General features: G+C 44.5%; 1 protein-coding gene across 1 annotated transcript; it reads left to right on the top strand.

Moving 5' to 3' along the window:
• Nucleotides 1-33,057: 33,057 nt before the first annotated feature.
• Nucleotides 33,058-69,413, top strand: LOC137498562 (mucin-2-like). Its single transcript, XM_068226353.1, has 25 exons — nucleotides 33,058-34,728; nucleotides 35,353-35,412; nucleotides 35,989-36,072; nucleotides 36,643-36,714; nucleotides 37,402-37,506; nucleotides 37,729-37,788; nucleotides 38,584-38,646; nucleotides 39,013-39,306; nucleotides 40,138-40,626; nucleotides 44,563-44,865; nucleotides 46,021-46,120; nucleotides 46,277-46,353; nucleotides 47,176-47,694; nucleotides 49,900-50,106; nucleotides 51,784-51,843; nucleotides 52,279-52,503; nucleotides 53,959-54,303; nucleotides 58,915-59,367; nucleotides 59,740-60,537; nucleotides 61,081-61,584; nucleotides 61,690-61,758; nucleotides 64,024-64,083; nucleotides 64,396-64,530; nucleotides 66,829-66,897; nucleotides 69,342-69,413. The coding sequence occupies exons 1-25, from the start codon at nucleotides 33,058-33,060 to the stop codon at nucleotides 69,411-69,413; spliced, it is 6,894 nt and encodes a 2,297-aa protein (XP_068082454.1).
• Nucleotides 69,414-72,089: the final 2,676 nt, after the last annotated feature.

The raw sequence follows: 72,089 nt of genomic DNA, 5'->3' as shown, positions 1-72,089 counted from the left end.
AAGAAGACCTTCGCGAGTTACAAGCCGCTTATCAGCATGTAGTGTCCTCGTTCAAGGTCGAGCCGGAAGATACGTGTACAATTTCAGCTAACACACGCATTCCACACAACTCGCTCAGAATGACTGTGCCGATACTTCGAGGACTGTAGAACAAATCTATAGCCTACAGTATGCATGCCTCTCACCCGGTAGTCTCGGGTTCGATTCTCTTGGGAATAAAAATGTGTTTAAATCGCATGAATGTGTTGAGTTGTCCTTCCTGATGCAAAACTAGCAGTATCTAACCTCATACACTATAGTTTTACGACCGGTTGCCCTTCCTGACAACTCGAATTAAAAATCTGTTTTACAACGTCTAACACGGGGAATCGGGGATTTACAGCTAGATGCACTTCTTAGATTTTAAATCACGAACTATTGTTTTACGGCCGGATGCCCTTCCTGACGCAAAACTAAGATTTTTAAATCACAAGAATTTGTTTTAAGACTAGTCGCCCTTCCTGATGCAAAACTGGCAGTATCTAACCTCTCACGTCATACACTATTGTTTCGACCGGTTGCCCTTCCTGACGTCAAAGAACTCGGATTAAGAATCTGTTTTACAACTTCTAACACGAGAATCGGGGATTTACAGCTTAAAGATGGCGGATGACAGCTGTCAGAAAAGCATATAGGTTTGTAAAGCACATAGAATTAACCGCCACCACATAGAGGGCAGCACGGTGATTAAAGATGGCGGATGACAGCTGCACATAGCTTTGTTTCCAAACAAGAGCACGTGGATTTTGCCGTCACCGGGCAGCACGGTGATTAAAGATGGTGGATGACAGCTGCACATGGCTTTGCTTCCAAACAAGAGCACGTGGAATTTGCCGTCACCGGGGCAGCACGGTGATTAAAGATGGCGGATGACAGCTAACAGAACTTTTCAAATTACCCGCTACTACAGAGAGCAGCATGGTGCTCTGTTCATTAAAAGATGGCAGATGACAGCTAACGAAATTGCCCCGCATGAGGGCAGCACGGTGCTCTGTTCATTAAAGATGGTGGATGACGGCTAACGAAATTGCCCGCAGCATAGTGCTCAAAGATGGCGGGTGACAGCTGTCAAAAGAGCATGTGGCTTTGTAGAGCACGTGGAATTTGCTACCGCCACATAGAGTGCAGCACTGTTCTCAAAGATGGCGGATGACAGCTGTCAGAAAAGCGCATAGGTTTGTAAAGCACGTGGAATTTACCGCCACCACATAGAGTGCAGCACTGTTCTCAAAGATGGCGGATAACAGCCGACGAAATTGCCCGCAGCACAGCGCTCAAAGATGGCGAATGACAGCTGCACGTGGCTTTGTTTCCCAACAAGAGCACATAGAATTTTTCAAATTGCCGCCACCACATAGAGTGCAGCACTGTTCTCTCTGGATTAAAGATGGCGGATGACAGCTGACGAAATTGCCCGCAGCACAGCGCTCAAAGATGGCCGATGACAGCTGCACGTGGCTTTGTTTCCCAACAAGAGCACATAGAATTTTTCAAATTGCCGCCACCACATAGAGTGCAGCACTGTTCTCTCTGGATTAAAGATGGCGGATGACAGCTGACGAAATTGCCCCGCATGAGGGCAGCACGGTGCTCAAAGATGGCTGATGACAGCTGTCAAAAAAAAAGCACGTGGCTGTCAAAAAGCACGTGGATTTGTTTATCTCGAGCTAGTGAGTTTAAGTTGGTAGCACTATGGTTTAGGCCCGCCAAGATGGCAGCACTGCCGATGACAGGTGACGCAAGAGGGCAGCACAGCGCTCTGTAGTTTAAAGATGGCGGATGGTAGCTGTCAAAAAGCACGTGGCTGTCAAAAAGCACGTGGCTTTGTTTACGTCATGCTAGTTAGGTTAAGTTGGTACCACTAAGGTTTAGGCCCGTCAAGATGGCAGTACTGAGGTTAGCGATGTGTTGTTGTCTGTCAAAAAGCACGTGGCTTTGTTTACAAATCTGTCAAAAAGCACGTGGCTGTCAAAAAGCACATGGCTTTGTTTACCTCATGCTAGTGAGGTTAAGTTGGCACTACTGAGGTTTAGGTCCGTCAAGATGGCAGTACTGAGGTTAGCGATGCGTTGTTGTCTGTCAAAAAGCACGTGGCTGTCAAAAAACACGTGGGTTTGTTTACCTCACGCTAGTTAGGTTAGGTTGGTACTAGTGAGGTTTAGGTCCGTCAAGATGGCAGCAGTGAGGTTAGCGTTGCGTTGTTGTCGATGACAGCTGTCAAAAAGCACGTGGCTTTGTTTACAAATTCAAATCTCGCGCCAAAATTCAAATTTCCCGCGGGCGGCGGCGGAGGAGGAGGCGGAGGAGGCGGCGGGAGGAGGAGGAGGCGCCCGAACTCTCCCATTATACTACTACTGGGGCTTGTTTTGTTTCAAGAGATGCATAAGATCCCCCTTCCCCATGTCATCGTGAGCCGAAATATTGTGCTCCTTCAACCACTTAATCAACTCATTCTTTCTAGCCGCCATTGTTGGTGCTTTGTCAAGAATGACTCTCTAACATTAAAAACAATTTCCCGGGCCCGGCTCCTTAATGGAGTACCTCGTCCGAAGGGCTTTCTTCTCTTGGGAGCATCCTTAAACGTAGGCGTCGACATGACAGAACATCAAATTCACACACGGGCCTAAAATTAACCTACTATATAACTACCGAACGAAATGTTAAACTAAGCTACTATATAAAATAGATCACCTGTTACACACTATGCACTATAATATAACGCACTATACTATTAAAAATACTAAACAATACATTTATAAACTCTACACTGCGAAATATAAACGAACAACAACCTAGCACAAAGACAAACAAAGACCGCGAAAAGAACCGAGCACAATACAACACACAGCTGATAGCACGTGGTTACAGTAAACAACAAATCGACAACACTGCTAACCGCAACTGGAGTCTAACGCTCTCTATCGGAGCGATCGGCTGTCTATGATTGGCTGTTGATTAATTCACTTACCCTCCGCCAAAAGGCAGCGCTCAAACGTCAAGTCGAAACTCATAATAACTGAACTATAGTTATTATTTACAGCTATATTTCATTAATGTTAAATGCTCTCTGGAGTACATTACATGCCTGAACAAATACTTAAAGATCGCAACACTCGCTTCACTCGCACTAACCAACTACTGTAATTTAACGTGCCGTAGCGTAACATAATATCCTAATGTAATCCCTAAAATAGTCTAACCTAGGTTAACTCAACTTAATAGTGACTGAATTTCTATTTCTTATGGAATCGTGTCTACCAATGACTTTAATTTTCTTAACCATTATTATTATTATTATATTATGCAATGAATGTTAGGACTCAGCTAAGAGTCCCGTGGTCGCCAACCCACGCTCCCTTGTTAGGAGCTCCTGACGCCCCTTTCAGTCGCCTTTTATGACAGGCAGGGGATACCGTGGGTGTTATTCTATTGCCCCCACTCACAGGGCGAAATCAATTCGGGTTGTGACTACGAGGCCCTTAGCTGAGTCTTTACATTGCTTTCACTTACTTGTGTCAGGCTCTCTAGCCCATCCGACCTCCCCTGGTCAACACTTATTCTTTTCCGACCGCGACGGCATTAGCTCATTCGAGGCCTAGGAAGTTTTTAATTTCCACGCACTTTGTGGCCTTCATCTTTATTTGGCCGATACCTTCATTTTTCGAAGTATTGGACCCCTTCCATTTGTTTTCTTCTAATTAGTGTTAATAGAGGATGGTTTTCGAATTGTGCTTGCTCTTAAAACAATCATCACCATCACCCGAGTATGTTGACAAGCACTGAATGCCTCTTGAGTTGAGTGCATTAAATTATGTATGGTAACTGTTGTTATCCATTGATGTGGTATTTCTTTGGGTTCTAAGGCAAAAATACTCTGCACATATGCAACAAGAGTGATGTTCTTAGCTTCTCTTAACTAGTTTATTCATAACCCATACAGCTGTATAGTACAAACCAGTGCTCCGTAACTTTCATGTTTGATTCAAAACATTCCGGAAAAAATAAAGAACGAGAAGATAATGCGCTGGCGTTTGGAATTATCTCCTTATTTATATGCTATTTTATATCGAACAGGCAACCAAAACCAAGTTGCTGACGCCCTCCCGAGAATAGGTTCCATCAATCACAATACAGATTATGAAAAGGTACTGTCTATTCATCAATCTCTTTGTCACCCAGACATCACAAGAATGGGTCATTGGATACGGATTAAAAATTTCCCCGTCTCAATAAAAGATATCCTGCGTATCACATCAGCATGCAAGGCATGCGCTAAGGTAAAGCCTCAGTTTTTCAGATACCAAGGCTCTCTTATCAAGGCTACAGTCCCTTTTGAACATTTAAATTTGGACTTCAAGGGACTTTTGCCTACTAAGACTCAAAATCGCTACAGTCTCACCGTAATTGAAGAAATTTCTCGTTTCCCCTTTGATTTCGCTTGTCGTGCCTCAACTGACATCTCCTGCTTCACTCAACTTTTCAGCATATTTGGAGCCCCATCCTACATATGTATCGAGGCTCATCATCTGTGTCTCAGGATCGCAAGAACTTTCTCGTATTGTTTGGAGTGGCCACCAGCCGCACTACACGCTACAACACACAGGGTTACGGCCAGGCTGAACGATTTAATGGGATAACCTGGAGAACAGTTCAACTAGCCCTTAATAATAAAAGCTTGTCAATCACTGAGTGAGAATCCACACGTCAAGAAGCGCTTCACGCCATTCGGTCTCTACTCTGCAGCGCCACAAATGCTACTCCTCATGAACGCATGTTTGATCACTCACGACGCAGTAGCAATGGCTACCCCACTTGTACATGGCTGCTGAAATCTGGAACTATACTATTTCGTTGCATCAATCATCAATCTAAATTTGAAGAAGTTACCCTCCTAGATGGTATGATTTATTGTAATATTTTATATTGAACTTGTTTGTTCGACAGACTGAAAAGCTATTAAGTTACATTTAACTAAGCCAACACTGGAAAGTACGGCTTCCTTCTTAACCAAATATTGATGAGGCATAAGAAGTTGAATCATCACCGTCCACTGTTTGCGAGACCTGTCCATCACTTTGAGTGTGTGTTACTAGTCCTATTCCACTGTTGACATCCAACTCATGTCAGATGCTAAGTGCTGCCAGTAGAACTAGCTACTGCAGCGTTGCTCTTAAAAGGCACAGTATGCGCAAAGGCTTATACCAATCAGGAACTCGTCGACATACCTCTCATGTATGAATTTGCTAAGTGTAATGTGGTTAGGACAAAATGTCTGCATGTGGAATGATTTAGGAGTCTCCATCTGCTGAACAGAAAAACATTTAAGAGAATAGACAAATGGCTCGCAGATACTGATGTATTTACATAATGAAGATGGCCGACTGTGCTGAACCTGGTCTGTGGCTGTGGAGGAGCGTGTTCTCAGTATACTGCAGAGCATCCTGGTGACAGCATCTGACGGTTGTGGATAACTGAGGGTGTAGGGCAGTACACTATATGGAACATTCGAGAACAGTGGCTTCATTTGCATCTACTCTAAAGGGGAAAAGTCTTACTGAGGATGGCTCTTCTTTCTTCTCTGATTTGGATGAAGGTTTGGATATGGTTTGCTGCACTTTGCTTGGAGTTTTGCACAGGGTTCCTGCATGTGTATGGTTGCAATCGGCACATTTTAGCATCTGTGTTGTTTACTGATGAGGCAGGCTTCACAAGGAATGGTGTGTTCAGTTTTCACAATACACATCACTGGGCCGAGAAGAATACACAAACTGCTGTGAAGTTAAGCCATCAGCAATAATTTGGTTTTAATGTCTCGGCAGGAATATTTGGCGACCATTTAATTGGGACATACACATTTGACAGGTCGTTTGTACTGTCAATTTCTGTGTCAACACCTAACTAAGCATCATAACCAGTATACTTCGTGCTACACCAATCCAATGGTTACTGGTGCTTAGTAATACACTACGTCCACAAAATCAGAAGACAGAAGGTCCAGTTTTGTCTAGGATGCTGAGGAATAAGGCACTACCAATTCACAAGGATGTCAAACAGCAATGCTCACGTCTTAAGTCTTGACATCCTGCTTGGAAGACTGCCATGAAGGCAGCATCCACCTGCTTCAAATCCACCATCACATAGTTAAAAAATTGGTCCCTATATCCACCACGAGGAATAGTGGATATTAAAAATCCATCCACAAAACTTACTGGCTTCAACCTTCCACGACAAACCTGGAGTAGATTAAGCCGCATGTGGAGTGGGTAGAATGGCATCTACTGTACACAACTGGGGATGGTCAGACTTTCGTTGTTGTGACTGTGGTGATGTTCAGCAGATAGTGAGGCGTATTGTACAAGATTGCCCACTTCATGCTTTCCCAGGCAACCTAGATCTCAACTTGACAACACCCGGAGCGGTGGAGTGGATTGGATATTGACTTGTAGTTCAGCCTGTAGTGCACATACTCAATGTGCAAATACATGTGCATCGTATAAGAGCTCTTTAAAATGTTTAATTTGTATTTATCTTCCAATGTTGTTGTTATGTTTCACATTAGCCGTATAATTATAAGGCGTGATCAAAATGTTTCCGTTTGAGGGCCTTGCTGCAGCGGACTTGCAACGTAACGCGGCTCCGATGTGGGTATATAAGCACGGACATGTAGACAAAGGGATTAGTGTGGCGGTCATGTTGTGCCAAGGTGCGTGCGTTAAATGTGGCCACGTGAACTACGGCGACATTATTATCAAATATCTCAAAACAGGACCAACGTGCTGTTATTCTGTTCTTGGCTGCCGAAGGACAAACACCGGTGGACATCCATTGGAGAAAGAAGCCTGTGTATGGGGTAGGATGTCTATCGAAAACCACCGTTGTGGAATGGTGCACCAAATTCTGTGCGGGTCGCGTTTCGACACAAGACGCCGGTCGATCTGGAAGGCCAGCCTCGTCCATTACGGACAACGCCAACTCAAGTGAGAGACACTCGAGCACCCGCCCTATAGTCCTGATCTCTCCTCATGCGATTATCACGCCTTCGGTCTCCTCAAAAAGGCCTTGAAGTGTCGACGCTTCCTGTCGGACGAGGATGTGCACCATGCAGTTAGGAACTTCTTCATGCAACAGGACACGGTGTTTTACCCCGCAGGGATCTTCAACCTGGTGCGTCGATGGGATGGGTGGCTCAATGTTCATCGTGATTTTTCCTGAATGGCATCCCAATTCAGCACTGTACAGCTGTTGAACGGAAACTTTTTGATCACCCTTTATTGCTTGCTTTTTTTTGCTAGTTGTTTTACGTCGCACCGACACAGATAGGTCTTACGGCGACGATGGGACAGGAAAGGGCTAGGAGTGGGAAGGAAGCGGCCGTGGCCTTAGTTAAGGTACAGCCCCAGCATTTGCCTGGTGTGAAAATGGGAAACCACGGAAAACCACCTTCAGGGCTGCCGATAGTGGGGTTCGAACCTACTATCTCCCGGATGCAAGCTCACAGCCGCGTGCCTCTACGCGCACGGCCAACTCGCCCGATCTTTATTGCTTGTAAGAAGGGGTTGTCATATATACACCATGCACCAAGTAATAAATACAAAGCTACCTAATGATGTTCTGATAAATCGGGTATGCCGTACGTAGTTCATTAATAATGGGGTGCCACCACATTTCAGTAGAGAGACCAAAGAAAGGAGACGAGCTGCTCGACTAAGTGGTATGTTGCGAGCTATCAGTGGAGAGATGGCGTGGAATGACATCAGTAGACGAATACGTTTCAGTGGTGTCTTTAAAAGTAGGAAATATCACAACATGAAGATAAAGCTGGAATTCAAGAGGACAAATTGGGGAAAATATTCGTTTAAGGGAAGGGGAGTTAACTTAGGGATTGGAATAACTTACCAAGGGAGATGTTCAATAAATTTCCAATTTCTTTGCAATCATTTAAGAAAAGGTTAGGAAAACAACAGATAGAGAATCTGCCACCTGGGCGACTGCGCTAAATGCAGATCAGTAGTGACTGATTGATACATGACTGGTCCCTGCACAGATGGATAGGCCATGCAGGACCAGTTGCCTGGCCTGCACGCTCTTCAGATCCCAATCCACTGGGCTGTTACATGTGGGGGCATCTCAAGGCCATTATCTATGAAACACCCATTACTGACATTGCAATGTTTCACCAGTATGTGGAACAAGGTTGCAATCAAATAAGTGTAATATCTGGAGTGCTTAAGCATGTCAGGCACTCAGGTACACAGTGGACAATTTGAGCACGTCTTGTAGAGTGACATATCACTACAGGTACACAAATATAGCTATAGTTACTCAATATGTGATGTGTCTGGCAGGGGTATTAGCAATAATTCCAGTACAACTCTGAAATATCTGTTACTCGTAACTAGCGCCCGAAGTTCAGGCATTTGTTTTGGCTGAAATAGGAAAGAGAGTAAAAACTTTAATTTTTAGAAATTGGCAGTAAAATAATGAAAATAAGCATTTAAAAATTACAAAAGTTGGCACTAAATGAATAAAAATGGTTTAATGTAAGCTACATAATACACATCTGCATCACATGACATTTTAGCACTTAACACTATGAGCACGGACGTTTCGGCGTCCCTACCCTGTGCCGGCGTAATTTAGACTCCCAGAAAAATCACAGTTCTGTCAGTTTTCGCATTTTAAATTAACAAATTCATATGCATATTGTACAAAGAGCAGGCTATCCCACGAAATTAAATAAAAAAATGCTTACATTCAGCATTGGAAAGAAACTTACGCTACAATATTGGTCCATTCTGATATTCTTGTTCACGCGCTAGATTTTTTTTTTTTTGCTAGGGGCTTTACGTCGCACCGACACAGATAGGTCTTATGGCGACGATGGGATAGGAAAGGCTTAGGAGTTGGAAGGAAGCGGCCGTGGCCTTAATTAAGGTACAGCCCCAGCATTTGCCTGGTGTGAAAATGGGAAACCACGGAAAACCATTTTCAGGGCTGCCGATAGTGGGATTCGAACCTACTATCGCCCGGATGCAAGCTCACAGCCGCGCGCCTCTACGCACACGGCCAACTCGCCCGGTCTTGAATTTCTAATTCACTAGAAAAGTTTTAGTCACTGAATAACAGAATTACACATTGTTATTCCCTATACTTAGCTTTGGTATTGTAACACTCAAAACATTCTCCTATGCAAAGACCTACGTTACATTTACGACAATATATGGTTGTCATTTTCTTCACAGCACGACCGGTGTTATGTTTTGACTTGTCGTAGCAAACCTTGCACGTACGCTGCGCGTGTCCTTCCTTCTTCGCGCCTACTGCAGGTATTCTGTGTGGAAAATGATCTCTACCTACTAGCCTTCCCGCAGGCCTGTTCACAGGAGTAATATCTTGTTTCCACTGTGTTCCCGTGCTTCTCACCTCCCTTCGTCTTTCTGCGACTGGTTCTTCTGGTGATGAATCTGATGATTCAGTATCCTGAGGGACTTATATATTTTCATTTTCTTCTTCACGATCACTTTCATAGAGATCAGAATCTGAATCGTTCACAAGTTTCGTAATAATCTGTTCACTCATCCGTGGGCTGTATGCCGGCGTAAGATTTCTTTTACTTGTACAAGGTCCGGGATCCACACCTCAATAATTATACAGTATAAATCGACTACTTGAGAGATGATTGCAGACTGTTGCCTCACTACACTTTCATTCTAAACCAGTGAAGTCATATAATCTATCATTAGAACACGCGCACATAAATTTGAGCTTATCTAACCGGAGCGGGCGAGGAGTACGTATGTTAGCAATTTCGTAAGATCTAACTGAGCGCACGTGGCTACGAAACATCGCACCACCAATCACTATCGATCGACAACACCACCTAACGATAGTAAAGGAAATTGACAACACGCCAAAGCAAAAACTAATTCGATAACGTGAATAGCTTTCGAGTGGCTGAATTTCAAAGATCGTGGTAGTACTATTACTAATAGCGGCACTCAGGCGCACACCGCGTGGTAGTAATATTGCTACCGGCGGGCGCATAGTGTTAAATGTACGTCCCCCAATGCGGGGGGGGGGGGGGTAGCATAACATCTACAATATGCTCTACCTATCATAGGTGGCAACTAAAAGGGGTTCCCCTTGTTGAGTGTGGTATTGCTCCCACTTACTCGTGTTAGGCTCTTCGCCCTTATCTTTCCTATCCAGTCTCCATTGGTCAACTCTTGTTCTTTTCTGACCCCGACGGTATAAGGTTTTCGAAGTCGAGGAACTCTTTCATTTTCACACCCTTCATGACCCTTCCTTTCATTTTGCCGATACCTTCATTTTTTCGAAGTGTCGGAGCACTTCCATTTTTCTTCTGATCAGTGTTAATAGAGGTTGGTTGCCTAGTTGTACAACAATAATCACCACTACCACTTAACCTTACATATCAGTGACGGGACCCAGCAACCCTCTCGACCATTTAGCTTGTGGAGTGAGATTTTCAGTAGAGATTTCTGCAATACAAAAATTTAATTTGTACAAATGTTTTTTTATCTGATAAGTTAAAATTGTTCACTTTATTATTAATACAATATGTTATAATTTTATTTTATTTCCATAGATTAGTTTTAATATGTAAATAACAGCAGAAAATATCAATAACAACTCAAAAAAAGCAAACAAATAGGCAATGGAAGCTAGAACAGGAAAAATAGTAACTGGTTCAACCAATACAATCTCGGAAATAGAACCGTGTGCGTTTGCAGAGTTTCGTCCAGGGGCCATTTGGGCTCATTAGTTGCATTGGCATGCCCCTCCAAGACTCTGCTTAGCAGTGGCAGACCAACAGCGTGGTCCGCCGTGGTAGTAAGTAGGAATTGCTAACCTGCTAAAGGAGAAGTGAATTCTCGGTTTTCAAAAATATGTACTGCCCATGGACAGACATACAGTTTCAAAAACGGCCGTGAAAGCCCTTTTTGAAGTCATTTTTGAAACTCGTTTAACCATTCCCAAACGTTCAGATACATGTTTATCTCTATTCGACACTTCAATTCATCCATATATAAAAAGCATCTGGCCTAACTTCCAGGCTTTATTCATAACCGATCGACCATATTCGCGCAACGTTTAGTGATATTTGGTGTTACAGGTTTGAGGAGCAAGGAGGGAGCTCTCCCGGTTCCAGTAATACTGCCAACTGAATGGAAATGAAATCTGAATAGAATCGATAATATGATCGATCGATATGAATTGTCTAAACTTTTATTATCTTAAGCCAACAACTGTGTCACACACACATTATTTAGCATTATGCAACATTTCTCGATGCGAATCTTGTTCCTAGCATGAATTCTATAGTTTGGCTTTACAGTGTAAATGACAACCACGGCCGACTTGATGCGTCGCTCTAGCTAGCTCCCAACAACAGTACTAGTACGTAAAGTGTACGCCAGATGTCGCGCAGCGATGCATAAGCGATTCATAGTTTGTGTTTCAAAGGTTGCCAATACGAATCTCGAAGATATCCGAGGTCGACCGATTCAGCCCTAGGGAGCCTTTGTATCACTAAAAGTTACACGAACAGTACGTGGGGACGTTTTGTGTTGCTCTATACTATCCACTCAATGGTCAAACATGATCAAGAGTATAACTGGTTTGAACATCCATGGTGCAGTACTTCTGGCCGAGGACCGCAATAGATGGAGATAACTGACCAAGAGCCTCCTTAGAGATCACGATTCTCAGCATTGAGAGAACAATAAGAGAAGGATACTATCCATGCCCCAATTATTTTCTCCATTTTTAGGAACTTCTTGTATATGTGCTGTGGCGTAAGATTTTGGGTTTGTAGTTATTTGTTGATTGTGATTGGACACAGTATAGAAAAATATAGCTTATGAACGATTACACTTACTCACAATTATGTACTCAGATAAATAAAAATTAAAATAACAATTTAGAATAGAAATATACTCCAAAATTGAGACACCAGTCTGACTAGTGTAGTTGGCACAGGTGATATGAGCAAGGAACTGCAGTTTGGCGATGTAAACAAGAAAGACCTTGGACACCTTTACACAGTGAGTGCCCAGCATTTAACAAGATGCTTCATTAACAGGAGACTGATCAAGTTTCAAAATCCAAATCGCAGCTAGTGAGCAGAGTTTTGAGCGAAGCGTTTTGCTGATACCTTTCCAGAAGTCTTACGTGGTAAGGACAGATTGGCAAGAGAATAGGGAAAGCTGAAACGACAGTCAGAAAGGTACAACCACTTAGATTTGCACAACACTTGTATATTACAGATACCAATAAAAATATGGTTACATAAGCAAGTTTTAGTGTATAAGTTGATTTTTACAGAGTAGACAACGAGATTTAAATGAAACCAAGAAACTAGAAATTTTAACACCATAAAAAGGGACAAATTCTTAAAAGTATATATTCAATCTGGAAGAGAAGGGAATAATCACAAAATTTAGTACGCAGGACGAATATAAAATGTTAGATCCTACAAATCATGACTAGATTGCCATATGACTAACACTATTTTGAAAAAAAAAAACCAGCACTATATTTAGAAGGATATATAAAACACGAAGGCCACTGTAGAATAAGAAAACCCCCAGGGTCACCTAGAAAGAGAATAAAGAGCAATAGGGGAGAGAAAAAATCAAAGGGCTGGCGAGGGGATTGATGAGGAAGATTTTCAGCCTGCATAAAAGTTTCCAGAAAGTAGTTAAGCCACTCACACCATCAGGCGCATACACTGTTCCATAGCCAAGGAAATCACTGACATGATTAACTCTTCAAGCGTCAGTACACGAAGTAAGTCTAGTGGCAATAACCGTTTGAAAATTATAAATCAAGTTCAGAATGAACATACTCGTAGATAATTTTAGTTGCCACACAAAATGTAATACTGCGAATCCAGTCTGAAGGCCATGAAGGAAGAGATTATTAGTTCCTTATTTAGGAGTTGAAAGCACAATATGATTAATTTTTGCTCACCCAGCCAGCCGTCGAAAGTTCAGATGTGATGTTGCAGTTAAAATCACACCCTCCACACAGTTCGTCACCGATTGTCTGACTGCCTGTTCGATCGTTCGTTCGAGAACGTTTTCATTACCTACGTTGAAGGGGTGGAGCGGGCCACCTGAAGGGTTACGCCCTCCCTCTGGCCGGGAGCTTGGGCGGGGTTGGGAAGATTTGTGAAAAGTAGGAGATGGTAAAAGGCGATGTGAAGAATGGGGGGATGGAAAAGGAAAGGCCTCTTGGCTAAGGGGGGTTTAGTCTTATGTAGAGTTTTTATTCTAGTAACAATACAGAGATTCAAAGACACATTACAAAGAGATTACATGATTATTAAGACACAGATATACGAGCATAGCGAAGGTTTATACTAAGGTGTTAAGGGTAAGGTGAGAGGCGAGGGTGGGAAACACAGAAGAGATGTGAATTAAAGATGTGAGGAGTAGGCGAAGTAGATCAGATGTAGGCGAAGTTGGGGAAGGAAAAGCACGGAGGTGTAGATGAGGTGAGTGGAAAGGAGGGGCTGGCCGTGGACGGTGACGAGGTGTGTTAGGTCGGGGCAGGGGTTGGGAAGGTGATCGAGACGGTTCGACCCGGTGGAAGCGGCCGTAGAGATGCACACCGTGGACGATGAGTCGTTGAGTGATATTGAATCGGGAGATGTAGGCGTACCAGAAATGTAGGTCCATGTTCGTTGTAAATCCGAAATGCTCGACGTACTGGTAGTCCCGCCTGGAGAAGTTCATGGGCTATTGTTGCTACCGGTATAGTGGAATCCACTCCGCAAACGACGCAGCTATACATGGTAGAACGGTCAGGTGTTGATGGAGACGGTGGTGTACGTGGTGCAGCTGCATGTTGGTCGATGGTAGAGTCATCTGTGGGTGGCTGAAGAAAATCATCTGCGGGTGGCGGAGTGAAGGCCGATTGTTGGCTGGGTTGGTCAGGAGTGGGAGGGGTGGGGATGCGAGATGACATAATGGGAGGGAGGATGGGACATAGCTGTGGTGGTGGTGGGAGAATGAAATCAGGTGTGAGCAAAAGTGGTGAGGATAGTAGGAGTGGTGGAGACAAGAGTGTTGTGGAACGAAGACGATGGTAGTAGTTGTGACGTGTCTTGAGGTGACGGTGTTGTGATGGGCAGCTCAAAGGCGTCTGCAAAGTAGCGAGGACAAGGTGTCGCTGTGTAATAGTAGCCGGCGAAGGTCACACCGTGGGAAAGAAGTTACTGGACGGCAGGTGCTATGGAGAGTTGAAGCAGGACCCGCCGTGTTGGAATAAGATTGTCCTGGACCCGAGATGCATTCACAGCTGGGTAGCCTTGCATGCGAAGGTAGTTGAGTACATCTTGATCAGTAAGGGCGAGATCGACGCCGTGTAGGATGCAGCTGGGCATTGTGAGGGAGGCCGACTTCCCACTGGGTGTCAGGCCGATATGCTTGATTGGAGCTCGGCGAGGTGTTATAATAAAGGTACTGAGTCACCCGGCCGAGCAAAAAAAGAGGCGTTGCTTGGAGTTATTGAGCAGTTTGCCTTGGAGAATCTATCGTCGCCTGTTCGAGGCCAGGGCAGGCATATATAGGAAGATAGCGGAGTCCCGAAAGCACGAGAAATAGACGTGACGTATACATGCAGCAGAAGAGGGGCGGGGACGGAGGGAGAGCAGCAGTAGAGTGCATAGTGGGCTGGGTAAGCAGTCAAAGCACACGCTGTATTAAGAGCAGGCCGGAGTAGTTGACAGATGAAATCTTGAATAAATACGTAGGGGAGCACGTTACAGTGTATTCGATCCCGGATTTTGAAACAGTATGAGCTGTTGCCGGAAATCTGTTGCTGAGATAGAGAAAATGAGGCAAATTTCATGGAACTATTACAGGATCTAATATGCACAATGAATTGTTTATCATAAAGCATTAGTTAATTGAGTTGCTCATTCATTCATTCATTCATTCATTCATTCATTCATTCATTCATTCATTCATTCTCTGAACACGTACCTGGGCAAACCTGCAGTCAAAATTTGTGACCTCTGTGTTACATGGCAGTATACTGGTACTGATTCGTATACCAAGAGCAGCTGTTTCAATTGATATCAATAAAGCTTCAAGCCAAAGCACATAGTGACTTCACACCGCTACTGGTTGTCTGACTCGTTGGCTGAACGGTCAGCGTACTGGCCTTCGGTTCAGAGGGTCCCGGGTTCGATTCTCGGCCGGGTCGGGGATTTTAACCTTAATTGGTTAATTCCAATGGCACGGGCGCTGGGTGTATGTGTTGTCCTCATAACGACGCGCAGGTCGCCTATGGGTGTCAAATAGAAAGACCTGCATCTGAGAGCCGAACCCGTCCTGGGATATCTCGGCACTAAAAGCCATACGACATTTCATTTTATTTACCGCTACTGGTTGAAACTGGCGGTTCTCACACAATAGCACCAGTAGTGATTATACCTACTAACTACCTAATAATAATAATAATAATAATAATAATAATAATAATAATAATAATAATAATAATGTTTTATTGATGGTATAAAACTATATTACAGATTTGCCAATATGTAACTAAGAAATTTTTACATAAGGCATAAAGTAGAAGTTCACTGGTGATGAAAATATCAAATAGGGAACACGGATGATCCGGGGTTTTAATTTAAAATGTGCTAATCTGATTCAAAATTTCATGCAGAATTCAAAAATGTGATCAGAATGTAGACATAATAACTCCAAGTATAGGAGTAAATAGGTGAATAAATGTATACGTTGTCTGCTAGATTGATAGATAGATGGATATGCTTTTCCAACTGGCAAAGTTAGGGACACGTGTCCCTGTCTTACACTTAAAGTACGACAATGTCACGTGACGCAAGTGCGCGATCTCATTGGTCTGACGTCATCGTATTGCTTGGCCGTATTAGCAGACGAATTCACGTATTTCTACTTTATGTTAGTGTCTGGTATAATTAAACTCGATGCCTATGCATTGTATAATAATATGAGTGTTATAATTTGTAAGGGGCTGCCTGGCCGAGGCGGTAAAGGCGTGCTCGTTTCGCCCGGAAGGACGTGGGTTCGAATCCCCGTCAGGAAGTCGTAAAATTTAAGAAACGAGATTTCCACTTCCACCTCATATGGCCCTGAGGTTCACTCAGCCTACACCAAAAATGAGTACCAGGTTCATTTCAGGGGGCAAAGGCGGCGGGGCGTAGAGCTAACCTCTCTACCCCATCAAGTGCCGAGGTTCACAATGGTGGAAGCCTTTACCTTCCACTCCTCCAAGGGCCTTCATGACCTGTACGGAGGTGACTTTGCTTTGCTTTTGTTATAATTTGGACTTCAAACGAATCCTGCGCGGACAGTGAGGCAGAAAAGTTATACATGTGTATAGTTCCGATGTGCACTAATACATCTCCTACCACGGCGAAAATATATATTAATGTGGCAAAGGGCCGTAAAAGATGGAACAAATAGATTTTGACGAGCCGGAGAAATGCCGTGATATATCGTAAAAGTATACAGTTTAATGCTGTGAAGATCATTTTAATGTAAGGTGAATTTATTTGAACTTTTAATCACTTTCCCATTATTGCTATTCCAATGGTTAAACTTTTAAGTTACATCTATGATGCTTTAATTAAATGCATCAATTACATCTTCGAATCTGAAAGTAAAGCCTCCGTGGTTCAGGCGGCAGCGCGCCGGTCTCTCGCCTTTGGATACCGTGGTTCATATCCCGGTCCCATGTGAGATTTGTGCTGGACAAAGCGGAGGCGGGACAGGTTTTCCTCCGGGTACTCCGGTTTTCCCTGTCATATTTCATTCCAGCAACACTCTCCATTCACATTTCATTTCATCTATCAGTCATTTATCATTTCCCCAGAGGAGTGCGACAGGCTTCGGCAACCGGCACATTTCCTATCCTCGCCACTAGATAGGGGCTTCATTCATTCCATCCCTGACCCGGTCAAATGACGGGAAACAGGCTGTGGATTTTCAATCTGAAAGTAATAAACAGTGCATAAGTTATTGCTGATTATTAAAGTATTCTCCAAACCTAACCCAAGTTTTGGGTGATCCATGTCAAAGTAGGGTAATAAATAAAATGATTTTTGAACCAAATTGACAGCTCTAATTATACACATTTATCTTGGCATGCGACAGTTATTCTTTAATTTCTTTATTGAAGAGTTTACATTTGTAAACAAATTTAGGCTACAGCTAAATACTCTACAATGCATCAAAAAGTAGGTATGTGGGCCTACATCATGAAAGAAAACAACGCGAATTTAATAAATGTATATCTCTACAAAACCAATTCTTGTCGGCTGGGGTGGTCTCAGTTTTATAAGTTAACTATGCTCAGTTATCATAATTATAATATTAATGAAATAAATAACATAATTGCACTTGGGAATGAAAATACATTACTGGTACTGCAAATAACAGTGATGTTGGTGTTTAAAATATTGTCCTAGCTGAGCCTAAGTTTTAGGTTATACATGTCAAATCAATAAACCGAAGGGTAAAAATCACAACACCCAAAGGCATTCCTATAGCGAGTGAGTAAAATGTCACCAAGACACTCTTCTTGTTTGATATACTCAGCTTGTGGAAAACTAAATGTAATTAATGTTACTGGCCTTACGTCCCACTAAATACTTTTACGCTTTTCGGAGATACCGAGGTGATATAATGTAGTCCCGCAGGACTATCTACAGGAGGTTGATGTATTAGAGCACCCTCAAATAACACCGGACTGAGCCAGGATCGAATTTGCCAAGTTGGGGTTAGAAGGCCAGCGCCTCAATCGTCTGAGCCATTCAGTCCGGCTTGTAAAAAACTGGATGAAGTTATATTCATCTTTATCGTATTTAACTTTTTTCTCCAAAGGGTCTACTTATTAAGAAAAGACTTTAATAAAAGTTTTTAGGCCTAGATGTAGTGTTTGATAAGTTTATTTACTTACCAGAAGAAGCAGCACAATCATGACATTCTACATTCTATGCAGCACTGTTCCTCATCCAGAATTAGTGTGACTGTACATTTTTTTATCTGACCTTGTGCTCAGGACATATTTTGCATTTTACTACGCATTTCCCACTTCATCGCTCCACGTGAACGTAACCTAAAGCACTGTCACCATAATTTTATCTGCCAGCACTCTAACATGAATATAGGCTAGTGTAATGTTCAATATATATGTAGAAAAATGAACTAGACATTTAATGTTTCTTTTTCATCGGTATCGAAAGTGAGAGCTCAGTTGCCCCAACCATTAATCTATATTTCTCAGGAATGATAAGTTATATTTAGAACTATAATACTGTGTTTTTATGTTGGTGCTGAAGTCCGATTTGTTTCTTTAGTAATGGTGAAAGCCCGAAAATGTAATGTTATTCTCTAATATGGGAATCAATGTAGTAGGAAATGGCAGGGGTGATTTAAGTGATTTCTAGCCATGCTCATTGTTATCCTAATACTATTAGTTACAGTACATTGCACGTATATAAAAGATTTGCTTTGGATCCGCGTATTTCTGCAGCCACAAAAGTCACTATTTTTCAAGAATGATGGCATTTACACATGGTAGATTGTCTAACTGTGCTTTTTTGAATCCTTTTTATGTCATTATGAAGTTATTCGCGATCACGAATAATAAACATTCTGCTTTTAGTAACAGCTGATGCAGAATGCCTAGCAGAGCTGGATGCGGTACTCGATCGTGACGTCACAGCCAGCCGCTTTACGTCAGAGGACTCTTAACTCTCCTTGCGGAAAGATACTTATATATATATATTTTTTTTTTTTTTTTTACTGGTAGAAAACTAGGCAACTTACAACAGTGTAATATGTTTACATACTATTTCATTTATGTACTTTTCAGAACAAATATTTTGAATATTACGCATGTTCCGTATTATCTCATTATATAGTATTAAGTTATAGGTCAAATAGGCAACCGTTAGGCAACCTAATGATTTTAATACATTTAATTCTTTTGCATTTCCATAAGGTGAGAGTGGGAACAAATATATCTATATCCACCTTCTTCACATTTCTCATTTCTTGCAATGGACTATGGAAAGCGTAGTTTATTCTGTGCCTGTTTGTTACAAAAGACTGATTTAAACTCGTGTCTAGGAGGAACATAAATGTTCACATTTTCCAACAATTCTGAACAATTTATATGATAGTGGAGTAATTTAAAAACGTGTGTTTGTTTGTTTGTTTGTTTGTTTGTTTGTTTGTCTGTTGAAAGGGGACTAACAGCTAGGTCATTGGCCCAATTAATACATGAAACTAATATCGAAATTCTCACGCCTTTCCTGAAGAGATTGTAATTCCAGATAGTTTTCCAATATATTACACTCTATGCAGTCATATGGGATACCAATTCTGTACGAATAAATAACATAAAAATTTATATTGGACAGACTTTGACCTAGATATGGAAACAGTATGGTTAAGATTCCATATCTGAGTGCAATATTCTAATAATGGATATACGAATGTTACATATTATAGGTGTTTAAAAGTGAACAGATCCGAAAACTCTCTGGATTACCTTGTTAATATAATTAATGTTATTTGATTTATGTTCCACTAACTACTTTTATGGTTTTCGGAGACGCCGAGGTGCCGGAATTTAATCCCGAAGGAGTTCTTTTATGTGCCACTAAATCTACCGACACGAGGCTGACGTATTTGAGCACCTTCAAATACCACCGGACTGAGCCAGGATCGAACCTGCCAAATTGGGGTCAAAAGGGCAGCGCCTCAACCGTCTGAGTCACTCAGCCCAGTAAGATTACCTTGTTATGCAGCCAAGTTTTTGGAAGGATTTTTTTTACATATCTGTTCAGTTTGATCACTAAAGTTCAGGGTATTTGTGAATAACACACCTAAGTCATTTATTTGTTCAAGAGTACTCACAGGAATTTTTTCATTTTTTTTTTTTTCATGGTTTCATTGTGCTGTTACTGGTACAGTGAGGTCCACTCCTACTCAGTGTACCAGTAACAGCACAATGAAACATAGCTCCTCCAGATCTGAGGAGAAAAGCAGCGAAAGTACAGTTGCTCAAGAAGACATATGCACACAGGAACTCACTCTTGTTCAATGCCTTACGAGATCCACCTGTGATGAAGCTAAAATCCCGGAATCCACTCTGGACTGATCTACACTCCTATGAAAAAGTTAATGTAACAGCAGAATGGAGACAGCGGTCGGAACAATGTCTACCTACCAACGCCTTTCTGATGAAAGACCCAACGAAGAAAGTGCCAGGTTTCGATGTTCCTCGACATGAGTGGTCAAAACTCAACCGTTTCAGAACAGGCCACGGCAGGTGCCGATTTGTGATTTTTTTAAAAAAGTGGGGATATTTTGAAAGTGTTGCGTGTGAGTGTGGTGCTGAGAAGCAGATATTGCTTCATGTTGTTGAGAGCTGTCCACTGTCAGTATTTAAGGACGGTTTACGGACTCTGCATGAATTGACACCAAGTGCAGTGGACTGGTTGTCGAAGCTGGACATTCTAGTTTAATTACCTCTATATATTAATTTATATCTTAATTGTATATTTTTACACATTATGCTTGTAGATGCCATACGATAATAATTTCTTTTTAAAACAGATTACCTTACACTTTTCATTATTAAACTTTAAACCGTTCTTCTTCTTGATCTGTTTACCCTCCAGGTTCGGTTTATCCCTCGAACTCAGCGAGGGATCCCACCTCTACCGCCTCAAGGGCGGTGTCCTGGAGCTTCAGACTCTGGGTCGGGGATACAACTAGGGAGGATGATCAATACCTCGCCCACGCAGCCTCACCTGCTATGCTGAACAGAGGCCTTGGTGGGGGGATGGGAAGATTGGAAGGGATAGACAAGTAAGTGGGAAGGAAGCGGCCGTGGCCTTAAGTTAGGTACCATCCCAGCATTTGCCTGGAGGAGAAGTGGGGGGAAACCACGAAAAACCACTTCCAGGATGGCTGAGGTGGAAATAGAATCCACCTATACCCAGTTGACCTCCCGAGGCTGAGTGGACTCCGTTCCAGCCCTTATACCACATTTCAAATTTCGTGGCAGAGCCGGGAATCGAACCCGGGCCTCCGGGGGCGGCAGCTAATCACACTAACCACTACACCACAGAGGCGGACTTTAAACCGTTACTTGAACAATAAAGTTCAAGTTGATTTAAGTATTTTTGTAATCTAAGACAATCACTATGTGAATCAATTCTTGTAAAGAATTTTACATCGTCTGGAAATATTAGGAATTTAGAATTCACATTGACCTTATTAATGGCATTAATATATAGCAAAAATATCAATGAAGCAAGGCGGACACCTTGTGGGACACCGCTAGTGGCATTATAAGGGCTAGAAAGGTAATTGTGCACCTTCACTCTAAATGTACGACTTCGGAGATATGATTGAAACCAAGATAGAAGAGGTTCATGAATACTCTATGCAGAAAGTTTATTTTGTAAAAGGCTATGGTGAACTGTATCAAAGGCTTTGGAAAAGTCTATATATATACACAATCAACATGTGCATGATTTTCCACAGCATCACCAAGAAACTGATGATACAGCATGAGATCAGTACAGGTCCAGAAACAAATCCATGTTGCTCTTCTATCATGATTTGTTTGAAAAGAGGTGATATTTTTATCCGTTATTATATCTTTAAACTGTTTAGGTATTTGAGACATATTTCTGACAGGTCTGTATTGTTTTACACCTGTTTTATCCCCATTTCAAAAACTGGAATTAAAAAAATCTACATTTCCATTTTTCAGGTAAAATGCTTTGGTCAAGGGACAATCTCAATAAATGAAAAAGTATCGCAGAATGTAGTGGCATTCCTTGAGAAGATATGGAGGTATCAGATAAGGAGCATATTATGAACTAGAGTAGAGTCTCGATTATCCGACCTAAATGGGACCTGAAGAACGTCCGATTACCGACAATGTCGGATAATAAAGAATAACTTCGAAAACGAACTTAAACAAACAGGAAGGCTATACTGTATTTAAAACAATGACATGTTTTACGGTACTGTATTTATTGAATTATCAGTTCCATTGTACAATGGGGCCGATGACCTTCGATGTTAGGCCCCTTAAAACAACAAGCTTCATCATTGTACAGTACAAGCGGTATTAAACGAAAACATTCCAAATGTCTTACGAAAAGAAAATTGTCAACAATGTCCGCTTACCTGATGATTCACGTTTTCTTGCTGCGAGATCCCGCCATCGACGAATGTCAGCAGACATACAGGCAGCCCTCTGATTCGTGTAATGGACTGGAAGAGCATTAATAGAAATGTTTTTAAATGGCTGTTGCTCAACGTAGGAAAAATACCATTTCCAATGCACTGTGAGTCATCGTTTTCTCCTTTTGTTCTGCAATGCCTCGTTCTTCTTCTTCTTCATCCTCATTTTCGTTAGCATTCAGCCCCGCCTTAAAAGCTCCCCACCCCCACCTCACCCCAAGCCACCCCCACTCTTCCTAACCCCCTCCTAACCCGCACGCGTCTGCCCTCCTCTCTGCCCGCACTTCTCTCCCCGCCACCAATCGCACACCATCAGCTATACTACACACACCGCAGCGCGAGGTAAGCGTCCTTTCACTTTATTTTAACCTTTTCCTATCTCCATTTTTGTTTTTACTGACTTTCTCCATTTAAACAGGTCCAATTTGGTTTCCGCTAAGAACTGAGAATCAATATATCCACGCGCAGTTTCCACCTTCTTCTCAACCAGAAATTCAAAAACAACTTCACGTCCAACAACCAACAACGCAACTGACCAACACAGCTTTAATACACCAAATACCTAATTTCTCCGCTTAAGTGATCAGTGTCAAGCCAACTCAACATTAAAAGAGTATGACTCTTTACTCTCCAGACTTTGTACATACTTGTATATATGTTTATATGTGTTATTTTACATTGTTTCTTTAGTACGAGGACTACTGACATCCACGAGGTTATATTTTACAACTCTAAGCACCCCACTAGTACTTTGTTCCAAACTTGTTTGTACATATATTATTATTTACTACTGTTGAGTTTGTAACATATTTGAAATTAAATGTAATATGATGGGGTTGGCAGTAGAGAGAGATGTCTGGGTTGGAGAGTGTGTGTGGGTGTTGAAAAAAATGTGAATGGCTGACATAGAGAAGTGCTTGTTTATTCTTCTGAATAAAAAGTAAAAATATATGACTTCGGCGGGGTGTTTTCTGATTTTTAATTGGTGAACCTAACATTTATTGGCGACCGTGACAGGATATCATTAATAAAGGAAGACCCCCGTGAAAATAAAAAAGATGGAAAACCTCACGAAAGCAAGGACCGTAAAGCGGCGGTTATTTACACGAGTATACAACGAGGTTATGTCATCGTTACAAGACGGTGAACCAGACACAGAAGAAATTCAGGTACAACTAGAAATCCTTCAAGAAAGGTATGATACTATCGCTAATTTAGATGGATTGGTATTTCAACAGATGATAGATGATAATTGTGAGGTTGATCAAATAGCAGATGAGGAAGAATCAGCTGATGAATATAGACGTAAATTCTTGAGCTGTAGGGCTAAAGCAACAAGATTTTTGAATACCACTGTGCCGGCTTCCTCTACCCAAAGTGTAGTAAATGAAAATATAGCTGAAAGAAAGAAATACAGACTTCCAAAAATAGAATTGAAGAAGTTTTCTGGGGAAATAATTGACTGGTTATATTTTTGGAGTCAGTTCCGTAAAATACACGAAGATGAGGACATGGGGGAGGAAGATAAATTCCAGTATCTCATTCAAGCTATGATAGAAGGTTCTAGAGCGTACGAGTTAGTCACAAGTTTCCCTCCGACTGCCGACAATTATCATAAAGCGATAGACAGTCTTCAAGCTCGATTTGGTAGGGAGGACTTACAGGTAGAAGTTTACGTTCGTGAACTATTGAAGCTAGTTTTAAACAATGCAGTAAATTCTACAGAAAAAACAACACTTAGTAGTTTATATGATAAATTAGAATCACATCTCAGGTCTCTGGAAAGTTTAGGAGTTACTACAGAAAAGTGCACTGCAATGCTATACCCTTTAATTGAATCATCCTTGCCAGAAGACTTACTAAGGGCGTGGCAAAGGAATACTTCTTTCAGATGTGATTCTGTCTCCAAAGATCGTTTGAAACAGCTCATGGCTTTTCTCCAAAGTGAAGTTATTAGTGAGGAAAGAATTTCATTAGCAATGAAAGGGTTCAACATTAATACATCCCAAGGGCTCAAGATTAAGGGAGGCAAAAAACCAAGGGAAGCCGCTGAACCAAATATCCCCACTGCTTCTGCTTTGTTATCTACTGATATTTCTAAAAGACAGGAGTGTGTATTTTGTCTTAAACTTCATTCAAGTTCAGAATGCATTAAAGCTCAACAAATGACTGTGGAGGAAAGAAGGAAAATCTTGAGTAATAAGCACTGTTGTTTTAATTGTTTAAAGAGAGGTCATCAAAGTAAAGTTTGTAAATCCATTATTAGATGTATTGTTTGTGGTGGGAAGCATGTGGTACTAATGTGTTATAAACTTGGTAACAAAGACAAAGAAAGTGTTTCAAAAAATAATTTTGAGGGAGAAAGAAAGTCGATTAGTGAGGATGCCACTCATGTAGATAAGTCTATGGCTAACGTCTCTTGTTCTCCTGAGGTATATTTACAAACTCTGGCGGTTGTTGTTATGGGTAAGAGTAAACAAAAAACAGTGCGAGCGATCATTGATACCGGGTCTACTAAATCTTACATTGTGCGTGGCTTAGCTGAACAAATGGGGTACCAGTCAGTCGGAAAGGAAACTCTAATACACTCTTTGTTTGGGGGAGTACGTTCCCAAGAGGTAAAGCATGATTGTTACAACATAAGTTTAAGAAGATTAGAGGGAAACTATTCCAAGGAACTGCAAGTTTTGAGCCAAGAAATAACTTGTGAAGATGTCCCATATGTTAGGAATGGTACTTGGAGTAATGAGATAAAGGATCTGAAGATTTGTTTAACAGACGTACAAGACCGAGGACCCATACAGATTCTACTGGGGGCAGATGTCGCAGGTGAATTGCTTACTGGAAAGACACATCAACTAAAGTGTGGTCTAGTTCTAGTTGAGACTGTTCTAGGGTGGACACTAATGGGAAAAATTATAAGTAATAAACCTAGAAGGGATGCAGCGTCACTGTTGGTGACATCATTGTTTTCAAAACAAACAAAAATTTGTGATCTATGGGACTTAGAAATTCTTGGAATTACTGATCCTGCAGAAAAGGAATCTACCATCGAGAAGAATGAACGAGTTAGGAAGAATTTCCTTGAGACTGTGAGGCTGAATGAAGACAACAGATATGAAGTGTGTCTACCTTGGAGCGAGCAACATCCACCTCTTCCGGACAATTGCGAAATAGCTCAGCGCAGATTGGAGACAGTCACAATGAAACTACAAGCTGAGCAACATTATGGAGGATACGATGGCATCTTTCAACCTGCGAGGGTGGGAGTATTCTCACGACAAAACAACTGAAAACCTATCACAAGTGTTGGGACTCGTTTGGAATAAAGAAAACGATACTATGGAGTTGAATCTGGCACATGTCATTGATATCATACCTGATGTAATAACAAAGAGGACAATACTAAGAGCTGCTCATAGATTATTTGATCCTATTGGTTTTTCATGTCCTGTATCTCTCTGCCCTAAATTAATTCTGCAGGAACTTTGGGCTTCTGAGCTGGACTGGGACACTGAGGTAAATGAATCGACAAAGAAAAGGTTTCTGAAATGGTTGGCAGAACTACCTCTCCTGGCTGAGATTAAGATTCACAGATGTCTGATTGGAAGGCTGCAATCGGTTGAAGATATCTCTATACATATATTCTGCGATGCTAGTCAAACCGCATATGCAGCAGTTATATTCTTGCGAGTACAGAGGATTGATAACGTGGATCTACGGCTTGTACAAGCAAAGGCACGAGTGGCACCCAAGAAGAAGATCACCATACCACGTCTGGTATTATTAGCAGCTACCATAGGTGTTAGACTTGCCACATCAGTGTTACCATCATTAAGGTCAAAGGAAATTATTGTTCATTATTGGAGTGACTCATCGACAGTGTTATCCTGGATAAAATTAGACGAACCTTGGGGAACATTCGTATGGAATAGAGTTCAAGAAATCCGAAGATTATCCAGAACTGAACAGTGGCGACATGTTCCTGGAACCATGAATCCAGCTGACCTGGCATCAAGAGGATGTGATCCAAAGCATTTACCGGAACAGAGATGGTGGGAGGGTCCGAAATGGCTGAAACAATCCCCTACTCAATGGCCCTGCTCCGAAGTTACAAGAAACGATGAAGAAGTGTTCGAAGAAAAAAGAAGAAAAGTCAACACTATGACCGCAATAGAAAATAAGTCAAATACGCAAGAGTGGCACCTCGACTATTTCTCGAGTTTTCGGAAAACAGTTCGCATGATGGGGTGGATCTTGAGATTTCTGCACAATTGTCAACAACAAAAATTAACTAGGATATACGCAGAACTATCAGTTGAGGAGACGACCAGAGCGGAGAAAATTGTGATGAAGTTCATACAAAAAGAGTGTTTTGTAGATGTAAAGGACGAGAGATTTAGCACACTCTGTGTTTTCACTGATGACGAGGGAGTGATGAGACTGAAAACAAAGATAATAGCACGTCGGGATGATTACGCTTTCCGCTGTCCTATTATCCTTCCTGCAAAACATGCTTTAGTTCGTGCTCTCATTAGGGAAAAACACAAAGAGTTATGTCATGCTGGTACACAGATTCTGCTCAGCGGGCTCCGACAGAAATACTGGATCCTCGGTGGAAGAAGAACTGTGAAGAGTGCAATTGCATCATGTGTTGTCTGCCGAAGATACCATGGAAAACATCTTGAAGCGGAACAGGCTCATCTACCCGTTGACAGAGTGAGAGAGGCTTCGGTTTTTGAGATATCAGGGGTAGACTTTGCAGGACCTTTGATTTTGAGAGGAGGAGAGAAAGCCTGGGTCTGTTTGTTCACGTGTGCTGTTTTTCGTGCGGTCCATCTGGAGCTTGTGACATCTTTGGCTACCTCAACATTCCTAGAAGCCTTTCGACGCTTTGTATCCAGACGTGGAAGGCCAGCGATAGTCTACAGTGATAATGGGACGAATTTTCATGGCGTCTGTAATGCCTTGGAGACGATTCAGTGGGATAAAATTATTGAATATAGTTCTGCAAATGAAATTGAATGGAAATTTAATCCTCCCGCTGCACCATGGTGGGGAGGTTGGTGGGAGAGATTGATTGGTGTTCTCAAACAAATGCTCAGGAAAGTTCTGGGAAATTCGTGCTTGTCGTACCAAGAAATGATGTCAGTCTTGTGTGACATCGAAGCTGTGATGAATTCTCGGCCGCTTACCTACCTGTCCAATGATGGAAGTGACCTGATGGCAATAACCCCTGCAATGTTTCTGCAAGAGGTCAAGGAGGTTGGAATGCCCGATATCGACATGATAGAAAATGTAAGATTCGACAAAAGATACAGATATAGACAGAAAATAAAAGAAACTTTAAGGTTGAGGTTTAGGAATGAGTATCTTGGACAACTAATTCAGAAGAACCACCATACAAAAAGTCAGTACAAACCCTTCGTGGATGAAGTAGTACTAGTAGACAATGACAACCCCAAGAGACTGAATTGGCCGTTGGCAAGAGTGATGGAAGTTATCCCTGGCAAAGGTGGTGTTGTGAGACTTGTTCGTCTGAAGACTGAAAGAGGGGTACTCGTGAGACCGGTGCAGAAGGTATACCCACTCGAAGTGACATCTGCAGAAGACCATGTCTTCAGACAATTTAAGCTGTGTGAAAAGAAAGAAAGTGACCGAAGGACAATTAAATCATCGACCGATAGCTCCAAACTGAAAACTAGTAGTGGGAGACTGGTGATTAAACCCAAAAGATTTGAGGATTGAGTGATATTTATCTCAAGTGTTTTTATTTATTTTGAGTTCCAAAAGAGACAAGAAAAGGGGAGAGGTGATCTTGCTGTTTTGTATTGTGTATAGTAAATTCAGTTTTGTATTGTCATGTGGATAAATGATGTGTTGAGTTGTTCCCACAACTCAAGGTGGGAGGATGTTGAGTTTGTAACATATTTGAAATTAAATGTAATATGATGGGGTTGGCAGTAGAGAGAGATGTCTGGGTTGGAGAGTGTGTGTGGGTGTTGAAAAAAATGTGAATGGCTGACATAGAGAAGTGCTTGTTTATTCTTCTGAATAAAAAGTAAAAATATATGACTTCGGCGGGGTGTTTTCTGATTTTTAATTGGTGAACCTAACAACTACTCACCTGTACCATACTAACATTTCTCATCTCATTACCAAACTTCACTTTATAAATTATAAAATCCATACGATTATTACAGTTAAAAATAACATGTTTTTAGGATTCGACAAAATACTTATGTATGCTTTAATATGGCTGATGATGACCCCTAGGCGGGTCGAAACTAGTTCCATGTAATTTATAACATTGTAAATACATATTAGTACTGAATAGGTGGAAACCTTACTGTGTTACTATTCATATGTTATAGCATTCACAAAATCAATAATATTGGGGTCAGTTAGCTCAAACAGCTGATCTTGTGCACACCACTTACATCTTGAATCGTAGCATCCTCACAGCCAGAAATGAAATTCAGTAAGGGAAACATGTTTTCCATGTCTTCTCGTACCACCTCCTCTCGATGTTCCACCTCACTCAACAATATGTTTCAAGACTTTGCTAAAATCGTTGTTTCAACTTCTTCCGAAGACTGCGCTACCCAGTATGCCATGTCTTTCATATTGATTCGTTTAAACTTTTCTATCATGTCGTTTCCATTTTCCATTTCCTCTATCAGTGACGAAAGGAGTTTCCGCCGATATTTCCTCTTCAATGTTTCCAGCGCACCTTGGTCCATTGGCTGGCATAATGACTTCACGTTAGGAGTGAGACCCATGACTTTGATGTCATCACTTCTAAGTTGTTCTTCATTTGGGTGTAATGGAGCGTTGTCTAGCAGAAGAAGAGCTTTTCTAGGGAGATTGTTCGAAGCTAGAAATGTTTCTACATCTGGAACAAACTGTGTAAAAACCAGTCTTCAAAGATGTCAGCAGACATACAGGCAGCCCTCTGATTCGTGTAATGGACTGGAAGAGCATTAATAGAAATGTTTTTAAATGCCTAAGCGTCTTTGCTTTACTGATCATAAGAAATTCTGCTTTAAGTTCCCAGTAACATTACTACACGCAAGAACAGTAACTATCGTCGCCATAAGACCTATCTGTGTCGGTGCGACGTAAAGCCTCTAGCAAAAAAAAAAAGAACAGTAACTCTTTCCTTACTACGTTTGTCGCTTGTAGCCAGGTGCAGACATCTCCGCTTGGGCTGCAAGAGATTTTGATAGCAGCATCTTGAAATTTAGCCCATTCTCATCGGAATTAAAAATTTGATCACCGGTTAATCATTCAGCAAGAATTATTTCTTGAAATTCCTTTTTAAATTTCACAGCCTCGTCGGATTTAGCTGACAGTTTTTCTCCACAGATATTAAGCTGCCTAATGCCGTACCATTTTTTCCACCAATCAAGCCACCCAGGACTGGTAGTAAAATTAGGGTCCCCTTCATTAAACTCCTTCTGGAAATACACCGGCTTTTCTTGCAGAATGGGACCAGATATTGGCAGGCCCTTTTCCCGGTTTTGAGTGAACCAAATACATAGTGCTTCACTTACTTTTTCGTACTCACATTTTTTCGTTGATTTTCTAATTTTCTGTGCATCACTTGTTACTCTGGTAGAGCACCACTTTTCAGTTTCTTCCCTCTTTTTTTTTCCAGTCTCCAACTTCCATAATCTGAAGCCACTTTTTGAAGAGTTTCCCCTTTGTCTAGTCTCTAACGCACTCAACTTGTCTTCCATAGAAAAAATGACTTTCTTCCGTTTACTCGTCATAAACGTCCACACCCAAACAATACTACACTGAACAATGACTGAAGACTCACTGCACCTGTCCTCGAGAAAAAAACCGGTCCTACCGCCAGCAGTCAGGCCAGTGCTTGTCCCACAGTCGCACCCTTCACACTGGGTGTCCCAGAATTTCGTCTCCACCAAAAGTTCGAATTAAGTATACAAGTGTCGAATAACATGGAATGTCGGATAAGCGAAGGTCGGTTGAGCGAGACTCTACTGTATTTACTTTGACATAGCTTGATTTGGAATATATGTCATATCTACTGACGTTAGAAAATAGAGGATAATGTAAAAATGAAATGGCGTACGGTTTTTAGTGCCGGGAGTGTCCGAGGACAAGTTCTGCTCGCCAGATGCAGGTCTTTTGATTTGATGCCCGTAGGCATGAAATGATGATGACGTTGACACGTACACCAGCTACCGTGCCAGCGAAATTACCCAATTATGGTTAAAATTCCCGACCCTGCTGAGAAATGAACCCGGGATCCCTGTGACCATAGGCCAGCACGCTAACCATTTAGACATGGAGCCGGACAGGATAAGTATTATTTTTCGAACTGTAAGAAAATACAGATGAGAAATATAACGAAAAAATATTCGCAATTTGTTCACCAGTTTCAGCTCTCATTTCATGCACCGAGGAAGGGATGGAATCCTGAGACTGTTTTTATTTCAGATCGAACCAGAAAGATTGAAAATTGGAATAAAGATTAGATTTACACTCAGACATAAACTTAGAACAGTATAGTTCATATTCATTTTACATTCCTGCCTTAGTTTGGAAAATGTTTCATAATACTGTCTTGAGTGCGTGCACTTGTAAATTCGATGAAATCTTTCCTTTTCTGAAACTAGAAATTTCACTTTATCACTGAACCTAGTGCAAGAACTTTAAAATATTTCAGAACAGTTATACAACAAAGTTGGGGGCTGCCTGGCCCAGGCGGTAAAGGCGTACTCGGTTCGCACGGAAAGACGTGGGTTCGAATCCCCGCCAGGAAGTCGTAAAATTTAAGAAACGAGATTACCACTTCCGGAGGTACACATGACCCTGAGGTTCGCTCAGCCTACATAAACAATGAGTACCAGGTTAATTCCTGGGGGCAAAGGTGGCCGGGCGTAGAGCTAACCACCCAACCCCATCAAGTGCCGAGGTTACGGATAGTGGAAGCCTTTACCTTCCACACCTCCAAGGGCCTTCATGGCCTATACGGAGATGACTTTACTTTTTTTATATACAACAAAGTTGGCAATCTTCTAAAGCCTACTGTTTTATGGACGACTTTCAGATAGTATACTTTAAAATGAGGGCTCACTGACTGAAATCTGTTCAGCCATTTCCTTGAAATTTCCAGTGACAAAAATACCTTATCAAAATTCATATTTATATAATTAAACACATAAGGTATACACGTTATATATATTATAAAGAACATCTAAATATAACTTAAAAGATTTTTTGTGTTTCCTACATTAGGCCCATTTGATGTTTTGAAAAATCAGTGAACTTGTTGACTTATCCTTCTACACAAAAGTCATCACCACAATGATTACCACCAGTATTCTTCATCAAACAAACACCAATAAGAGTTATATATGCAATAACTTTTTATTTTGTTTGTTTTGTTTTTAAGGTTATTACACCAGTCTTCTCCTCGGCTGATTACTACATATGCAGTGATGCAGGCTACCACTGTGTTAATAGAACTCATTATCAAAGATGCTCAGCAGTAAATGAAGAATCAGCAAACCTACTAGAATGCCTCGATGGTGAAATTTGTGCCTTCAACTATGTGACTGTATGTGTTGATTCTCGATCGGAAAATTGCGGAAGTGAAAAGCAAGTGTGCATAAACAATACACATTATAGATTATGCACCCCAACAGCTGAAGGATACAACATAGCCGTAGGTGATATTAAGAAATGTGAGGAGAATAAAACATGTAGTACGGAGTTGGGGGGAAAGTGCACACAAAGGAGCACAGAAGATGATCACAGTTTGCAAATTGAAGCAAAAAACACAACTTACACTTGCAATGACTATGATTATTACTGTTTCAATGAAACACACTTTGTTTTCTGCTTGGAAGATAACACACCTCCTGATGACTTATCTTCATGCCCTCCTGGAATGGTATGTTCACCAAATAACCCACTTATCTGTGTAGACAATAAACTCAAGCAGTGTGGTTCTAGTGACTATATTTGTAGCAATTCAACACATTTCCAGGTGTGTGTGAAAAATGACAGCAGATTTATAGCAATTGGTGAACCACAAATGTGTCCAAAGGGTAATGGATGTAAGGATGGTAGGCAGGTCCCATGTCAAGAAGAATCTTCTACTACATTAACAACATTAACTAAACATACACCAACAAATTATATTTGTAATGACTACAATTATTATTGCTACAATGAGACACACTTCGTTCTCTGCTCTGATGATAACACACCTCCTGATAACTTATATTCATGCTCTCTTGGAACTGTGTGTTCACCAAGCAGCCCTGTTATATGTGAAGAGAAAAATGTTTTGGATTGTGGCAACAGAGAACATTTGTGCCTTAACTTAACACATTTCATTATTTGCATACAAAGTATTGCAGGTAATATACTGTATGGATATCCACAACAATGCCCATCAGGAGCAATATGTAACCAGGATAGCCATTCTATATGTACAGAATCCAAAGATATTCCAAAACAAAACACACTTGTAAGTAACACATCCGTCAAAAGCCGATTCATTAGGGAAATTAAGGAACGCAAACTCTCCCATCTCCGAGACACACAAATAGAATCGACAACATATCAAATATTGTACCCATGCAATGAATATGGTTATTACTGCTATAATGAGACACAGTTTGTTTTCTGCTTTGACGATCACACACCTCCTGATGACTTAAATCCGTGCCCTCCTGAAATGATATGCTCAGAAAACAGCCCACTTATATGTATAGATCCAGATTACAAAGATTGTGGTTCTAGTGATTATCTCTGTGTCAATACAACTCATTTCCAGGACTGCATACAGTCTGGTACTAACAATGTACCAATTGGTGAGCCTCATTCGTGTGCAGCCAACTTAGAATGTAAGGATGGCAACAACGTTCCATGTATAGACCCTAGAACGACCATACTGGCAACTACTACGGAGCCATCAATATACTATCCATGCAATGACTATAATTACTATTGCTACAACAATACACATTTTGTGTTCTGTGTTGATGACCACACACCACCAGTAGATCTACACACATGTTCTACAGGAACCAAATGTTCAACAAATAGCCCACTCATATGTGAAGATCAAGAGTTTAAAGACTGCGGAACAAAAGACTTCTTATGCATAAACACAACCCATTTCATTATGTGTCTACCAAGTACTGTTGGTAATATAGCAATGGGAGATGAAAACGCATGTCCCACAGGAACAATATGTGAAGAGGACACTGAAGCTATCTGCACTGACCCAAGAATAACTACATCAGAATTAAGTAGCACAGACACAAGTACTGCCACAATCATAACCGCTATAACGACGGACAAAATATACACTACCAGCACAGAAATAATAAGTACGATTGACACAGAAACATCAACAACACAAATCAGTACTACAACCGCAATAAATACATCTAACACAGAGAGCATAAACACGGAACAACACAGTTCTACCCCTCCTATCAGTACTACTGAAAGTACCACTCCAATGAGTACCACAGAGATTACAACTCCTATCAGTACAACAGAGAGTATAACAACCATGAGTACTACGGAACTTACAGCCCCTAATACTCCCATGAGTACTACAGCGATTACAACTTCTATCAGTACTAATGCAAGTACAAATCCCTTGACTACTACCGTGAATACAACTCCCTTCAGTACTGAAGAAACAACAATTCCCGTGAGTACTACAGATATTACAATTCCGAACAGTACTATTGAAAGCACTACACACATGAGTACTACAGAGATTACAACTTCTATCAGCACAATTAAAAGTACCACACCTATCACCACCACTACTGAGACATCAAGCAACATTCCTATCACCACTACTGAGACCTCTAGTACCACTCCTATCACCACTACTGAGATAAACAGTACCACTAATATCAAAACTACTGAGATAACCAGTACCACTCCTACCACCACCACCGAGATCTCCAGTACCACACCTATCACCACTACTAAGATAACCAGTACCACTCCTACCACCACTAAGATAAACACTACCACTCCTATCACCAATGACATAACCAGTACCACTTCTATCACAACTACAGAGATTTCTATTACCACTCCTATCACAAGTACTGGGATTTCTACTACCACTCCTATCACCACTACTGTGACTTCAAGTACCACTCCTATCATCACTACAGACACTTCTAGTACCACCCCCATCACCACTACTGACACTTCGAGTCCCACTCCTATCACCACTACTGTGAGTTCTAGTACCACTCCTATCACCACTACTGAGTTTACCAGTACCACTCCTATCACCACTACTGAGACTTCCAGTACTACTCCTGTCACCACTACTGAGGTTACCAGTACCACTCCTATGACCACTACTGAGGTAACCAGTACCACTCCTATCAGCACTACTGAGACTTCCAGTACCACTCCTATCACCACTACTGAGGTTACCAGTACCACTCCTATCACCACTACGGAGGTTACCAGTACCACTCCTATCACCACTAATGAGACATCCAGTACCACTCCTATCACCACTACTGAGGTAACCAGTACCACTCCTATCAGCACTACTGAGACTTCCAGTACCACTCCTATCACCACTACTGAGACCTCCAGTACTACTCCTATCAGCACTACTGAGACTTCCAGTACCACTCCTATCACCACTACTGAGGTTACCAGTACCACTCCTATCACCACTACGGAGGTTACCAGTACCACTCCTATCACCACTACTGCGGTAACCAGTACCACTCCTATCCCCACTACTGAGGTAACCAGTACCACTCCTATCACCACTTCTGAGGTAAGCAGTACCACTCCTATCACCACTACTGAGACTTCCAGTACCACTCCTATCACCACTACTGAGGTAACCAGTACCTCTCCTATCACCACTACTAAGACTTCCAGTACCACTCCTATCACCACTACTGAGGTAACCAGTACCACTCCTATCAGCACTACTGAGACTTCCAGTACCACTCCTGTCACCACTACTGAGGTAACCAGTACCACTCCTATCACCACTACTGAGACTTCCAGTAATAGTCCTATCACCACTACTGACGTAACCAGTACCACTCCTATCAGCACTACTGAGACTTCCAGTACCACTCCTATCACCACTACTGAGGTAACCAGTACCACTCCTATCACCACTTCTGAGACTTCCAGTACCACTCCTATCACCACTACTGAGGTAACCAGTACCACTCCTATCACCACTACTGAGACTTCCAGTACCACTCCTATCACCACTACTGAGGTAACCAGTACCACTCCTATCAGCACTACTGAGACTTCCAGTACCACTCCTATCACCACTACTGAGGTAACCAGTACCACTCCTATCACCACTACTGAAGTAACCAGTACCACTCCTATCAGCACTACTGAGACTTCCAGTACCACTCCTGTCACCACTACTGAGGTAACCAGTACCACTCCTATCACTACTACTGAGACTTCCAGTACCACTCCTATCACCACTACTGAGGTAACCAGTACCACTCCTGTCACCACTACTGAGGTAACCAGTACCACTCCTATCACCACTACTGAGACTTCCAGTACCACTCCTATCACCACTACTGAGACTTCCAGTACCACTCCTATCACCACGACTGAGGTAACCAGTACCACTCCTATCACCACTACTGAGACTTCCAGTACCACTCCTATCACCACTACTGAGACTTCCAGTACCACTCCTATCAGCACTACTGAGACTTCCAGTACCACTCCTATCACCACCACTGAGACTTCCAGTACCACTCCTATCACCACTACTGAGACTTCCAGTACCACTCCTATCACCACTACTGAGACTTCCAGTACCACTCCTATCACCACTACTGAGGTAACCAGTACCACTCCTATCACTACTACTGAGACTTCCAGTACCACTCCTATCACCACTACTGAGACTTCCAGTACCACTCCTATCACCACTACTGAGACTTCCAGTACCACTCCTATCACCACTACTGAGGTAACCAGTACCACTCCTATCACCACTACTGAGATTTCCAGTACCACTCCTATCACCACTACTGAGGTAACCAGTACTACTCCTATCACCACTACTGAGACTTCCAGTACCACTCCTATCACCACTACTGAGATTTCCAGTACCACTCCTATCACCACTACTGAGGTAACCAGTACCACTCCTATCACCACTACTGAGGTAACCAGTACCACTCCTATCACCACAACTGAGGTAACCAGTACCATTCCTATCACCACTACTGAGGTTACCAGTACCACTCCTATCACCACTACTGAGACTTCCAGTACCACTCCTATCACCACTACTGAGGTTACCAGTACCACTCCTATCACCACTACTGAGGTAACCAGTACCACTCCTATCACCACTACTGAGGTAACCAGTACCACCCCTATCACCACTACTGAGGTTACCAGTACCACTCCTATCACCACTACTGAGGTTACCAGTACCACTCCCATCACCACTACTGAGGTAACCAGTACCACTTCTATCACCACTACTGAGGTAACCAGTACAACTCCTATCACCACTACTGAGACTTCCAGTAATACTCCTATCACCACTACTGACGTAACCAGTACCACTCCTATCAGCACTACTGAGACTTCCAGTACCACTCCTATCAGCACTACTGAGACTTCCAGTACCACTCTTATCACCACTACTGAGGTAACCAGTACCACTCCTATCACCACTACTGATACTTCCAGTACCACTCCTATCACCACTACTGAGACTTCCAGTACCACTCCTATCACCACTACTGAGACTTCCAGTACCACTCCTATCTACACTACTGAGACTTCCAGTACCACTCCTATCACCACTACTGAGACTTCCAGTACCACTCCTATCAGCACTACTGAGACTTCCAATACCACTCCTATCAGCACTACTGAGACTTCCATTACCACTCCTATCAGAACTACTGAGACTTCCAGTACCACTCCTATCACCACTACTGAGGCAACAAGTACCACTCCTATCACCACTACTGAGGTTACCAGTACCACTCCTATCACCACTACTGAGACTTCCATTACCACTCCTATCAGCACTACTGAGACTTCCAGTACCACTCCTATCAGCACTACTGAGACATCCAGTACCACTCCTATCACCACTACTGAGACTTCCAGTACCACTCCTATCACCACTACTGAGGTAACCAGTACCACTCCTATCACCACTACTGAGGTAACCAGTACCACTCCTATCACCACTACTGAGGTAACCAGTACCACTCCTATCACCACTACTGAGGTAACCAGTACCACTCCTATCAGCACTACTGAGGTAACCAGTACCACTCCTATCACCACTACTGAGGTAACCAGTACCACGCCTATCACCACTACTGAGACTTCCAGTACCACTCCTATCACCACTACTGAGGTTACCAGTACCACTCCTATCACCACTACTGAGACTTCCAGTACCACTCCTATCATCACTACTGAGGTAACCAGTACCACTCCTATCAGCACTACTGAGACTTCCAGTACCACTCCTGTCACCACTACTGAGGTAACCAGTACCACTCCTATCACCACTACTGAGACTTCCAGTACCACTCCTATCACCACTACTGAGGTAACCAGTACCACTCCTATCACCACTACTGAGACTTCCAGTACCACTCCTGTCACCACTACTGAGGTAACCAGTACCACTCCTATCACCACTACTGAGACTTCCAGTACCACTCCTATCACCACTACTGAGGTAACCAGTACCACTCCTATCACCACTACTAAGACTTCCAGTACCACTCCTATCACCACTACTGAGGTAACCAGTACCACTCCTATCAGCACTACTGAGACTTCAAGTACCACTCCTGTCACCACTACTGAGGTAACCAGTACCACTCCTATCACCACTACTGAGACTTCCAGTAATACTCCTATCACCACTACTGACGTAACCAGTTCCACTCCTATCAGCACTACTGAGACTTCCAGTACCACTCCTATCACCACTACTGAGGTAACCAGTACCACTCCTATCACCACTACTGAGACTTCCAGTACCACTCCTATCACCACTACTGAGGTAACCAGTACCACTCCTATCACCACTACTGAGACTTCCAGTACCACTCCTATCACCACTACTGAGGTAACCGGTACCACTCCTATCACCACTACTGAGACTTCCAGTACCACTCCTATCACCACTAGTGAGGTAACCAGTACCACTCCTATCAGCACTACTGAGACTTCCAGTACCACTCCTATCACCACTACTGAGGTAACCAGTACCACTCCTATCACCACTACTGAAGTAACCAGTACCACTCCTATCAGCACTACTGAGACTTCCAGTACCACTCCTGTCACCACTACTGAGGTAACCAGTACCACTCCTATCACTACTACTGAGACTTCCAGTACCACTCCTATCACCACTACTGAGGTAACCAGTACCACTCCTGTCACCACTACTGAGGTAACCAGTACCACTCCTATCACCACTACTGAGACTTCCAGTACCACTCCTATCACCACTACTGAGACTTCCAGTACCACTCCTATCACCACTACTGAGGTAACCAGTACCACTCCTATCACAACTACTGAGACTTCCAGTACCACTCCTATCACCACTACTGAGAATTCAAGTACCACTCCTATCAGCACTACTGAGACTTCCAGTACCACTCCTATCACCACCACTGAGACTTCCAGTACCACTCCTATCACCACTACTGAGACTTCCAGTACCACTCCTATCACCACTACTGAGACTTCCAGTACCACTCCTATCACCACTACTGAGGTAACCAGTACCACTCCTATCACTACTACTGAGACTTCCAGTACCACTCCTATCACCACTACTGAGACTTCCAGTACCACTCCTATCACCACTACTGAGGTAACCAGTACCACTCCTATCACCACTACTGAGATTTCCAGTACCACTCCTATCACCACTACTGAGGTAACCAGTACTACTCCTATCACCACTACTGAGACTTCCAGTACCACTCCTATCACCACTACTGAGATTTCCAGTACCACTCCTATCACCACTACTGAGGTAACCAGTACCACTCCTATCACCACTACTGAGGTAACCAGTACCACTCCTATCACCACTACTGAGGTAACCAGTACCACTCCTATCACCACTACTGAGGTTACCAGTACCACTCCTATCACCACTACTGAGACTTCCAGTACCACTCCTATCACCACTACTGAGGTTACCAGTACCACTCCTATCACCACTACTGAGGTAACCAGTACCACTCCTATCACCACTACTGAGGTAACCAGTACCACCCCTATCACCACTACTGAGGTTACCAGTACCACTCCTATCACCACTACTGAGGTTACCAGTACCACTCCTATCACCACTACTGAGGTAACCAGTACCACTTCTATCACCACTACTGAGGTAACCAGTACAACTCCTATCACCACTACTGAGACTTCCAGTAATACTCCTATCACCACTACTGACGTAACCAGTACAACTCCTATCAGCACTACTGAGACTTCCAGTACCACTCCTATCAGCACTACTGAGACTTCCATTACCACTCTTATCACCACTACTGAGGTAACCAGTACCACTCCTATCACCACTACTGATACTTCCAGTACCACTCCTATCACCACTACTGAGGTAACCAGTACCACTCCTATCACCACTACTGAGACTTCCAGTACCACTCCTATCACCACTACTGAGGTAACCAATACCACTCCTATCACCACTACTGAGGTAACCAGTACCACGAGTATCACCACTACTGAGACTTCCAGTACCACTCCTATCACAACTACTGAGACTTCCAGTACCACTCCTATCACCACTACTGGGACTTCCAGTACCACTCCTATCACCACTACTGAGACTTCCAGTACCACTCCTATCAGCACTACTGAGACTTCCAGTACCACTCCTGTCACCACTACTGAGGTAACCAGTACCACTCCTATCAGCACTACTGAGACTTCCAGTACCACTCCTATCGGCACTCCTGAGGTAACCAGTACCACTCCAATCACCACTACTGAGGTAACCAGTACCACGAGTATCACCACTACTGAGACTTCCAGTACCACTCCTATCACCACTACTGAGACTTCCAGTACCACTCCTATCACCACTACTGGGACTTCCAGTACCACTCCTATCACCACTACTGAGACTTCCAGTACCACTCCTATCAGCACTACTGAGACTTCCAGTACCACTCCTGTAACCACTACTGAGGTAACCAGTACCACTCCTATCACCACTACTGAGACTTCCAGTACCACTCCTATCACCACTACTGAGGTAACCAGTACCACTCCTATCACCACTACTGAGGTTACCAGTACCACTCCTATCACCACTACTGAGACTTCCAGTACCACTCCTATCACCACTACTGAGACATCCAGTACCACTCCTATCACCACTACTGAGGTAACCAGTACCACTCCTATCACCACTACTGAGGTTACCAGTACCACTCCTATCACCACTACTGAGACTTCCAGTACCACTCCTATCACCACTACTGAGGTTACCAGTACCGCTCCTATCACCACTACTGAGACTTCCAGTACCACTCCTATCACCACTACTGAGGTAACCAGTACCACTCCTATCACCACTACTGAGACTTCCAGTACCACTCCTATCAGCACTACTGAGATTTCCAGTACCACTCCTGTCACCACTACTGAGGTAACCAGTACCACTCCTATCACCACTACTGAGGTAACCAGTACCACTACTATCACCACTACTGAGATTTCCAGTACTACTCCTATCACCACTACTGAGACTTCCAGTACCACTCCTATCACCACTACTGAGGTAACCAGTACCACTCCTATCACCACTACTGAGACTTCCAGTACCACTCCTATCACCACTACTGTGACTTCCAGTACCACTCCTATCACCACTACTGAGGTAACCAGTACCACTCCTATCACCACTACTGAGACTTCCAATACCACTCCTATCACCACTACTGAGGTAACCAGTACCACTCCTATCACCACTACTGAGGTTACCAGTACCACTCCTATCACCACTACTGAGGTAAACAGTACCACTCCTATCACCACTACTGAGTTAACCAGTACCACTCCTATCACCACTACTGAGACTTCCAGTACCACTCCTATCACCACTACTGAGGTAACCAGTACCACTCCTATCACCACTACTGTGGTAACCAGTACCACTCCTATCACCACTACTGAGGTCACCAGTACCACTCCTATCACCACTACTGAGGTAACCAGTACCACTCCTATCACCACTACTGAGGTAACCAGTACCACTCCTATCACCACTACTGAGACTTCCAGTACCACTCCTATCAGCACTACTGAGTTAACCAGTACCACTCCTATCACCACTACTGAGGTTACCAGTACCACTCCTATCACCACTACTGAGGTAAACAGTACCACTCCTATCACCACTACTGAGTTAACCAGTACCACTCCTATCACCACTACTGAGACTTCCAGTACCACTCCTATCACCACTACTGAGGTAACCAGTACCACTCCTATCACCACTACTGTGGTAACCAGTACCACTCCTATCACCACTACTGAGGTCACCAGTACCACTCCTATCACCACTACTGAGACTTCCAGTACCACTCCTATCAGCACTACTGAGACTTCCAGTACCACTCCTATCACCACTACTGAGACTTCCAGTACCGCTCCTATCACCACTACTGAGGTAACCAGTACCACTCCTATCACCACTACTGAGGTAACCAGTACCACTCCTATCACCACTACTGAGACTTCCAGTACCACTCCTATCACCACTACTGAGACTTCCAGTACCACTCCTATCACCACTACTGAGGTAACCAGTACCACTCCTATCACCACTACTGAGACTTCCAGTACCGCTCCTATCACCACTATTGAGGTTACCAGTACCACTCCTATCACCACTACTGAGGTAACCAGTACCACTCCTATCACCACTACTGAGGTAACCAGTACCACCTCTATCACCACTACTGAGGTTACCAGTACCACTCCTATCACCACTACTGAGGTTACCAGTACCACTCCTATCACCACTACTGAGGTAACCAGTACCACTTCTATCACCACTACTGAGGTAACCAGTACAACTCCTATCACCACTACTGAGACTTCCAGTAATACTCCTATCACCACTACTGACGTAACCAGTACAACTCCTATCAGCACTACTGAGACTTCCAGTACCACTCCTATCAGCACTACTGAGACTTCCAATACCACTCCTATCACCACTACTGAGGTAACCAGTACCACACCTATCACCACTACTGAGGTAACCAGTACCACTCCTATCACCACTACTGAGACTTCCAGTACCACTCCTATCACCACTACTGAGGTAACCAGTACCACTCCTATCAACACTACTGTGGTAACCAGTACCACTCCTATCACCACTACTGTGGTAACCAGTACCACTCCTATCACCACTACTGAGGTCACCAGTACCACTCCTATCACCACTACTGAGGTAACCAGTACCACTCCTATCACCACTACTGAGGTAACCAGTACCACTCCTATCACCACTACTGTGGTAACCAGTACCACTCCTATCAGCACTACTGAGACTTCCAGTACCACTCCTATCAGCACTACTGAGACTTCCAGTACCACTGCTATCACCACTACTGAGGTAACCAGTACCACTCCTATCACCACTACTGAGGTAACCAGTACCACTCCTATCACCACTACTGAGGTAACCAGTACCACTCCTGTCACCACTACTGAGGTAACCAGTACTACTCCTATCACCACTACTGAGACTTCCAGTACCACTCCTATCACCACTACTGAGGTAACCAGTACCACTCCTATCACCACTACTGAGGTAACCAGTACCACTCCTATCACCACTACTGAGGTAACCAGTACCACTCCTATCACCACTACTGAGGTAACCAGTACCACTCCTATCACCACTACTGAGGTAACCAGTACTACTCCTATCACCACTACTGAGACTTCCAGTACCACTCCTATCACCACTACTGAGGTAACCAGTACCACTCCTATCACCACTACTGTGGTAACCAGTACCACTCCTATCACCACTACTGAGGTAACCAGTACCACTCCTATCACCACTACTGAGGTAACCAGTACTACTCCTATCACCACTACTGAGACTTCCAGTACCACTACTATCACCACTACTGAGGTAACCAGTACCTTTCCTATCACCACTACTGAGGTAACCAGTACCACTCCTATCACCACTACTGAGACTTCCAGTACCACTCCTATCACCACTACTGAGGTAAGCAGTAGCACTCCTATCACCACTACTGAGGTAACCAGTACTACTCCTATCACCACTACTGAGGTAAGCAGTAGCACTCCTATCACCACTACTGAGGTAACCAGTACCACTCCTATCACCACTACTGAGACTTCCAGTACCACTCCTATCACCACTACTGAGGTAACCAGTACCTTTCCTATCACCACTACTGAGGTAACCAGTACTACTCCTATCACCACTACTGAGGTAACCAGTACCACTCCTATCACCACTACTGAGGTAACCAGTACTACTCCTATCACCACTACTGAAGTAACCAGTACTACTCCTATCAGCACTACTGAGACTTCCAGTACCACTCCTATCACCACTACTGAGGTAAGCAGTAGCACTCCTATCACCACTACTGAGGTAACCAGTACCACTCCTATCACCACTACTGAGGTAACCAGTACCACTCCTATCACCACTACTGAGGTAACCAGTACCACTCCTATCACCACTACTGAGGTAACCAGTACCACTCCTATCACCACTACTGAGGTAACCAGTACCACTCCTATCACCACTACTGAGACTTCCAGTACCACTCCTATCACCACTACTGAGACTTCCAGTACCACTCCTATCACCACTACTGAGGTAACCAGTACCACTCCTATCACCACTACTGAGACTTCCAGTACCACTCCTATCACCACTACTGAGGTAACCAACACCACTCCTATCACCACTACTGAGGTAACCAGTACCACTCCTATCAGCACTACTGAGACTTCCAGTACCACTCCTATCGGCACTCCTGTGGTAACCAGTACCACTCCTATCACCACTACTGAGGTAACCAGTACCACGCCTATCACCACTACTGAGATTTCCAGTACCACTCCTATCACCACTACTGAGGTAACCAGTACCACTCCTATCAGCACTACTGAGACTTCCAGTACCACTCCTATCGGCACTCCTGAGGTAACCAGTACCACTCCTATCACCACTACTGAGGTAACCAGTACCACGCCTATCACCACTACTGAGGTAACCAGTACCACTCCTATCACCACTACTGAGGTTACCAGTACCGCTCCTATCACCACTACTGAGACTTCCAGTACCACTCCTATCACCACTACTGAGGTAACCAGTACCACTCCTATCACCACTACTGAGACTCCCAGTACCACTCCTATCAGCACTACTGAGACTTCCAGTACCACTCCTGTCACCACTACTGAGGTAACCAGTACCACTCCTATCACCACTACTGAGGTAACCAGTTCCACTCCTATCACCACTACTGAGGTTACCAGTACCACTCCTATCACCACTACTGAGACTTCCAGTACCACTCCTATCACCACTACTGAGGTAACCAGTACCACTCCTATCACCACTACTGAGACTTCCAGTACCACTCCTATCACCACTACTGAGACATCCAGTACCACTCCTATCACCACTACTGAGGTAACCGGTACCACTCCTATCACCGCTACTGAGGTTACCAGTACCACTCCTATCACCACTACTGAGACTTCCAGTACCACTCCTATCACCACTACTGAGGTTACCAGTACCGCTCCTATCACCACTACTGAGACTTCCAGTACCACTCCTATCACCACTACTGAGGTAACCAGTACCACTCCTATCACCACTACTGAGACTTCCAGTACCACTCCTATCACCACTACTGAGGTAACCAGTACTACTCCTATCACCACTACTGAGACTTCCAGTACCACTCCTATCACCACTACTGAGGTAACCAGTACCACTCCTATCACCACTACTGAGACTTCCAGTACCACTCCTATCACCACTACTGAGGTAACCAGTACCACTCCTATCACCACTACTGAGACTTCCAGTACCACTCCTATCACCACTACTGAGGTAACCAGTACCACTCCTATCACCACTACTGAGGTAACCAGTACCACTCCTATCACCACTACAGAGGTAACCAGTACCACTCCTATCACCACTACTGAGGTAACCAGTACCACTCCTATCACCACTACTGAGGTAACCAGTACCACTCCTATCATCACTACAGAGGTAACCAGTACCACTCCTATCACCACTACTGAGGTAACCAGTACCACTCCTATCACCACTACTGAGGTAACCAGTACCACTCCTATCACCACTACTGAGGTAACCAGTACCACTCCTATCAGCACTACTGAGACTTCCAGTACCACTCCTATCACCACTACTGAGGTAACCAGTACCACTCCTATCACCACTACTGAGACTTCCAGTACCACTCCTATCACCACTACTGAGGTAACCAGTACCACTCCTATCACCACTACTTTGACTTCCAGTACCACTCCTATCACTACTACTGAGGTAACCAGTACCACTCCTATCAGCACTACTGAGACTTCCAGTACCACTCCCATCAGCACTACTGAGACTTCCAGTACCACTCCTATCACCACTACTGAGACTTCCAGTACCACTCCTATCACCACTACTGAGGTAACCAGTACCACTCCTATCACCACTACTGAGGCTTCCAGTACCACTCCTATCACCGCTACTGAGGTAACCAGTACCACTCCTATCACCACTACTGAGACTTCCAGTACCACTCCTATCACCACTAGAGAGGTAACCAGTACCACTCCTATCACCACTACTGAGACATCCAGTACCACTCCTATCACCACTACTGAGGTAACCAGTACCACTCCTATCACCACTACTGAGACTTCCAGTACCACTCCTATCAGCACTACTGAGACTTCCAGTACCACTCCTATCACCACTACTGAGGTAACCAGTACCACTCCTATCACCACTACTGAGGTAACCAGTACCACTCCTATCACCACTACTGAGGTAACCAGTACCACTCCTATCACCACTACTGAGGTAACCAGTACCACTCCTATCACCACTACTGAGGTAACCAGTACCACTCCTATCACCACTACTGAGGTAACCAGTACCACTCCTATCACCACTACTGAGGTAACCAGTACCACTCCTATCACCACTACTGAGGTAACCAGTACCACTCCTATCACCACTACTGAGGTAACCAGTACCACTCCTATCACCACTAGTGAGGTAACCAGTACCACTCCTATCACCACTACTGAGGTAACCAGTACCACTCCTATCACCACTACTGAGGTAACCAGTACCACTCCTATCACCACTACTGAGACTTGCAGTACCACTCCTATCACCACTACAGAAGTAACCAGTACCACTCCTATCACCACTACTGAGACTTCCAGTACCACTCCTATCACCACTACTGAGGTAACCAGTACCACTCCTATCAGCACTACTGAGGTAACCAGTACCACTCCTATCACCACTGAGGTAACCAGTACCACTCCTATCACCACTACTGAGGTAACCAGTACCACTCCTATCACCACTACTGAGACTTCCAGTACCACTCCTATCACCACTACAGAGGTAACCAGTACCACTCCTATCACCACTACTGAGGTAACCAGTACCACTCCTATCACCACTACTGAGGTAACCAGTACCACTCCTATCACCACTACTGAGGTAACCCGTACCACTCCTATCACCACTACTGAGACTTCCAGTACCACTCCTATCACCACTACTGAGGTAACCAGTACCAGTCCTATCACCACTACTGAGACTTCCAGTACCACTCCTGTCACCACTACTGAGGTAACCAGTACCACTCCTATCACCACTACTGAGGTAACCAGTACCACTCCTATCACCACTACTGAGGTAACCAGTACCACTCCTATCACCACTACTGAGACTTCCAGTACCACTCCTATCACCACTACTGAGGTAACCAGTACCACTCCTATCACCACTACTGAGGTAACCAGTACCACTCCTATCACCACTACAGAGGTAACCAGTACCACTCCTATCACCACTACTGAGGTAACCAGTACTACTCCTATCACCACTACTGAGGTAACCAGTACCACTCCTATCACCACTACAGAGGTAACCAGTAGCACTCCTATCACCACTACTGAGGTAACCAGTACCACTCCTATCACCACTACTGAGGTAACCCGTACCACTCCTATCAGCACTACTGAGACTTCCAGTACCACTCCTATCAGCACTACTGAGACTTCCAGTACCACTCCTATCACCACTACTGAGGTAACCAGTACCACTCCTATCACCACTACTGAGACTTCCAGTACCACTCCTATCACCACTACTGAGGTAACCAGTACCACTCCTATCACCACTACTTTGACTTCCAGTACCACTCCTATCACCACTACTGAGGTAACCAGTACCACTCCTATCAGCACTACTGAGACTTCCAGTACCACTCCCATCAGCACTACTGAGACTTCCAGTACCACTCCTATCACCACTACTGAGACTTCCAGTACCACTCCTATCACCACTACTGAGGTAACCAGTACCACTCCTATCACCACTACTGAGACTTCCAGTACCACTCTTATCACCGCTACTGAGGTAACCAGTACCACTCCTATCACCACTACTGAGACTTCCAGTACCACTCCTATCACCACTACAGAGGTAACCAGTACCACTCCTATCACCACTACTGAGGTAACCAGTACCACTCCTATCACCACTACTGAGGTAACCAGTACCTCTCCTATCACCACTACTGAGACTTCCAGTACCACTCCTATCAGCACTACTGAGACTTCCAGTACCACTCCTATCACCACTACTGAGGTAACCAGTACCACTCCTATCACCACTACTGAGGTAACCAGTACCACTCCTATCACCACTACTGAGGTAACCAGTACCACTCCTATCACCACTACTGAGGTAACCAGTACCACTCCTATCACCACTACTGAGGTAACCAGTACCACTCCTATCACCACTACTGAGACTTCCAGTACCACTCCTATCACCACTACTGAGGTAACCAGTACCACTCCTATCACCACTACTGAGGTAACCAGTACCACTCCTATCACCACTACTGAGGTAACCAGTACCACTCCTATCACCACTACTGAGGTAACCAGTACCACTCCTATCACCACTACTGATGTAACCAGTACCACTCCTATCACCGCTACTGAGGTTTCCAGTACCACTCCTATCACCACTACTGAGGTAACCAGTACCACTCCTATCACCACTACTGAGGTAACCAGTACCACTCCTATCACCACTACTGAGACTTCCAGTACCACTCCTATCACCACTACTGAGGTAACCAGTACCACTCCTATCACCACTACTGAGGTAACCAGTACCACTCCTATCACCACTACTGAGGTAACCAGTACCACTCCTATCCCCACTACTGAGGTAACCAGTACCACTCCTATCACCACTTCTGAGGTAAGCAGTACCACTCCTATCACCACTACTGAGACTTCCAGTACCACTCCTATCACCACTACTGAGGTAACCAGTACCTCTCCTATCACCACTACTAAGACTTCCAGTACCACTCCTATCACCACTACTGAGGTAACCAGTACCACTCCTATCAGCACTACTGAGACTTCCAGTACCACTCCTGTCACCACTACTGAGGTAACCAGTACCACTCCTATCACCACTACTGAGACTTCCAGTAATAGTCCTATCACCACTACTGACGTAACCAGTATCACTCCTATCAGCACTACTGAGACTTCCAGTACCACTCCTATCACCACTACTGAGGTAACCAGTACCACTCCTATCACCACTTCTGAGACTTCCAGTACCACTCCTATCACCACTACTGAGGTAACCAGTACCACTCCTATCACCACTACTGAGACTTCCAGTACCACTCCTATCACCACTACTGAGGTAACCAGTACCACTCCTATCAGCACTACTGAGACTTCCAGTACCACTCCTATCACCACTACTGAGGTAACCAGTACCACTCCTATCACCACTACTGAAGTAACCAGTACCACTCCTATCAGCACTACTGAGACTTCCAGTACCACTCCTGTCACCACTACTGAGGTAACCAGTACCACTCCTATCACTACTACTGAGACTTCCAGTACCACTCCTATCACCACTACTGAGGTAACCAGTACCACTCCTGTCACCACTACTGAGGTAACCAGTACCACTCCTATCACCACTACTGAGACTTCCAGTACCACTCCTATCACCACTACTGAGACTTCCAGTACCACTCCTATCACCACGACTGAGGTAACCAGTACCACTCCTATCACCACTACTGAGACTTCCAGTACCACTCCTATCACCACTACTGAGACTTCCAGTACCACTCCTATCAGCACTACTGAGACTTCCAGTACCACTCCTATCACCACCACTGAGACTTCCAGTACCACTCCTATCACCACTACTGAGACTTCCAGTACCACTCCTATCACCACTACTGAGACTTCCAGTACCACTCCTATCACCACTACTGAGGTAACCAGTACCACTCCTATCACTACTACTGAGACTTCCAGTACCACTCCTATCACCACTACTGAGACTTCCAGTACCACTCCTATCACCACTACTGAGACTTCCAGTACCACTCCTATCACCACTACTGAGGTAACCAGTACCACTCCTATCACCACTACTGAGATTTCCAGTACCACTCCTATCACCACTACTGAGGTAACCAGTACTACTCCTATCACCACTACTGAGACTTCCAGTACCACTCCTATCACCACTACTGAGATTTCCAGTACCACTCCTATCACCACTACTGAGGTAACCAGTACCACTCCTATCACCACTACTGAGGTAACCAGTACCACTCCTATCACCACAACTGAGGTAACCAGTACCATTCCTATCACCACTACTGAGGTTACCAGTACCACTCCTATCACCACTACTGAGACTTCCAGTACCACTCCTATCACCACTACTGAGGTTACCAGTACCACTCCTATCACCACTACTGAGGTAACCAGTACCACTCCTATCACCACTACTGAGGTAACCAGTACCACCCCTATCACCACTACTGAGGTTACCAGTACCACTCCTATCACCACTACTGAGGTTACCAGTACCACTCCCATCACCACTACTGAGGTAACCAGTACCACTTCTATCACCACTACTGAGGTAACCAGTACAACTCCTATCACCACTACTGAGACTTCCAGTAATACTCCTATCACCACTACTGACGTAACCAGTACCACTCCTATCAGCACTACTGAGACTTCCAGTACCACTCCTATCAGCACTACTGAGACTTCCAGTACCACTCTTATCACCACTACTGAGGTAACCAGTACCACTCCTATCACCACTACTGATACTTCCAGTACCACTCCTATCACCACTACTGAGACTTCCAGTACCACTCCTATCACCACTACTGAGACTTCCAGTACCACTCCTATCTACACTACTGAGACTTCCAGTACCACTCCTATCACCACTACTGAGACTTCCAGTACCACTCCTATCAGCACTACTGAGACTTCCAATACCACTCCTATCAGCACTACTGAGACTTCCATTACCACTCCTATCAGAACTACTGAGACTTCCAGTACCACTCCTATCACCACTACTGAGGCAACAAGTACCACTCCTATCACCACTACTGAGGTTACCAGTACCACTCCTATCACCACTACTGAGACTTCCATTACCACTCCTATCAGCACTACTGAGACTTCCAGTACCACTCCTATCAGCACTACTGAGACATCCAGTACCACTCCTATCACCACTACTGAGACTTCCAGTACCACTCCTATCACCACTACTGAGGTAACCAGTACCACTCCTATCACCACTACTGAGGTAACCAGTACCACTCCTATCACCACTACTGAGGTAACCAGTACCACTCCTATCACCACTACTGAGGTAACCAGTACCACTCCTATCACCACTACTGAGGTAACCAGTACCACTCCTATCAGCACTACTGAGGTAACCAGTACCACTCCTATCACCACTACTGAGGTAACCAGTACCACGCCTATCACCACTACTGAGACTTCCAGTACCACTCCTATCACCACTACTGAGGTTACCAGTACCACTCCTATCACCACTACTGAGACTTCCAGTACCACTCCTATCATCACTACTGAGGTAACCAGTACCACTCCTATCAGCACTACTGAGACTTCCAGTACCACTCCTGTCACCACTACTGAGGTAACCAGTACCACTCCTATCACCACTACTGAGACTTCCAGTACCACTCCTATCACCACTACTGAGGTAACCAGTACCACTCCTATCACCACTACTGAGACTTCCAGTACCACTCCTGTCACCACTACTGAGGTAACCAGTACCACTCCTATCACCACTACTGAGACTTCCAGTACCACTCCTATCACCACTACTGAGGTAACCAGTACCACTCCTATCACCACTACTAAGACTTCCAGTACCACTCCTATCACCACTACTGAGGTAACCAGTACCACTCCTATCAGCACTACTGAGACTTCAAGTACCACTCCTGTCACCACTACTGAGGTAACCAGTACCACTCCTATCACCACTACTGAGACTTCCAGTAATACTCCTATCACCACTACTGACGTAACCAGTTCCACTCCTATCAGCACTACTGAGACTTCCAGTACCACTCCTATCACCACTACTGAGGTAACCAGTACCACTCCTATCACCACTACTGAGACTTCCAGTACCACTCCTATCACCACTACTGAGGTAACCAGTACCACTCCTATCACCACTACTGAGACTTCCAGTACCACTCCTATCACCACTACTGAGGTAACCGGTACCACTCCTATCACCACTACTGAGACTTCCAGTACCACTCCTATCACCACTAGTGAGGTAACCAGTACCACTCCTATCAGCACTACTGAGACTTCCAGTACCACTCCTATCACCACTACTGAGGTAACCAGTACCACTCCTATCACCACTACTGAAGTAACCAGTACCACTCCTATCAGCACTACTGAGACTTCCAGTACCACTCCTGTCACCACTACTGAGGTAACCAGTACCACTCCTATCACTACTACTGAGACTTCCAGTACCACTCCTATCACCACTACTGAGGTAACCAGTACCACTCCTGTCACCACTACTGAGGTAACCAGTACCACTCCTATCACCACTACTGAGACTTCCAGTACCACTCCTATCACCACTACTGAGACTTCCAGTACCACTCCTATCACCACTACTGAGGTAACCAGTACCACTCCTATCACAACTACTGAGACTTCCAGTACCACTCCTATCACCACTACTGAGAATTCAAGTACCACTCCTATCAGCACTACTGAGACTTCCAGTACCACTCCTATCACCACCACTGAGACTTCCAGTACCACTCCTATCACCACTACTGAGACTTCCAGTACCACTCCTATCACCACTACTGAGACTTCCAGTACCACTCCTATCACCACTACTGAGGTAACCAGTACCACTCCTATCACTACTACTGAGACTTCCAGTACCACTCCTATCACCACTACTGAGACTTCCAGTACCACTCCTATCACCACTACTGAGGTAACCAGTACCACTCCTATCACCACTACTGAGATTTCCAGTACCACTCCTATCACCACTACTGAGGTAACCAGTACTACTCCTATCACCACTACTGAGACTTCCAGTACCACTCCTATCACCACTACTGAGATTTCCAGTACCACTCCTATCACCACTACTGAGGTAACCAGTACCACTCCTATCACCACTACTGAGGTAACCAGTACCACTCCTATCACCACTACTGAGGTAACCAGTACCACTCCTATCACCACTACTGAGGTTACCAGTACCACTCCTATCACCACTACTGAGACTTCCAGTACCACTCCTATCACCACTACTGAGGTTACCAGTACCACTCCTATCACCACTACTGAGGTAACCAGTACCACTCCTATCACCACTACTGAGGTAACCAGTACCACCCCTATCACCACTACTGAGGTTACCAGTACCACTCCTATCACCACTACTGAGGTTACCAGTACCACTCCTATCACCACTACTGAGGTAACCAGTACCACTTCTATCACCACTACTGAGGTAACCAGTACAACTCCTATCACCACTACTGAGACTTCCAGTAATACTCCTATCACCACTACTGACGTAACCAGTACAACTCCTATCAGCACTACTGAGACTTCCAGTACCACTCCTATCAGCACTACTGAGACTTCCATTACCACTCTTATCACCACTACTGAGGTAACCAGTACCACTCCTATCACCACTACTGATACTTCCAGTACCACTCCTATCACCACTACTGAGGTAACCAGTACCACTCCTATCACCACTACTGAGACTTCCAGTACCACTCCTATCACCACTACTGAGGTAACCAATACCACTCCTATCACCACTACTGAGGTAACCAGTACCACGAGTATCACCACTACTGAGACTTCCAGTACCACTCCTATCACAACTACTGAGACTTCCAGTACCACTCCTATCACCACTACTGGGACTTCCAGTACCACTCCTATCACCACTACTGAGACTTCCAGTACCACTCCTATCAGCACTACTGAGACTTCCAGTACCACTCCTGTCACCACTACTGAGGTAACCAGTACCACTCCTATCAGCACTACTGAGACTTCCAGTACCACTCCTATCGGCACTCCTGAGGTAACCAGTACCACTCCAATCACCACTACTGAGGTAACCAGTACCACGAGTATCACCACTACTGAGACTTCCAGTACCACTCCTATCACCACTACTGAGACTTCCAGTACCACTCCTATCACCACTACTGGGACTTCCAGTACCACTCCTATCACCACTACTGAGACTTCCAGTACCACTCCTATCAGCACTACTGAGACTTCCAGTACCACTCCTGTAACCACTACTGAGGTAACCAGTACCACTCCTATCACCACTACTGAGACTTCCAGTACCACTCCTATCACCACTACTGAGGTAACCAGTACCACTCCTATCACCACTACTGAGGTTACCAGTACCACTCCTATCACCACTACTGAGACTTCCAGTACCACTCCTATCACCACTACTGAGACATCCAGTACCACTCCTATCACCACTACTGAGGTAACCAGTACCACTCCTATCACCACTACTGAGGTTACCAGTACCACTCCTATCACCACTACTGAGACTTCCAGTACCACTCCTATCACCACTACTGAGGTTACCAGTACCGCTCCTATCACCACTACTGAGACTTCCAGTACCACTCCTATCACCACTACTGAGGTAACCAGTACCACTCCTATCACCACTACTGAGACTTCCAGTACCACTCCTATCAGCACTACTGAGATTTCCAGTACCACTCCTGTCACCACTACTGAGGTAACCAGTACCACTCCTATCACCACTACTGAGGTAACCAGTACCACTACTATCACCACTACTGAGATTTCCAGTACTACTCCTATCACCACTACTGAGACTTCCAGTACCACTCCTATCACCACTACTGAGGTAACCAGTACCACTCCTATCACCACTACTGAGACTTCCAGTACCACTCCTATCACCACTACTGTGACTTCCAGTACCACTCCTATCACCACTACTGAGGTAACCAGTACCACTCCTATCACCACTACTGAGACTTCCAATACCACTCCTATCACCACTACTGAGGTAACCAGTACCACTCCTATCACCACTACTGAGGTTACCAGTACCACTCCTATCACCACTACTGAGGTAAACAGTACCACTCCTATCACCACTACTGAGTTAACCAGTACCACTCCTATCACCACTACTGAGACTTCCAGTACCACTCCTATCACCACTACTGAGGTAACCAGTACCACTCCTATCACCACTACTGTGGTAACCAGTACCACTCCTATCACCACCACTGAGGTCACCAGTACCACTCCTATCACCACTACTGAGGTAACCAGTACCACTCCTATCACCACTACTGAGGTAACCAGTACCACTCCTATCACCACTACTGAGACTTCCAGTACCACTCCTATCAGCACTACTGAGTTAACCAGTACCACTCCTATCACCACTACTGAGGTTACCAGTACCACTCCTATCACCACTACTGAGGTAAACAGTACCACTCCTATCACCACTACTGAGTTAACCAGTACCACTCCTATCACCACTACTGAGACTTCCAGTACCACTCCTATCACCACTACTGAGGTAACCAGTACCACTCCTATCACCACTACTGTGGTAACCAGTACCACTCCTATCACCACTACTGAGGTCACCAGTACCACTCCTATCACCACTACTGAGACTTCCAGTACCACTCCTATCAGCACTACTGAGACTTCCAGTACCACTCCTATCACCACTACTGAGACTTCCAGTACCGCTCCTATCACCACTACTGAGGTAACCAGTACCACTCCTATCACCACTACTGAGGTAACCAGTACCACTCCTATCACCACTACTGAGACTTCCAGTACCACTCCTATCACCACTACTGAGACTTCCAGTACCACTCCTATCACCACTACTGAGGTAACCAGTACCACTCCTATCACCACTACTGAGACTTCCAGTACCGCTCCTATCACCACTATTGAGGTTACCAGTACCACTCCTATCACCACTACTGAGGTAACCAGTACCACTCCTATCACCACTACTGAGGTAACCAGTACCACCTCTATCACCACTACTGAGGTTACCAGTACCACTCCTATCACCACTACTGAGGTTACCAGTACCACTCCTATCACCACTACTGAGGTAACCAGTACCACTTCTATCACCACTACTGAGGTAACCAGTACAACTCCTATCACCACTACTGAGACTTCCAGTAATACTCCTATCACCACTACTGACGTAACCAGTACAACTCCTATCAGCACTACTGAGACTTCCAGTACCACTCCTATCAGCACTACTGAGACTTCCAATACCACTCCTATCACCACTACTGAGGTAACCAGTACCACACCTATCACCACTACTGAGGTAACCAGTACCACTCCTATCACCACTACTGAGACTTCCAGTACCACTCCTATCACCACTACTGAGGTAACCAGTACCACTCCTATCAACACTACTGTGGTAACCAGTACCACTCCTATCACCACTACTGTGGTAACCAGTACCACTCCTATCACCACTACTGAGGTCACCAGTACCACTCCTATCACCACTACTGAGGTAACCAGTACCACTCCTATCACCACTACTGAGGTAACCAGTACCACTCCTATCACCACTACTGTGGTAACCAGTACCACTCCTATCAGCACTACTGAGACTTCCAGTACCACTCCTATCAGCACTACTGAGACTTCCAGTACCACTGCTATCACCACTACTGAGGTAACCAGTACCACTCCTATCACCACTACTGAGGTAACCAGTACCACTCCTATCACCACTACTGAGGTAACCAGTACCACTCCTGTCACCACTACTGAGGTAACCAGTACTACTCCTATCACCACTACTGAGACTTCCAGTACCACTCCTATCACCACTACTGAGGTAACCAGTACCACTCCTATCACCACTACTGAGGTAACCAGTACCACTCCTATCACCACTACTGAGGTAACCAGTACCACTCCTATCACCACTACTGAGGTAACCAGTACCACTCCTATCACCACTACTGAGGTAACCAGTACTACTCCTATCACCACTACTGAGACTTCCAGTACCACTCCTATCACCACTACTGAGGTAACCAGTACCACTCCTATCACCACTACTGTGGTAACCAGTACCACTCCTATCACCACTACTGAGGTAACCAGTACCACTCCTATCACCACTACTGAGGTAACCAGTACTACTCCTATCACCACTACTGAGACTTCCAGTACCACTACTATCACCACTACTGAGGTAACCAGTACCTTTCCTATCACCACTACTGAGGTAACCAGTACCACTCCTATCACCACTACTGAGACTTCCAGTACCACTCCTATCACCACTACTGAGGTAAGCAGTAGCACTCCTATCACCACTACTGAGGTAACCAGTACTACTCCTATCACCACTACTGAGGTAAGCAGTAGCACTCCTATCACCACTACTGAGGTAACCAGTACCACTCCTATCACCACTACTGAGACTTCCAGTACCACTCCTATCACCACTACTGAGGTAACCAGTACCTTTCCTATCACCACTACTGAGGTAACCAGTACTACTCCTATCACCACTACTGAGGTAACCAGTACCACTCCTATCACCACTACTGAGGTAACCAGTACTACTCCTATCACCACTACTGAAGTAACCAGTACTACTCCTATCAGCACTACTGAGACTTCCAGTACCACTCCTATCACCACTACTGAGGTAAGCAGTAGCACTCCTATCACCACTACTGAGGTAACCAGTACCACTCCTATCACCACTACTGAGGTAACCAGTACCACTCCTATCACCACTACTGAGGTAACCAGTACCACTCCTATCACCACTACTGAGGTAACCAGTACCACTCCTATCACCACTACTGAGGTAACCAGTACCACTCCTATCACCACTACTGAGACTTCCAGTACCACTCCTATCACCACTACTGAGACTTCCAGTACCACTCCTATCACCACTACTGAGGTAACCAGTACCACTCCTATCACCACTACTGAGACTTCCAGTACCACTCCTATCACCACTACTGAGGTAACCAACACCACTCCTATCACCACTACTGAGGTAACCAGTACCACTCCTATCAGCACTACTGAGACTTCCAGTACCACTCCTATCGGCACTCCTGTGGTAACCAGTACCACTCCTATCACCACTACTGAGGTAACCAGTACCACGCCTATCACCACTACTGAGATTTCCAGTACCACTCCTATCACCACTACTGAGGTAACCAGTACCACTCCTATCAGCACTACTGAGACTTCCAGTACCACTCCTATCGGCACTCCTGAGGTAACCAGTACCACTCCTATCACCACTACTGAGGTAACCAGTACCACGCCTATCACCACTACTGAGGTAACCAGTACCACTCCTATCACCACTACTGAGGTTACCAGTACCGCTCCTATCACCACTACTGAGACTTCCAGTACCACTCCTATCACCACTACTGAGGTAACCAGTACCACTCCTATCACCACTACTGAGACTCCCAGTACCACTCCTATCAGCACTACTGAGACTTCCAGTACCACTCCTGTCACCACTACTGAGGTAACCAGTACCACTCCTATCACCACTACTGAGGTAACCAGTTCCACTCCTATCACCACTACTGAGGTTACCAGTACCACTCCTATCACCACTACTGAGACTTCCAGTACCACTCCTATCACCACTACTGAGGTAACCAGTACCACTCCTATCACCACTACTGAGACTTCCAGTACCACTCCTATCACCACTACTGAGACATCCAGTACCACTCCTATCACCACTACTGAGGTAACCGGTACCACTCCTATCACCGCTACTGAGGTTACCAGTACCACTCCTATCACCACTACTGAGACTTCCAGTACCACTCCTATCACCACTACTGAGGTTACCAGTACCGCTCCTATCACCACTACTGAGACTTCCAGTACCACTCCTATCACCACTACTGAGGTAACCAGTACCACTCCTATCACCACTACTGAGACTTCCAGTACCACTCCTATCACCACTACTGAGGTAACCAGTACTACTCCTATCACCACTACTGAGACTTCCAGTACCACTCCTATCACCACTACTGAGGTAACCAGTACCACTCCTATCACCACTACTGAGACTTCCAGTACCACTCCTATCACCACTACTGAGGTAACCAGTACCACTCCTATCACCACTACTGAGACTTCCAGTACCACTCCTATCACCACTACTGAGGTAACCAGTACCACTCCTATCACCACTACTGAGGTAACCAGTACCACTCCTATCACCACTACAGAGGTAACCAGTACCACTCCTATCACCACTACTGAGGTAACCAGTACCACTCCTATCACCACTACTGAGGTAACCAGTACCACTCCTATCATCACTACAGAGGTAACCAGTACCACTCCTATCATCACTACAGAGGTAACCAGTACCACTCCTATCACCACTACTGAGGTAACCAGTACCACTCCTATCACCACTACTGAGGTAACCAGTACCACTCCTATCACCACTACTGAGGTAACCAGTACCACTCCTATCAGCACTACTGAGACTTCCAGTACCACTCCTATCACCACTACTGAGGTAACCAGTACCACTCCTATCACCACTACTGAGACTTCCAGTACCACTCCTATCACCACTACTGAGGTAACCAGTACCACTCCTATCACCACTACTTTGACTTCCAGTACCACTCCTATCACTACTACTGAGGTAACCAGTACCACTCCTATCAGCACTACTGAGACTTCCAGTACCACTCCCATCAGCACTACTGAGACTTCCAGTACCACTCCTATCACCACTACTGAGACTTCCAGTACCACTCCTATCACCACTACTGAGGTAACCAGTACCACTCCTATCACCACTACTGAGGCTTCCAGTACCACTCCTATCACCGCTACTGAGGTAACCAGTACCACTCCTATCACCACTACTGAGACTTCCAGTACCACTCCTATCACCACTAGAGAGGTAACCAGTACCACTCCTATCACCACTACTGAGACATCCAGTACCACTCCTATCACCACTACTGAGGTAACCAGTACCACTCCTATCACCACTACTGAGACTTCCAGTACCACTCCTATCAGCACTACTGAGACTTCCAGTACCACTCCTATCACCACTACTGAGGTAACCAGTACCACTCCTATCACCACTACTGAGGTAACCAGTACCACTCCTATCACCACTACTGAGGTAACCAGTACCACTCCTATCACCACTACTGAGGTAACCAGTACCACTCCTATCACCACTACTGAGGTAACCAGTACCACTCCTATCACCACTACTGAGGTAACCAGTACCACTCCTATCACCACTACTGAGGTAACCAGTACCACTCCTATCACCACTACTGAGGTAACCAGTACCACTCCTATCACCACTACTGAGGTAACCAGTACCACTCCTATCACCACTAGTGAGGTAACCAGTACCACTCCTATCACCACTACTGAGGTAACCAGTACCACTCCTATCACCACTACTGAGGTAACCAGTACCACTCCTATCACCACTACTGAGACTTGCAGTACCACTCCTATCACCACTACAGAAGTAACCAGTACCACTCCTATCACCACTACTGAGACTTCCAGTACCACTCCTATCACCACTACTGAGGTAACCAGTACCACTCCTATCAGCACTACTGAGGTAACCAGTACCACTCCTATCACCACTGAGGTAACCAGTACCACTCCTATCACCACTACTGAGGTAACCAGTACCACTCCTATCACCACTACTGAGACTTCCAGTACCACTCCTATCACCACTACAGAGGTAACCAGTACCACTCCTATCACCACTACTGAGGTAACCAGTACCACTCCTATCACCACTACTGAGGTAACCAGTACCACTCCTATCACCACTACTGAGGTAACCCGTACCACTCCTATCACCACTACTGAGACTTCCAGTACCACTCCTATCACCACTACTGAGGTAACCAGTACCAGTCCTATCACCACTACTGAGACTTCCAGTACCACTCCTGTCACCACTACTGAGGTAACCAGTACCACTCCTATCACCACTACTGAGGTAACCAGTACCACTCCTATCACCACTACTGAGGTAACCAGTACCACTCCTATCACCACTACTGAGACTTCCAGTACCACTCCTATCACCACTACTGAGGTAACCAGTACCACTCCTATCACCACTACTGAGGTAACCAGTACCACTCCTATCACCACTACAGAGGTAACCAGTACCACTCCTATCACCACTACTGAGGTAACCAGTACTACTCCTATCACCACTACTGAGGTAACCAGTACCACTCCTATCACCACTACAGAGGTAACCAGTAGCACTCCTATCACCACTACTGAGGTAACCAGTACCACTCCTATCACCACTACTGAGGTAACCCGTACCACTCCTATCAGCACTACTGAGACTTCCAGTACCACTCCTATCAGCACTACTGAGACTTCCAGTACCACTCCTATCACCACTACTGAGGTAACCAGTACCACTCCTATCACCACTACTGAGACTTCCAGTACCACTCCTATCACCACTACTGAGGTAACCAGTACCACTCCTATCACCACTACTTTGACTTCCAGTACCACTCCTATCACCACTACTGAGGTAACCAGTACCACTCCTATCAGCACTACTGAGACTTCCAGTACCACTCCCATCAGCACTACTGAGACTTCCAGTACCACTCCTATCACCACTACTGAGACTTCCAGTACCACTCCTATCACCACTACTGAGGTAACCAGTACCACTCCTATCACCACTACTGAGACTTCCAGTACCACTCTTATCACCGCTACTGAGGTAACCAGTACCACTCCTATCACCACTACTGAGACTTCCAGTACCACTCCTATCACCACTACAGAGGTAACCAGTACCACTCCTATCACCACTACTGAGGTAACCAGTACCACTCCTATCACCACTACTGAGGTAACCAGTACCTCTCCTATCACCACTACTGAGACTTCCAGTACCACTCCTATCAGCACTACTGAGACTTCCAGTACCACTCCTATCACCACTACTGAGGTAACCAGTACCACTCCTATCACCACTACTGAGGTAACCAGTACCACTCCTATCACCACTACTGAGGTAACCAGTACCACTCCTATCACCACTACTGAGGTAACCAGTACCACTCCTATCACCACTACTGAGGTAACCAGTACCACTCCTATCACCACTACTGAGACTTCCAGTACCACTCCTATCACCACTACTGAGGTAACCAGTACCACTCCTATCACCACTACTGAGGTAACCAGTACCACTCCTATCACCACTACTGAGGTAACCAGTACCACTCCTATCACCACTACTGAGGTAACCAGTACCACTCCTATCACCACTACTGATGTAACCAGTACCACTCCTATCACCGCTACTGAGGTTTCCAGTACCACTCCTATCACCACTACTGAGGTAACCAGTACCACTCCTATCACCACTACTGAGGTAACCAGTACCACTCCTATCACCACTACTGAGACTTCCAGTACCACTCCTATCACCACTACTGAGGTAACCAGTACCACTCCTATCACCACTACTGAGGTAACCAGTACCACTCCTATCACCACTACTGAGGTAACCAGTACCAGTCCTATCACCACTACTGATGTAACCAGTACCACTCCTATCACCACTACTGAGGTAACCAGTACCACTCCTATCACCACTACTGAGACTTCCAGTACCACTCCTATCACCACTACTGAGGTTACCAGTACCGCTCCTATCACCACTACTGAGACTTCCAGTACCACTCCTATCACCACTACTGAGGTAACCAGTACCACTCCTATCACCGCTACTGAGACTTCCAGTACCACTCCTATCACCACTACTGAGGTAACCAGTACTACTCCTATCACCACTACTGAGACTTCCAGTACCACTCCTATCACCACTACTGAGGTAACCAGTACCACTCCTATCACCACTACTGAGACTTCCAGTACCACTCCTATCACCACTACTGAGGTAACCAGTACCACTCCTATCACCACTACTGAGACTTCCAGTACCACTCCTATCACCACTACTGAGGTAACCAGTACCACTCCTATCACCACTACTGAGGTAACCAGTACCACTCCTATCACCACTACAGAGGTAACCAGTGCCACTCCTATCACCACTACTGATGTAACCAGTACCACTCCTATCACCGCTACTGAGGTTTCCAGTACCACTCCTATCACCACTACTGAGGTAACCAGTACCACTCCTATCACCACTACTGAGGTAACCAGTACCACTCCTATCACCACTACTGAGACTTCCAGTACCACTCCTATCACCACTACTGAGGTAACCAGTACCACTCCTATCACCACTACTGAGGTAACCAGTACCACTCCTATCACCACTACTGAGGTAACCAGTACCACTCCTATCACCACTACTGATGTAACCAGTACCACTCCTATCACCACTACTGAGGTAACCAGTACCACTCCTATCACCACTACTGAGACTTCCAGTACCACTCCTATCACCACTACTGAGGTTACCAGTACCGCTCCTATCACCACTACTGAGACTTCCAGTACCACTCCTATCACCACTACTGAGGTAACCAGTACCACTCCTATCACCGCTACTGAGACTTCCAGTACCACTCCTATCACCACTACTGAGGTAACCAGTACTACTCCTATCACCACTACTGAGACTTCCAGTACCACTCCTATCACCACTACTGAGGTAACCAGTACCACTCCTATCACCACTACTGAGACTTCCAGTACCACTCCTATCACCACTACTGAGGTAACCAGTACCACTCCTATCACCACTACTGAGACTTCCAGTACCACTCCTATCACCACTACTGAGGTAACCAGTACCACTCCTATCACCACTACTGAGGTAACCAGTACCACTCCTATCACCACTACAGAGGTAACCAGTACCACTCCTATCACCACTACTGAGGTAACCAGTACCACTCCTATCACCACTACAGAGGTAACCAGTACCACTCCTATCACCACTACTGAGGTAACCAGTACCACTCCTATCACCACTACTGAGGTAACCAGTACCACTCCTATCACCACTACTGAGGTAACCAGTACCACTCCTATCAGCACTACTGAGACTTCCAGTACCACTCCTATCAGCACTACTGAGACTTCCAGTACCACTCCTATCACCACTACTGAGGTAACCAGTACCACTCCTATCACCACTACTGAGACTTCCAGTACCACTCCTATCACCACTACTGAGGTAACCAGTACCACTCCTATCACCACTACTTTGACTTCCAGTACCACTCCTATCACCACTACTGAGGTAACCAGTACCACTCCTATCAGCACTACTGAGACTTCCAGTACCACTCCCATCAGCACTACTGAGACTTCCAGTACCACTCCTATCACCACTACTGAGACTTCCAGTACCACTCCTATCACCACTACTGAGGTAACCAGTACCACTCCTGTCACCACTACTGAGACTTCCAGTACCACTCCTATCACCGCTACTGAGGTAACCAGTACCACTCCTATCACCACTACTGAGACTTCCAGTACCACTCCTATCACCACTACAGAGGTAACCAGTACCACTCCTATCACCACTACTGAGACATCCAGTACCACTCCTATCACCACTACTGAGGTAACCAGTACCACTCCTATCACCACTACTGAGACTTCCAGTACCACTCCTATCACCACTACTGAGGTAACCAGTACCACTCCTATCACCACTACTGAGGTAACCAGTACCACTCCTATCACCACTACTGAGACTTCCAGTACCATTCCTATCACCACTACTGAGGTAACCAGTACCACTCCTATCACCACTACTGAGGTAACCAGTACCACTCCTATCACCACTACTGAGGTAACCAGTACCACTCCTATCACCACTACTGAGGTAACCAGTACCACTCCTATCACCACTACTGAGACTTCCAGTACCACTCCTATCACCACTACAGAGGTAACCAGTACCACTCCTATCACCACTACTGAGACTTCCAGTACCACTCCTATCACCACTACTGAGGTAACCAGTACCACTCCTATCAGCACTACTGAGGTAACCAGTACCACTCCTATCACCACTACTGAGGTAACCAGTACCACTCCTATCACCACTACTGAGGTAACCAGTACCACTCCTATCACCACTACTGAGACTTCCAGTACCACTCCTATCACCACTACAGAGGTAACCAGTACCACTCCTATCACCACTACTGAGGTAACCAGTACCACTCCTATCACCACTACTGAGGTAACCAGTACCACTCCTATCACCACTACTGAAGTAACCAGTACCACTCCTATCACCACTACTGAGACTTCCAGTACCACTCCTATCACCACTACTGAGGTAACCAGTACCAGTCCTATCACCACTACTGAGACTTCCAGTACCACTCCTGTCACCACTACTGAGGTAACCAGTACCACTCCTATCACCACTACTGAGGTAACCAGTACCACTCCTATCACCACTACTGAGGTAACCAGTACCACTCCTATCACCACTACTGAGACTTCCAGTACCACTCCTATCACCACTACTGAGGTAACCAGTACCACTCCTATCACCACTACTGAGATAACCAGTACCACTCCTATCACCACTACAGAGGTAACCAGTACCACTCCTATCACCACTACTGAGGTAACCAGTACTACTCCTATCACCACTACTGAGGTAACCAGTACCACTCCTATCACCACTACAGAGGTAACCAGTACCACTCCTATCACCACTACTGAGGTAACCAGTACCACTCCTATCACCACTACTGAGGTAACCAGTACCACTCCTATCAGCACTACTGAGACTTCCAGTACCACTCCTATCAGCACTACTGAGACTTCCAGTACCACTCCTATCACCACTACTGAGGTAACCAGTACCACTCCTATCACCACTACTGAGACTTCCAGTACCACTCCTATCACCACTACTGAGGTAACCAGTACCACTCCTATCACCACTACTTTGACTTCCAGTACCACTCCTATCACCACTACTGAGGTAACCAGTACCACTCCTATCAGCACTACTGAGACTTCCAGTACCACTCCCATCAGCACTACTGAGACTTCCAGTACCACTCCTATCACCACTACTGAGACTTCCAGTACCACTCCTATCACCACTACTGAGGTAACCAGTACCACTCCTATCACCACTACTGAGACTTCCAGTACCACTCCTATCACCGCTACTGAGGTAACCAGTACCACTCCTATCACCACTACTGAGACTTCCAGTACCACTCCTATCACCACTACAGAGGTAACCAGTACCACTCCTATCACCACTACTGAGGTAACCAGTACCACTCCTATCACCACTACTGAGGTAACCATTACCTCTCCTATCACCACTACTGAGACTTCCAGTACCACTCCTATCAGCACTACTGAGACTTCCAGTACCACTCCTATCACCACTACTGAGGTAACCAGTACCACTCCTATCACCACTACTGAGGTAACCAGTACCACTCCTATCACCACTACTGAGGTAACCAGTACCACTCCTATCACCACTACTGAGGTAACCAGTACCACTCCTATCACCACTACTGAGGTAACCAGTACCACTCCTATCACCACTACTGAGGTAACCAGTACCACTCCTATCACCACTACTGAGGTAACCAGTACCACTCCTATCACCACTAGTGAGGTAACCAGTACCACTCCTATCACCACTACTGAGGTAACCAGTACCACTCCTATCACCACTACTGAGGTAACCAGTACCACTCCTATCACCACTACTGAGACTTCCAGTACCACTCCTATCACCACTACAGAAGTAACCAGTACCACTCCTATCACCACTACTGAGACTTCCAGTACCACTCCTATCACCACTACTGAGGTAACCAGTACCACTCCTATCAGCACTACTGAGGTAACCAGTACCACTCCTATCACCACTGAGGTAACCAGTACCACTCCTATCACCACTACTGAGGTAACCAGTACCACTCCTATCACCACTACTGAGACTTCCAGTACCACTCCTATCACCACTACAGAGGTAACCAGTACCACTCCTATCACCACTACTGAGGTAACCAGTACCACTCCTATCACCACTACTGAGGTAACCAGTACCACTCCTATCACCACTACTGAGACTTCCAGTACCACTCCTGTCACCACTACTGAGGTAACCAGTACCACTCCTATCACCACTACTGAGGTAACCAGTACCACTCCTATCACCACTACTGAGGTAACCAGTACCACTCCTATCACCACTACTGAGACTTCCAGTACCACTCCTATCACCACTACTGAGGTAACCAGTACCACTCCTATCAGCACTACTGAGACTTCCAGTACCACTCCTATCACCACTACTGAGACTTCCAGTACCACTCCTATCACCACTACTGAGACTTCCAGTACCACTCCTATCACCACTACTGAGGTAACCAGTACCACTCCTATCACCTCTACTGAGACTTCCAGTACCACTCCTATCACCACTACTACTGATGATTCTACAGAGAGTACCTCAGTTACATCACCACCCCCACTGTGTACAGCAGCTGGTAAATTTCCTGATCCCGATGGTAATTGTTCACGTTACTATATATGTGTCAAGTTTAATTCTGGGTTTGTTTCATTATATTTGTTGTGTCCAGATTCCAGTGGTTTTGATCCTGTTCTGGGCCGATGTACTACTGCAGCTTTTGCGAACTGTAATCAGTCTGTTATTACAACATTCCCCACTTCTCCTGCCCCCACTACTAGCTTCCCATCCTTGTGTAGTACTGCTGGGAAGTTTGCTTATCCTGGAGGAAACTGTTCTCATTTCTATATATGTATCCCATATGGTTTGGATTTCTTAATGGTAGAATTTGTATGTCCTGCTGGTAGTGAATATAGTGCTGTATTGAACAAATGTACTACACCTGAGAAAGCTAATTGCAGCTTAACTTCAACTTCACTTAGTCCTACTGCTTCTCCTGCTACTCCTTCTCCTTCACTGTGTTTAGCAGGTGGTAAATTTCCTTTCCCGGGAGGTAATTGTTCACATTTTTATATCTGTATCCAATCTGGCTCAGGATTTATCATGTTTGAACTCTTTTGCCCAGATGGAAGTCACTTTAGCCCCTCATTGGGAAAGTGTACAAATGCTGATATATCAAACTGTACTGATATCACCAGTACTTCTAGTCCAACTGGAACAGAAAGTACTAGTCTGTTGAGTACAATCACTACAACAAGCACTTTCACAACTTCATCTCCTATATCTTGCTCTGGTCCAGGGAAATTCCCATTACCCAGTGGAAAATGCTCCGAGTATTACATATGTATTCAGTATGGTTCTAGTTTCCTAGTGATGAAACTAGAATGTCCCAATGGGAGTGAATTTAATTCCATACTGGGAAAATGCACTACTCCTGATAAATCTAATTGTAATTCAGTCACTCCCAGCACTCTTCTTCCCAGCAGTTCAGTTTCGACAACCTCACCTATAATTTGTACTTCTGCGGGGAAATTCCCTTATCCACACAGTAATTGTTCTCACTTTTACATTTGTATTAGAAACAGTTTGGAGTTTATTTTCATGGAATTATCGTGCCCAAATGGAAGCCTCTTTGATTCTTTGCTTGGAAAATGTACCATGCTTGGAAATTCTGACTGCTCTGATCATGATACAACTTCTCCAGTATCAATCATTTCAACAACTCCATTACCAATCTCCTGTACAACTGCAGGAAAGTTTCCTCATCCAGACGGAAACTGTTCCCATTATGTCGTATGCATTAAATATGGTTCTAGTTTTATCTCAATGGAGCTATTTTGTCCTGAAGGAAGTATGTATGATCTAAAGCTGGGCAGATGTTCCACCAGTAACGGGTCAGAATGTAGCCTGCAGACAGTTGCCTTAAAGGCAACTAATTCGATTACAATTGTACCATCTATGTGTGCAGAGGACAGGAAAGTTGTAGATCCACTAAGCAATTGTTCTCGTTATTACGCCTGTACTTTAGATCCAGTTTCAAGAGAATATTACCTCACTTTAGTTTCTTGCCCTACTGGTACAAGATTTAATGAGGTATTAGGTTTCTGCATGCCATCTAAACATTTAGATTGCAATTCTTACAGCCAAGAGAAGCAGCAGAAAATTCAGACGGCATTCTACTGTTCGCAGTTAGGCAGATTTCCAGATCCAGATAATTGTTCTAATTACTTTTTGTGCTCTGCACATCCAGAAAGTGGATTTTATCAGTTACAACTCACTTGCCCCAATTCTACTAGATATGATATTGCTACACAGGAATGTGTAAAAGCAGAAACAGTTACTTGTCTCATTAAGAGTTGAGATTTTAGGGGAGAAAAAGTCTGTTTATCAACATGTGGAGAATCATTCTGTCTGTTTGAGTATTTTCAATACATTTTATTATTGTCTCACCTTTCCATGGCTCCCTCTAGCCACACTTATACAAAATTGAAATTCACTTATCCAAATGCTCCAATTTGGCTGTATAGTACAGTTGGTTCAACATGTTCAGTGTTATTCTTCAATGCTTAAAGCTATTGGATTGAAACCTAGCACAGTATGTTGGTATCCAAGAGTGCTTAAATTATGAGGACCTGTGTTAGCAGATTTACTGCCTTTCCTGGACTAAATTTTGGCATTCCACTGTCTCTTAAAATCAATGGCCATTTCACGGCCATTAGTTCAAATTACTGTTAATTTCTTTTTTGTGGCTTAATGCCACACTAACGCAGATAGATGTTTGCCACGATGGGATAAGAAAGGGCTAGAACTGAGATGCCGTGCCCTTATTTAAGGTTAGGTCCCAGCATTTGCCAGGTGTGAAAATGAAGAACCACCTTCAGGGCTGCTAATAGTGGGGTTCGTCCTCGCCATCTCTTGAATGCAGGGTTACAACTACAGTACATAGCCCATCTCACATAGTCAACTTGTTTGGCAAGATTATTATTAGCATTATTTCTATCTAGCTTTCAGGTTTAAAAGATTACTTTTTCATGTAAGAAACGGATTTCTTAAACTTTTGAAAATAAGAAAGATCTAGTAACATGGAACATTTGGAAAATGTATTTTGCGATTTCATTTTCTTCAAAATTTCATCAACCGGTTAAGCACCTTAAATACAACTTTAACTTTTGTTCTGTCCGACTCGTTGGCTGAATGGTCAGCGTACTGTCCTTCGGTTCAGAGGGTCCCGGGTTCGATTCCCGGCCGGGTCGGGGATTTTAACCTTCATTGGTTAATTCCATTGGCTCGGTGTCTGGGTGTTTGTGCTGTTCCCAACATCCCTGCAATTCACACACCACACATAAAACTATCCTCCACTACAATAACATACAGTTACATACACATGGCAGATGCCGCCCACCCTCATCGGAGGGTCTGCCTTACAAGGGCTGCACCCGGCTAGAAATAGCCACACGAAATTATGTTATATATACTTTTGTTCTTAACATCATTTTGGATGGGCACAATGATTCCATAGACACATATTCAGGAAAAATTAGGAAATTTTGCTCTCAAGTTGTAATAACTATTTAGGTACCGGTACTGGTATGATCATTTGTGTAATAAAGATGTTATTTACAATGCTTTGGAATTAATAGCAATTTAATTTTGGAAAAGTCACACACATAATTCTCATTTGTAAAATAGCATTGTAATTTTTAAGAAATAAATACAATTTATAATTTATTATTATATTTATAGAAAATTGTAATATTAATTATAATAAATGTTTTCTTCTTCTTCTTCACTTCATGTTACCAATTCACTTCTACATCCAGGAATTTCATCATTGCCCGTCTCTCCACAACTATTTTCCTGCTTTCAATATTATTTTCTTCTATCTGGTGGTGATTGGTGGTAATTATTGTTTTAAGAGGAAGAACAGAGAGAAAAAAAGGAAGGATCCAACACTTAAAAAATGAAGGTATCAGTCACGGAAAGACAAGGGCTACGAAGGGCGTGAAAATGAAAGACTCTCTAGGCCTCGGGAACCTAATACCGTCGGGGTCGGAAAAGAACAAGAGTTGTCCAAGGCAGGCCGGATAGGAGAAATGAAATTGAGGAGCCTGACACAAGTAAGTGGAAGCAATGCCAGGACTCAGCTGAGGCCCCGTGGTCGCCAACCCACGCGCCGAAGTTCAGAGCTCCTGGAGCCCCTTTCAGTCGCCGCTTACGACAGGCAGGGGATACCGTGGTTGTTATTCTACCGGCCCCGCCCGCAGGGAGTACACCTAGAGAAGAAGTCCTCTAAGTTGCTGTATTGATGGGGTGAGAGTATTTCATGAGGAATACTGTAAGTACGTAGGGGTTAAAATACGGAAAGACCTTCCTTGAGAAAATAATATTAACGAGGTTGTAATATTACTGATCTCTTTATATGGTTATGACAGTATTTCAGTGTCGTAGTAAGGATGTAAAGAAGAGGGCATGTAAGTCAGTGTCACTGGTAATGCCACAATTAGAGTATGGTTCTAGTGTATGAGACCCTCACCAGGATAATTTGATACAAGAACTGGAGAAGATTCAAAAGAAAGAAGGACGATTTGTTCTGGGTGGTTTCCGACAAAAGAGTACTTACACACATACATACGTCCATCCATCTTCATTATACAATATTGTTCCTTTCAGTATTCAGTCTGCAAGCCTCAGTGAATTTAAAAATGCTGCCACAATCCTCTGTTTGTAACCTGCTCTTTGGCATCATTTAGTTCAAAAACTCTTATACCGGGCGAGTTGGCCGTGCGCGTAGAGGCGCGCGGCTGTGAGCTTGCATCCTGGAGATAGTAGGTTCGAATCCCACTATCGGCAGCCCTGAAAATGGTTTTCCGTGGTTTCCCATTTTCACACCA

Source organism: Anabrus simplex, chromosome 1 (assembly GCF_040414725.1).
Source record: "Anabrus simplex isolate iqAnaSimp1 chromosome 1, ASM4041472v1, whole genome shotgun sequence".
NCBI lineage: Eukaryota > Metazoa > Arthropoda > Insecta > Orthoptera > Tettigoniidae > Anabrus > Anabrus simplex.
This window is presented reverse-complemented; position numbering and strand designations above follow the sequence as displayed.

What these genes read in the sequence shown, in the direction of transcription:
- LOC137498562 (XM_068226353.1), top strand. Translation starts at nt 33,058, where the DNA reads ATGATATGCTCAGAAAACAGCCCACTTATATGTATAGATCCAGATTAC. An exon ending in CCACTACTGAGACTTCCAGT is followed by an intron (nt 54,304 to 58,914) that starts ACCACTCCTATC and finishes ACCACTACTGAG; the next exon opens with ACTTCCAGTACCACTCCTAT. An exon ending in CTCCTATCACCACTACTGAG is followed by an intron (nt 61,585 to 61,689) that starts GTAACCCGTACC and finishes ACTGAGGTAACC; the next exon opens with AGTACCACTCCTATCACCAC.